Below are 72,089 nucleotides of genomic sequence, written 5' to 3' on the forward strand. Positions count from 1 at the left end.
TTTTTTTAGATTGTGAGTAAGGGTATTAGTAAATCTGTTGAATCCGCATTATCCATGTTGTGTGGTGTGGTGTCTAAATACATGACAGAGTTCATAATTTCATATATAATCAATGAATTGTGGAACTATAAGCATGCATTTTTTGGTGTTACTGTCTGCATTATATGAGGTATATTAGTTATAAAGTGTAATATATTTTGTTTATATGGAGCATAATTTATATAAACTAAGCATTATTTAACATATTTTATGCATTATGTTTACCAAAATTTGCATTACAGAGGATACTTGGGAGTGTTGTTAAATATTCTCAGGCAGGATCGTTTGTTTTTTTATTTTCTGTGGGAAATGAATTGTCGAACTGAAAATGTGCGTTTTTTATACAATTTTTGTGTAACAGATGTACACTTGCATTTTTGAGAAAATGCATTATCAGGTCATTGCATTTCGGAACATAATGTATGCATCATGTTTAATAAAATATGCATTAGAGAGGTTTTTTGAAAAAATGTGCATTTCAATGATGTAATAATGCATTATCAGTAGTATCTAATGCATTATCAGTAATATTTAGTGCATTATCAGTGATGTTTAATGCGTTATGCGAATGCACTACGCAATCACTCATGTGATCTGATTAATTACGTTGTTTGCATTAATATGTAAACATTAATATGATCACATCATTACACAGAACGTAGTCTACTTTATTGAAAAGGTTGTGATTTGTTACTTTGTTTGTGCAATTTCAGAGAAGCGAGTAAGATCTGAACTCGACGATGCAGTTGATGATTTAATTCCGGTAGCGTTGGCACAGAAGTTGAGGGATCGGTTGGCAGCGGCTGCCCCTAGTACCTCAGCAGGTGATGTTCAACAGACACAAGTTAAGGGAAGAAAGACTGATCGTCTTTACTGCAGACGAACACCGTCGGCATTTCTGAACTACTTGAAGCAGTTAAATCCCAGGCAGAAAAGGGCTGTAACGGAAATTGGTTTTGGTGCAGTACTCTCTTTCGACATTAAAGAAATCCCTAGCTATCTTGCGTTTTTGAGAATAGTCTTTCTGATTTTGATCTTGTGAACACACAGCCGAACCGTATGTGCATCCTGTTTACTCCGACGGCTTAAAATACTTAGTGTGTAATTGGTGTATTATGTTATTTGTCTTGTTTGTATTATGTTTTTTGTCTGTATAGGTGGCCGATTAACTCTTGTAATGCTTAACATATATCAAATAATGCACCAATTCTTGTGCGCAATGCAATGGCAACACCAAATAATGCATTTGTATATTATACACCTAATATATTAAGCCATGTATGTAGTACGCCTCTATTTTATGTGCATCATATCAGCATATAATGTAAGTATTCGTATTAGATTATGCATTACAAAACGTTGCTTGTGTATTTTACCCAAATAATGCACCAATTGTTGTGTGTAATGCAATGGAAACACTAAATAATGCATTTGTATATTGTACACCTAATATATTACACCATATATATAGTACGCCTCAATTTTATGTGCATCATATCTGCATATAATGTAAGTATTCGCATTAGATAATGCATTACTAAACTTTTGTAATGCTTAATTCAAACCGCATAATGTTTTGGAATCTGCGACTTTCACGGAAATTGGTTTTGGTGCAGTACTCTCTTTCTGATTTAGATCTTGTGAACACTCAGTCGAACCATATGTGCATCCTGTTTACTCAGACGGCTTAAAATACTTAATGTGTAATTGGTGTATTATGTTATTTGTCTTGTTTTTATTATGTTTTTTGTCTGTATAGGTGGCCGATTAACTCTCGTAATGCTTAACATATATCAAATAATGCACCAATCCTTGTGCGTAATGCAATGGCAACACCAAATAAAGCATTTGTATATAATACACCTAATATATTAAGCCATGTATGTAGTACGCCTCTATTTTATGTGAATCATACCAGCATATAAGGTAAGTATTCGTATTAGATTATGCATTACAAAACGTTGCTTGTGTATTTTACCCTAATAATGCACCAATTGTTGTGTGTAATGCAATGGAAACACTAAATAATGCATTTGTATATTGTACACCTAATATATTACACCATATATATAGTACGCCTCAATTTTATGTGCATCATATCTGCATATAATGTAAGTATTCGCATTAGATAATGCATTACTAAACGTTGTTTGTGTATTTTAACCAAATAATGCACCAATCCTTGGGCGTAATGCAATGGCAAAACCAAATAATGCATTTGTATATTGTACGCCTAAAATATTAAGCCATATATATAGTACGCTTCGATTTTATTTGCATCATATCTGCATATAACGTCAGTATACGTATTAGATTATGCATTAGTAAACTTGGTGTGTGTATTTGGGTGAATTGGTTTTGTAGAAAGTCACATGGACGTAAATCTATACTTTCTGTCGTTAATTGTGTTTGGTATGTTAAATTGGACCACAACAAAATGTCAACACGTACCAAATTGAAATCAATGTGCATTACGATAATTGTATATATAGGTTCAGTAAACTTTTGTAATGCTTAATTCAAACCGCAATAATGTATGAAGCATTGTACATTGAGTTCAAATAATGCTTATTTATAGAGTTAGGGACCGATGTATAAGGCTCTAATAAACCCAAAAATTATTCCCACAAACAAAGTAAACCATGGATTTCTATGACAACCATTCTACAAAAAATAAAAAATTGACCAAATAACGACCAATGTTGTTTTTTTATACGACATGATCCAAGCTGGATTTTTCCCCTTCCGCCCATCTTTCTCCATCGTCATCTCTTTAAGTACAGGACAGTTCCTGGAGTCGTGATGACCCAACTCATCGCAACCCTTACACCGTCTAGGAGGCCTAGTCGCATCCTTTATAGCATTCTCTCTCTTTGAAATCAGACGGCTCGCCGAGCTGCTGGCGTGACCCTTCGTCTTCACGACATCGGGAGGATGCACCGCAACAGATTCAGGCCTTACCATTCAATACTACACCCTAGCCCCTAGGCTTATCAAACCATTAGGGGAAACAAGCAACGTGCGCCACACATCGCAAACCAAACGACATCTTTTTACCCGAAACATTGCCGCTCACGAATTATGCATTATATAGACACCTAAGTTCATTATGCTTCGTCAATATGTGCATTACATGCTTCGTTTCAACCTAATACCCTAGATATGCCTATCTTAATTCGTACAACATACACATTGCAAATAAGATACTATGCATTATACATACAATATATAGCATTACGCATATTCACTTTATGCATTATTTTTAAGAACTTTATTCAGTATACTATGTACGTTGAAGACTTACGTAATATAGTTATAGGTCAAACACAAAGATTTGTTAAACGTTGTTATTAATGTTTACATACTACACCCTAGCCCCTAGGCTTATCAAACCCTTAGGGGAAACAAGCAACGTGCGCCACACATCGCAAACCAGACGACATCTTTTTACCCGAAACATTACCGCTCACGAATTATGCATTATATAGACACCTTAGTTCATTATGCTTCGTCAATATGTGCATTACATGCTTCGTTTCAACCTAATACCCTAGATATGCCTATCTTAATTCATACAACATACACATTGCGAATAAGATACTATGCATTATACATACAATATATAGCATTACGCATATTCACTTTATGCATTATTGTTAAGAACTTTATTCAGTGTACTATGTACGTTGAAGACTTACGTAATATAGTTATAGGTCAAACACAAAGATTTGTTAAATGTTGTTATTAATGTTTACATACTACACCCTAGCCCTAGGATTATCAAACCCTTAGGGGAAACAAGCAACGTGCGCCACACATCGCAAACCCGACGAAATCTTTTTACCAGAAACATTGCCGCTCACGAATTATGTATTATATAGACACCTAAGTTCATTATGCTTCGTCAATATGTGCATTACATGCTTCGTTTCAACCTAATACCCTAGATATGCCGAGAGCGAATCCATGGAGAAAGCTTTCACAGCAAGCGCTAATGTTATACCATGGCAACACAATACACGATTTAATTGCTGATTAAAAATCAAATAATCAAACTGCTACAACTTGTACTGAAACATCTGCAACATAAACAAAATCAGGCTGATTCGTGATTTACCTTCTTCCATTGATTAAGAACAAAAACTGGTAGCTACAACGCCAAGTAGACAAGCTTGAACTGCCGAGGATTGATTAACAAGAAAATTGAGAATTGTGATAATTGAAATCTTGCAAAAAACTAGCGGAGCAAAATAATATACGCCTGAGCCTTCCCTTCCTTGTTCAACGTGACAGAAGTAAAAAAAACCGCAATATTTGCCAATGAGAGAATCATGGAATTTCCATAACTAACAAATAATTATCTACCAAATCTGCCCTTAATCGATTTTTAATTGATTATAATTAATGTCATCAGCGAATATTTTAGACCATCCAATTGATGTAATTAATAGTTGAGATTAAAAAGGAAAAAGGAGGAAATATGAGAAAAGGAAATGAATACATCCCTATATATATATATATATATATATATATATATAGGGATGTATTCATTTCCTTTTCCCATCTTTTCTGCTATTTCCTTCTTGATCTCAGCCGTTGATTTCCTACATCCTATGGCCTAAATTATTGGCTTAAATCATTAAATTTAATTCTAATAAAAATCGAAAAGGGCAAAATTGAAATACAATATTTTGTTAGTTATGGAATCTTCCTTAATTTACTCCATTAAGATCTTCACGGTTATCGTTTCTTTTCATAGATTGAACATATTGCTCAATTCCTTCCTGCCTCTGATTCCGATATCGCACTCCACTCCCACAATTGATCCGAATACGTTGCCGTCGGCTGTGAGCGCGGAAAATCTACGGCGATTTGAAGAAGGTGAAGCAACCGATTTCCCCCGGCGGCAAACTCGCCGAATTCCTGAACTCGTTCTTCGCCGGCGGAAACATGAAGAAGAGCAAAATCGACGGTGACGTGTCGCCGTCGCTAAAATCCAAAAACTCATCGAAGTGCTCATCCGCTTCGTCGTTCTCCCGATCCTGCCTCAGCAAAACGCCGTCGTCAAGAGGAAACCACTCCACCGGCGCAAATAGATCCGTGAGATTCTCTCCGGTCAGCGTGATTGTCGTTAAGGATGGGTTGGTTAAACATGAACAGCATCAGAAGCGTGATCAACGAAGAGCACATGGCGCCCGTCATGGATCAAAACCGCCCCGTCGAGGAGGTGGCGAGGTATCTGCTGAGGAATTATCAGAGGAAAAATCAAAATCCTCACGTCTAACACAAGGTTTTCGATCGAGATTTCGATGAAGACGAAGACGACGATGCATTATATGTGATATACATAATCTACAAATTGTATAGTATAATGCATAGTTTAGTTTCTATAATGCATTATATGTGATATGCAATGAACATTTAGGGTGTAGTATAGTGTAAGCAACACAACCTCTACGAAAGACCGCGAGTATTAGTCCGTCCTTAAGGGTTTAGATTTGGCGTGGCTAGGGTAGTAGTTTAAGCTGACACATATAATGCACCAATTGTTTATAGATAATGCATGTTATTAAATATATAATGCATGATATGTTAACTGCAATGTATTGATCTTTTAGTCGTTTAGTCTGGTTTTGATTATTTGGGGTTTAGGGTTCATTCATTCCCCTGGGATTGCCCAATTTCGGGGGCTAGGGTGGAGTATATTGTAAGCAACACAACCTCTACGAAAGACCGCGAGTATTAGTCCGTCCTTAAGGGTTTAGATTTTGGCGAGGCTAGGGTAGTAGTTTAAGCCGACACACATAATGCACCAATTGTTTATAGATAATGCATGTTATTGAATATATGATGCATGATATGTTAACTATAATGTATTGATCTTCTTAGCCGTTTTGTCTGGTTTTGATTATTTAGGTTTTAGGGTTCATTCATTCCCCTAGGGTTGCCAAATTCCGGGGGCTAGGGTGTGGTATAGTGTAAGCAACACAACCTCTACGAAAGACCTCGAGTATTAGTCCGCCGTTAAAGGCTTAGATTTTGGCGTGGCTAGGGTAGTAGTTTAAGCCGACACACATAATGCACCAACTGTTTATAGATAATGCATGGTATTGAATATTTAATGCATGATATGTTAACTGCAATGTATTGATCTTCTTAGCCGTTTTGTCTGGTTTTGATTATTTGGAGTTTAGGGTTCATTCATACCCCTAGGGTTGCCCAATTCCGGGGGCTAGGGTGTGGTATAGTGTAAGCAAGACAACCTCTACGAAAGACCTCGAGTATTAGTCCGCCGTTAAGGGCTTAGATTTTGGCGTGGCTAGGGTAGTAGTTTAAGCCGATACACATAATGCACCAACTGTTAATAGATAATGCAAGTTATTAAATATATAATGCATGATATGTTAACTGCTAGGGTAGTAGTTTAAGCCGACACACATAATATACCAAAATACAAAAGTACGTAAGAAACTAAAAAATTACACGCCTGTTCAGGACTATAAAACCAATTCACCCATATACACATGATAATCTCATAATGCATAATATATTGTAAATAATGCCTTTGTATGTATACGTAATGCTCTGCATAAATAAACGTACTGCACATAATACGTTTCTGAATAAGTGCATTATTTGGTTTATACATTGCATTATTTACTGTGTCATTTACATTACGTGAAATATGATAAGCATTAATGCAGAATAATGCCAACGTTTTTTGGCCAACGCAACTGGTATAATGTCGTCCACTGCGTCGTCTATCTCGTCTCTAAGCTGCTTCTCTGCTTTGGACCAAATACAATCAAAACATCAGAAAATTATCACCAAATTAAAGGACAACATGATATGAGCAGCACAAGGATTGACATATATCACAACAAATAATGCTCCAGTCAGAACAAATAATGCATAAAACTGTACCCATAATGCGTAGGACAAAGCAAATAATGCACTTATTACCATCACATAACATATTTATCAATTTAATCAACAAGTTGAATCTTAGTTTCTAATCTAAGGCTATTAACAAATACAATCAATACCTCTGCACAATGGCATGACAGATACTAATAATACCCTTTGATAATGCATAATATAATTCACATAATGTAAATTTCATAGGACATAATGCATTGTCTAAACCCAAAAATGCACATGTATTACACACAAAGACTAGTAACCAATATCAAGAATATAACTCATAATGAACCATAAACTCCAACATATGCATAATTACATATTCATACTGCACTTCCCACACTAAATAATAACCATATTGAATCTTGACTGAGTTGCTTAACCATCACAGACAATACCCGTACTAATTTCTACTATAGACATCATAATGCAAAAATCATGGTACATAATGCACAGTCCAAAATAAATAATGCACATATATAATTTTGCATGAGTTTATTCAGTAAAAACACAACGCCCTACATAATGCATCCTTTGCTGCACATAATGACGCTTACATATATACATAATGCACTAATCAAACATACAAGTATCATTCCACAAAATTGACATATACGATATTGAATTGCACAAGCAGCGTCGCAAATATACCTGCAGCTTGGAATGGTTGTGAGCGCGGACGTCCTCGCTTATGCATATTTTATCTGTCGGAAAAGAACCAAATCAGATACCAGAATCCATGCTTTCAAACCCAAAACATAAAAAACCCGGCGGATAAAGACAGATGTCAGAACAAACGATAAAACCCAGTCTGATACCAAATTCCATGCTTGTATACCCAAAACAATAAAAACCCGTCTGAATTTCATGAGCAACGACAATTTTGGATGTACCAATTTATAGTTTTCGTGCCTACCAAGTCATTAAAGCGAAGTCATGAACCTTGTCGCCGGTTGCGATTCGGTGTTAGCAACGGTGGAGGGTGGGTGTCGTAATCGTTGACGAATGCTGTTGAATATTTCGCTGCCTACCGAGCGGCGTTCGGGATCTAGGGTTTACAGTGTGGAGAGGGTGGAGAGAGTGGAGAGAGGGGAGAGTAGTTTTACAGCGTTTAATGAGAGACAATGAAGAGACTGAAGTTTCAAATCCCAATAATTTCGGCCATTCCAAAATATGGCAATTCAATTTTGGTCGGATGACAATTTTACCCTTATAATGCATATACTCCGGTTCAATAATGCAACACGGATACAAATATGGAGCTTCAATCTGGACCGTTGTTGCATCAGATCTAACGGTTAATAATGAGAAGAACAAAGGATGTTAGAGTGGAAAAGGAGAATAATGCTCCCCTATATATATATATATATATATATATATATATATATATATATATATATATTGCAAAAATTTGTATCCAGTTATTTAGCTGAGGTGGTTGGCACCATGGTCTACACTCCACTAGGCTTCAAGATCGACAAGATCGATTCTTTGCTCTCCAGTTTCATTTTTTTGAAATGCATCCAGTTCTTATTTAGTTAATTCACTTTAGTTTAATTCTTTTTAATTATTTTCTGTTTTTCATCTTCATTCCAAATTTTCTTGGTTCTTATTTAGTTAATTCACTTTAGTTTAATTCTTTTTAATTATTTTCTGTTTTTCTTCTTCATTCCAAATTATCTTAGGACTCGTTCAGTATAGCCGATAGCAGGGACGGAACTAGAAATTGAAATGAGTCGGTGCTCAAAACTAATGACAAATACGGCAAAACACATGATGCTCTTGAATCTCTAGTAGCGACTAGCCTTATCTAATAGTACTAGTGGTCCGTAATGGTGTATCTAGGATTTTAGATTTGAATCCAAAGAAAATATTGATATAAACACATTTAGTGATATCTTGATATCATAAGAGTCGCAAATTGAGTTGTTGTAATATTAATTTAATATAAATATGGTACTTCATCCATTCGAGATTACTTATCCCACTTTGGTTCATTTCAAATATTAAAAATGGAAAAAAAATGTTAGTGAATGTGTATAATTATGTAGAGTATTAATTTTATGATAAAATAGGAGTGAAATGTGATGCCTATTCATCAAAATTAGTAAAAGATAAATGAATACGTGTTAGTAGAAAAAACTTATTGGAATAAATAAATTGATTAATACAATATATTATTATACAAATAAAATAATAAAACTTTAAATAGTACTATTTGATTCTTAAAACATTTTTAAAGATTGAAGAACATATTAATATATTCCTAAACTAATATTATTAGTGACTTAAACGCACTCAATCATTATAAATTAAGTCAATGTACTCTTGTTTATTAGTACTACTCATTTTTCCACCATTAAATTATACCTTTCGATTGAATTTGATTTAACCAATTGAAAGGATTGAATTTAATTTATCTAATTGAAAATTTGATGCTTAAATGCCAATATAGAATTTTAAATATTACTACTATTTTCCTAATCCCACAAAACAATAGAGGAAGATAAACGTGAACTCTATTCCCAAGGTCAATCATATTTCTCTCTCCCCTCTCTTTCTCCTCGTCTTCTTCCTTCAATTCCTTACATCTCTGTGGAAAAAAAACCATAAAAACACTACAAGAAAATCTACGAGGGCGGCACCGGCCAAGCCCACGCTGAAGCGGCGGCTTGGCCTAAGCTATCTCCGTCCTTAGCCGATAGTGTCTGATAAGAGCCCAAATCTGAGTATTTCTTGATGTTCAGTGTACATGTTTTTACACTGGCGGGCCCTCGATATGCAACATGGCCCGCACTATTCACAGTAATTGACCCAGATTTAAATCATCCAAAAAGGGTGGTATTTATTTCTGACTACTCCACAATAGGTTGTTTATTGACTACTTTAACCCCCCACCAAATTTGATTTCCCTGATTCTAACAAATATGTAAGGGGCTATTTGGTCATATCACATATTTGAAGAGGCGCATGTTTTTTAAACAACTCTCCATTTCATGTTTACTAAACATACATACTAAATTATGTAATGGTGGAGCCCACCACCTAATTCTGTCACATATTTATTTCTGGCCATTAACAATTAGGTGAGAGTGAACACGTCCTTAGTCCAAAAGGACATGCGATTTTTCTCCATATCATTTTAGTTTGGTGTAGTTCTTTATAATTATTTTAGAATTGTTTCCTCATCATAAATTATCTTACTCCAAAAAACATGTGTTTGTTCTTTATCTATTTTACTTCTTTATTCGAGGTTGTCTTAGTTCAAAAATCATGCGATTTTCTTCATTTCAATTTAATTATATAGTTAGTTTAGTACTACTACTTTTTAGTTATTTCATAATTGTTTCCTTATCGCAGATGATCTCACTCCGAAAAAATTTGCTCTATATCTTTTTATCAATAGAATATTGTCTATGTCATTTTAATTTAGTTTTTTCACATAAACACACACAAAAAACTATTCTATTATTATACACACTACTAAATATCTTATTGTGCAAGTTCACTTTACATTGATTCAATTTTTTGTCATTTACATTGAGTTTAAGTGTGATTTACCGACATCAACGTCACTTTTAACGATAATTATTGTGCACCGACAAGAAAATATCCCACATCTGTTAACGATGATTTAAATACTCTACAACTGTTAACGGCGATTTGGGCCTCCAGCGTCGAAATCCTGGCTTCGTCACTGGGTAGAGATGTTTTCCTCAAATGGCGGCGTGAGGATTTGGAAATAAAGTTGGGGGATTTAAATATTGAGGTGTGTTGTATTGGGTAGGTGGCATTAGAGTTGTCAACTGGCCGGATTGGCCCGGACTAGCTCGGCCCAGTTCCATTGTGGGTCGGTCCATTAGTGAAATGTAGCGGACCTGGACTGGACGCATTGGTTGAAGTGGACTCCATTTGGGCCATTTTGTAAACCCAGGGCAGGCCCAAGCTCAGCCCAGGACTGGCCCATTAGAGGCCCACCTTATATAATTAATATTTTTTAATATAATTAACCATTAATAATAATATATTTCTCAATTTATGCATGTCATCTTGTGCATGAGACATGCTAATATTGTCTATACTGTTCCAATTTATGGTTTAGGATGATTGTGAAGTTTATTTTTAAAAATACTACTCATATCTTGGTATTCAAATCTCCATCCCTAATGAATAATTATGGAGTATAGGATTTTTTAAATTTATTATTTAGTTCATAACTTATATGTCATCATCTACTTACAATAGTCGTTCTTCCTTTAGTTATGCACTTTTAGACAGAGTAAAAAACGTGAAAAATGATATCAGTACAATCAGTTTAGTTTTCGTGCAAGTGAGACATAAATACAAGTAACAAATACTCCATATATTTTATTTTTGCGTATAATATTTTTAAAATATCTTTGATCTAAATAAATAAAAAAAAGTTCAAATAAAGCCCAACCCCGGCCACTTGCCAAGTGGGCCTGGGTCAGTCCGGGCTTAGCCGAATAAATAAAAGCCTAGCCCAGCCCGGCTCAGACATGAGCCTGAGCCGGCTGGGCCAAAGTAAAGGCGGACTTCGGCATGCCTAGGACTGCCCGGGCCGGCCCAGCCCACTTGACAACTCTAGGTGACGTATGAGAAGAGATAATCCCTCTGTGCCACTCAAGATGTCCACATTCTTGAGTAACACGAGATTTTAGGAAGAGTTGTTAGGTGGAGTAAGTTGAGAGAAAAATGTAGTTGAATATTTTAATGAGGAGATAGATTTATTTTCAAATATAGAAAGTAGATATCTGTAATAGAACAAAGTAAAAAAGGAAAGGTGGACATCTTAAATGAGATGGATGGAGTAGTAATTTGGGATTTTTAAAATTTTAAATTATAGTAGTATTTCATTTTAAAGTATATTATGCGTGTATATATGTAAATTCTATATTTTGCTATTAGATATGTGGCGTATTGAATAAGGTTAAGTTTTATGATTTTTAAAATTTTCAAATTGTATCTCCATTCCATAAAAGATGTCTCATTTTCATTTTAAGTTTGTCCCACTAAATATGTCACATTTTTATTTTATTTTTCCACCTAACACACAAAACAAAACCTCCTAAAATCATGTGCCGTCCGCCCGTCCCACAAGTGTGACATCTTTTGTGGGGCGGAGGGAGTACACGGTTAAATGAGAATTATATAAATGATTATTGAATATTATGATTTAAATTTATTGTTATGTTTAAATATTTTTTTTAAATAAAATTGTTTATTTAATTACTTCAAATTTGAACTTATGTGTAGATTATTGGCATCTAAGTTATCATACATTATAATATTATAATACTACAAGTAGTTCGATCGGTCGGACCAGTTGAACCGTGAATTAATAGTTGCTCTGATTCGCTTACCGGTCCACTTTTTAAAACATTAATTGGAAGACACTCATTTAATGATGGCACAATCTCATTGATTGATATTTTTTTGAAAAAATTATATAACGTTTATTATAATATTATAAAAATTATAAAAGTTATACCAAAATTCATAATTATTCATCCTCTATAAATAGAGACCACATTTTCTATTGTTTTGCATACAAAAATATTTCATCTTTTTTCTCACAAAATCCTTCTTCTTTGAAAGTACTTTTTTTTATTTTGTACTCTCCTTTGTTGTTCACTATGTTGTTCACTATAGATGATGACGAAGATAATATATTTTTTCAATTCTAAGAGTTTCTATTGTGAAATAATAAATATTTCATGTAATAATATTATTAGCAAAATATAATTATAAAAGTAAATATATAATTGTTTTGTTGGGTGGTATTGGACCATCAAAAGATGTATAGTTGAGTTAGATGAATATTGGTGATGTGGAGAAGATAGAAATTAATAAAATATTAAAAAGTTGATGAATTGGATTAAGTGATTGTTAATAAATATGATCTTAGAGGGTTTCCTTACTTCTTATTATTAGTATTGAACTAACTTTAGGGCCAATCTTTAAATTAATTGGTTATACCCGTCAAAGATTTAAATAAGAAGAATGAAGCTTGGGCTAGTAGTGTCAAATAAAGCTTTGGGCTAGTTCTGGGATAGTTTTTAATAAGTTGTCTAATTAATTAATTCTTGGAATTATTTATTTAATTCTCGAACAATTAGTTAATTTATGAAATTATACTTTTTTGAAATAATTAATTAAAATTTAATTTAAGAGAGGTAGACAAAATTAATTAAACCACTTTGGGAATTTAACCTTAGGCAATGTACGGGGAAGTAAGTTTGAGAACACGATTGGCATGCCGGCAACGCCTCGGGCGGCCGCTAATAATTGAAAATAAAGTAATAGCGCATGCATCTCTCGTCCGCGAACAGGAGTCTCGTTTTTCCATTTTAGTTCGTCCACGAATAGGAGTCTCGGTTCACTTTTACCATAAATGGTAATAGGGTCTCACCTTCCACTAACGCATTCCACTAACATTTCATTTAAAACTAATATATACAAGTGGGACCCCTATTCCACAAACTTTTTCCACCCACTTTTCTTAACATTTCTTAAAACCCGTGCAGCCAAGAAATGAGACTCCTAATGGCGGACGGAGAGAGTAGTTTATCTGAAAAAAGGATCTTCTTCGGAGCTAGTTGAGTTCAAAGTACATGAACGAGTTAAGGATTTGAAAAGCGAACGAGGCGGGATTACCTAAAAATATGATATGGGCTAAGTACCCAAACATGCTTTATGATTTACAAAATTCGTAAACAAATGTTGCAAATGTTTGGCTTGCCATGTTTTATTTTAGAGTGGACTACGCAAATGGTCCATGAACTATGTGTTTTGCACGCAAACGGTTCCTGAACTTTAAAAGTATCATGGGTAGTCCTTGGATTATGGTGTAATCACATTCATGGTGCTTTTCACTATATCTCACAATTTTGCACCAAAAATGCCCCCAAGGCATAGAGGGCTTTTTTGGACTTTCATATCTAGGTATTGAATATGATATTTTCTCTATCTCTAGTATTGGATATGATTTTTTTAGAGTGAACTACATAAATGGTACTTGATCTTTCACTTTCGCACATAAATGGTACGTGATCTTTATTTTATATCGTTTTTGGTACCTATAAATCACATTTTTGATACCTGATGCAATTTTCACCACAAAATACCCTCTAAACAAATTCATTTTTCCATTTGTGTCATAAAGGATATTTTGAGCATTGACAATGCTAGTACCAAAAGTGATATTATAATATCTTCTGTCATTCTCCTCACTCTTTATACTATTATTATTAATCAATATTAATATTATTATTTTGATGATATAAATTAATAATTAATTTATTTTTTAATATCATTTAAATATACTTAATCATAATTATAGTTATAATTATATTTAATTATTATAATAATATTATTGTTATAATAGAAAAAACTAGTAGTAATTAATAAATAATTATTATTATTTTATATTAAATTAATAACTAATCAATATAGTCTTAATCAAAATTTAAAATTGTGAATTGTATTCATAATGATAAAGAGTTGAATATTTTTAGTCAGGTGTTTCAATCCTAAAATGAGTATAAATAATTTAATTAAAAATATTTAATTGATTTAATTATTTTAAATAATTAATTTAATTAGGTGTTTTGTTATTGATTTATATTATAAATGCAATTAGATGTATGTATAAATAACTAAAAAGAAATAAGAAAAAGAAGAGAAAAGGAAAAAGAGGAAACATAAACTAAGGAGAAAAAAGAAAGAAGAAAGGAAGATAAAATACTAAAAAGAAAGAAGAAAATGAAGAAAAAAGAAAGAAGAATAAACTAAAGAAGAAAAAAAACAAGAAAGGAAGAAAAAAAAATCACATATTTGGTTCTATTTAATTGAAATTTCCAAAAATATCCTTCATAACAAAAAAATCACATGTTTGGTACCTAGGGTTATTTTTGTCATGGGGTACCAAAAACGATATAAAATAAAGATCAGGTATCATTTATGTGCGAAAGTGAAAGATCAGGTACCATTTATGTAGTTCACTCTTTTTTTTATAGTTTGAGTGCGTGAAATGATATTTTTTGTTGTCAAGTCCCCTCTCTATAAAAAGAGGGTAGCTTCTCAAATAGAGTTGCCTGCATGAACTACTGTCTAGCGCTGCCGAGAGATTTGGAGTTCATGGACCTAACGAAGTCGAAGTCGAAGCCGAAGTCTGGTTTTGGCCATTTGTAGAGGTTGACGTAACTAGCTCTCACCGGGACGTGGGTGTCGTCCACGCAGCTTGATGTGCAGGCAGAGGCATGAGAATCGTGATGATGAAAATGACTTGGGTTTAGCAAATGAGACGTTAAAAAAAGAGATAAGAAGGGAGATCGACAAAATAATTGAAAATTGCTTTATCAATTAGAAAGACTAAAATGTCCTCGAGTGACATAATGGTGAAAAGAGAAAGTAAAATAGCAAAAGACTTGAAATAGTGAAAAAAGCCAAAAATGTGATTAATTTGTAATTCAGTCTTAGTGTTTATCATGGTAGAGTGCGTTATCATTTACAATTCTATAGTGAACTACTTAAAAAATATGGCGGAATTAACCTCAAAGTTACGTTCTTATATATAGTGAAAACTATCTAAAAACATGACACTCAATTTACAAAATTACTACATTTACACTGAAAATAAATACATTCCAAAAAAATACTATATTACTAGTAATCTAGTATTAGTATATAACATTTCGTGTTTGGTACTGCACTTATCCATCGAGGGTATTTCAATTCAAAAGCTAAAAATAGTTGTCTGTTCTAACAACATACTACTATAAAAGTGTGTGTGTTTTTTAGTTCATTCAGACAATTTAAGTGTTATTAGTTCAATTAATTAGACAATTAATGTTTTGTTAGTTCCGATTATCAATTAGCTGTCCGAATATATCTTTATCTTTAAAATTGCCAGCGTGTGAATGTGATTAAACTGCATCATATTCTTGTAATGCTTATAATAAAGCAAGAAGCATGGTGTTATCTAATATGCAGTCCAAAATTGAGCACCAATTTACTACTTTGTCCTAGCGGAGTATATCGTGAAAGTAAAACATCAAAGCATCAAAGGTTTGTAATTATCTGTGACCTTATTGTTGATTGTTTGGGCTGTTAAGTTGGTGGACTATTATTGTTGGGCCTGGAATTAATCTGGCCCATCAGGTAAGTTGGGCTAGTTTTTTGCCCTAGCCCATTCCCGGGTTGATATACCACCCTCTCTCCACTCACCGCCTCACTTCACTCTCTACTCTCTGATTTCTCACACTTCTCTCTCGAGTTCTTGAGTTTCCCTTGAGTTTTCCTTCTCTGATGTTTCTCTGGTTGTTCCACTGTGGTTTATCACTGATATTTGTGTGATTAAACGAGTGTGTGGGTTTGAGATTAGCAACTACTTCGGTTGCAGGGGTTCCAGAGAAGTTAGGGTTTCTTGTGGAGAGGTTTCTGTGGTTGTGAGCTTTGAGATCGGCTAGATCCGGTGCAGTGGAGTGGTTTGGGGTTGCAACCTATGGTTTGTGAAGAGATTCACGGTTGAACTCAACGTTGCTCCCTTGGATTGTTGTTTTGGTGAATAGATCTGTACTATTGGCGGGTGGCTGAGCCATTGCTTATAGATCTATGCGATTCCTTTGTTATATTGCTTATTACTGCTTGGTTTGTGTAGATCCGAAAGGATCTTTCTTATTTTACTAACTAGGGTTTCTAGTTGTGCAGGGTTCTCGGTGAATCTTGAGGATTCTGGTTCGTGAAGGCAGTGTTTAAGTTCATTAGCTCATTGATTGTAATAGCTAGTGTCCTTGTATTAAATCAGTCGCTTGGTTGGTGGTTTGACTGAGCCATCTTGTAAAACAAGACCAAAGAGGTCTCGGTAAATAGTGAATCCGGATAGTCTGATCCCTACAGTGGTATCAGAGCCACGGGGGGACTATTCCGGCACGCCGAGTCGCTAAAGGAGGTGGGCAAGTGGAACCCTCCCTCGAGTGGGGGTTTGCTCTGGTAAATTGGCTAAATCTTTCTGGATATTTCTTTTTCTGTTTAGTGCCAACTATAGGATTGGGTTTTTTTGTTGCTGGTAGACAGTCTTGGCAAGACTTAGGGTTTCTTGGTGTGTTTTTTCACTGTGTTTCTTGCTTCCGTGGTGTTTCTTGCGCTCTCTGCTTTAAAATCTCTTATTACTTGACCACCAAGCATTTTGTGCTGCCTAAGTGACCCCCTACGCCCTCCACAAGCGAGTGATTGCGAACTGGGATAGCCTTAGCCGGCCTTGCTCGTGACAGTCAAGGATTTTAGGTTCTTGTGTGAAAACTCTGTGTTCTCTTGCTGCCTGAAAGGCTGTCTGTGTGCTTGCTTGGTTGCCTGCTGAGGGTTTTAATTGCCTTTTTTCTTCCTCTCTGTGCTGCTTGAAATTTTCTTTTTTCTTTTGTTTGCTTCTAAAATGGCTCAACCTGTCAGTTTGGTCCCTTTCAATGGCAAAAATGACTTTGTGATTTGGAAACAGAAGCTTAAATGTGTTCTTATTCAGCAAAAAGTGTTTAAATGTGTTGATGGTACTGTGCCTACTGATACCCCACAAGATAAGCTTGATGAAATGAATGAATTGGCAAAAGCAACTATAATTCTCAATTTGTCTGACTCTGTGATTAGGAAGATAAATCACATTGAATCTGCCTCTGAAATGTGGAAATATCTTGATACCTTGTACACTGAAACTTCTATGTCTTCAAGGATGTATTTGCTTGAAAAACTTTTTAAATTTAAGCTTGATTTGTCAAAAGATATTGATGACAATGTGGATAGATTTCAAAAGCTTGTTCAAGACATTAAGAGGTCAGGAGATAAAACTATTGATGAATATACCAGTATTGCTTTGATGAATGCCATTCCTGATTCATACAGTGATGTTAAAGCAGCTATTAAATATGGCAGAGATGCTGCTCCTCTTGATTTGATAATTAGCTCTCTTAAATCAAAAGAATTGGATCTAAGGGAAAGAGCTTCTGATAAGGCTACTCCTAATAAGGCTTTAAATGTTAGGGGAAGGTCTAACTCAAGAGGGGGGAATGAATCTAATGGAGGGTCTAACTCCAGAAGAAAGTTCAGATCTAGGTCCAACAGTAAGGACCCTAGATTTGTCAGGAAATGTTATAATTGTGGGGAACCTGGGCACTTTAAGAAGAACTGTAATAAGCTAAAGAAGTATAAACCTCCTAACAATAATAATGGAAACTCACAGATTGAAAATGTGGCAAATATTGTCAAATTTGAAAATGAAAATGACTCTGTGTTTATGCTGCATGGTCTGATGTATATTAATGCCTCCCCCAAATGTGCTTTCTCTTCAAATGATTGGCTATGTGACTCTGGCTGTACATACCATGTAAGTCCTTTTAAGGAATTGTTCACTGATATAAAGCCTGTAACTAATACCTATGTCTCTATGGCTGATGATAAAAAGTGTGCTGTTCAAGGTATTGGCACTGTGTGTTTGCAGTTTGAGAATGGCTATGTGTTGAACATGAATGATGTAAGATATGTGCCTGAATTATGCTACAATTTGATGTCATGTACTGCACTTGAGCACTCTGGCCTGAGTGGAAAGTGGGGAGATGGAAGTATGAAGATCTGTAAGGGTTCTATGTGTCTTTTTAAGGCAAGAAGAAAATGTGGCTTGTATGTGTGTAATGTTGTGCCTCTGACTTGTGATAAAGCCTGTGCTAATGTGGTAAATTCTGATAAATTGTTACTGTGGCACAATAGGCTAGGTCATATGAGTGAAAAGGGGTTAAACATTTTGAAAAAACATGCAATATTGTCTGATTCTGATGTAATGGGCAACATGCCTTTCTGTGACACATGTGTTTTGGGTAAACAACATAGGGTTTCTTTTCCAACCCCTGTCCCTGCAAACATTAGTAAAAATGTCTTGGAATACTTGCATATGGATGTGTGGGGCCCTGCCTCTGTGTCTTCCCACTTTGGGTCTGTGTATTTTCTGTCAATCATTGATGATTTTTCAAGGAAAGTATGGTGTTTTCTTATGAAGCACAAGTATGATGTGTTTGGAAAATTTACTACTTGGAAAACCTTTATTGAGACTCAAACTGGGAATAAGATTAAAGTTATCAGAACTGACAATGGTTTAGAGTTTTGTAATAAACAATTTGATGATTTGTGTGCTTGTCATGGCATTAAAAGACATAAGACAGTCCCTTATACCCCTCAACAAAATGGGGTGGCTGAGAGGATGAATAGAACTTTACTTGATAAAGTGAGATGTATGTTGGCTAAGTCTGGATTGTCCAAGAAATTTTGGGGTGAAGCTTTAATGACTGCAACTTATCTTGTGAATAGATCTCCCTCTGTGCCTTTGCAAGGACTCTGTCCTGAGTATGTGTTCTTTGGGAAATCCCTTGATCTTTCTAATCTGAGAGTGTTTGGTTGCTCTGCTTTTGTGCATACTAAAACTGATAAATTAGAACCAAGGTCTAGGAAAGGTGTTTTTTTGGGATATCCTGAAGGTGTGAAAGGGTATAGGATATGGCTAAGAGATGAGCCAGGGTTTAAAGTCATTATTAGTAGGGATGTTGTGTTCAATGAATCTGAATTCCCTTGCTTGCAAATGGCTGAAAACCCTGCTCCACAGAATGTGGACAGTGACCCTCTTATTGAGGTGGAGTCCACAAATACACCCACTGTTGTGGAACATCCTCAGGATGTTCCAAGTGAGGTGGAGCAGCCTTATTGGAACTGTACTCCAATCTATACTCCTAATGAAACACCTAATGAAGGGGGTCCACAAGATAATGATATGAATGTGCCCTCAAATGATAATATGGACAATGTTGCTGACTTACCTGGTAGTCCTGTCTGTAATCCTCCTATAATGCATGTCCAGAATGTGCTTAATTCTCCCTCTGGTATTCAAAATGCTATTGATGCTCCAAATCTAAATGATTACATCTTATCTAGAGATAGACCTAGGAGGCAAATTCATAAACCTGCTAGATATGATGGTTATGTAGGCTTGGTTGCTTTAATCAATTTGGCTTTCAATGTTCATGAAGCTGATGGGGAAGAGCCTCAATCTTATAAACAAGCTACTAGGTCTAAATTCTGGAATGAATGGCATAAAGCCATGTTAGAGGAAATGAACTCTCTGAAAATTAATCATACTTGGATACTTGTTCCTCTACCTCTAGGTGCCTCTGTTGTGGATTGCAGGTGGTTGTATAAACTTAAAAGTGAGGTAGAGGGTTTAAGATATAAGGCCAGATTAGTGGCCAAGGGTTTTACTCAACAAGAGGGGGTAGATTACACTGAGATCTTTGCCCCTGTGGTTAAATTTACAACTGTGAGATTGATGCTTACTTTGTGTGCTCATTTTGATTGGGAACTGAAACAAATGGATGTTAAAACTGCTTTCTTGCATGGTGACTTAGATAAACCTATTTACATGAGACAGCCTGAAGGCTTTGTTGATCCTAAGTTTCCTAATCATGTGTGTTTGCTCAAGAAAGCTTTGTATGGTCTGAAACAGTCACCTAGGCAGTGGAATATTAAGTTTAATACTTGCATGCATGATCTAGGTTTTGTTAGGAGCACTTTTGATGCTTGCTTGTATGTTAAAAACTTGAATACTGCTGCTCCTGTCTTTCTTCTGTTATATGTGGATGACATGTTAATAATGGGTCCCTGCTTGAAGACTATAACTGCTGTGCAAACTGCTCTGAGCAAGAATTTTGACATGAAAAATCTAGGGGATGCTCAGAAAATATTAGGCATTAATATTATCAGAAATAGAAAAGAGTGTGTACTTGTTTTGCATCAAGAACCCTATGTGCTCAAAATTCTGAAGAAGTTTAACATGTTTGATGCTAAGCCTACATCTGTTCCCTTAGCTGCTCATTTCATGTTTAGTAAAGACTTGTGCCCCAAATCTGATTATGATATCAATGCCATGAAAAAGGTTCCCTATGCTAATGCTATTGGATCTGTGATGTATTTGATGGTTAGTACTAGGCCTGATATTGCCTATGCTGTGTCTTGTTTGAGTAGATACATGTCAAATCCTGGTTCTGTTCATTGGGAAGCCTTGAAGTGGTTGTTAAGATATCTGAAACATACTTCTAAGTATGGATTGTGCTTTTCCAGATGTGAAGATGGTGTAAAACTGACTGGTTATGTTGATTCTAACTATGCTAATGATAGAGACAAGAGGAAGTACACCACCTCCTATGTCTTTACTGTTTGCAGGTCCTGCATAAGTTGGAAATCACAGCTGCAACATATTGTAGCTCTCTCTACCACTGAATCTGAATACATTGCCATTACAGAGGCAATGAAGGAGGCTGTATGGTTAAAGGGAGTGCTCTCTGAACTCAATTTTGTGAAAACTCCTCCTGTTTTGTTTTCAGATTCTCAATCTGCCATTCAACTGTGTAAAAATCCAGTCTTCCATGATAGGACTAAGCACATTGATGTAAGGTTTCATTACATCAGAGATATTGTAGAAAAGAATGAGGTTTCTCTTTTAAAAGTACACACTGATAAGAACCCAGCTGACATGGGAACTAAATGCTTACCACTTGAAAAACTTCTTTTCTGCATTAAATATCTGCATTTTGACCTAGGATAGCTGCATGTCCCGAGGGTTAAAGACCTCAGCCTCTAAGCTTACTGTGGTAAGGGTAGCTGGTGGCTGGAGGCACTAAATCCTCAAGACTAATGGGTGTCAGCCCCTCAGGAGTCTTGTAGGCAAACCTGGTTGCTTCCCTGTGCAATTGAACCTTGTTCTTTGGTGCTGTGGGAACTGCCTTGTAGGCTATGATGATTAAAACCTTAGCTAATAGTGCAATTGGTTTCCCAAAAATAATGTCCAAGGTGGAGTATGTTGATTGTTTGGGCTGTTAAGTTGGTGGACTATTATTGTTGGGCCTGGAATTAATCTGGCCCATCAGGTAAGTTGGGCTAGTTTTTTGCCCTAGCCCATTCCCGGGTTGATATACCCCCCTCTCTCCACTCACCGCCTCACTTCACTCTCTACTCTCTGATTTCTCACACTTCTCTCTCGAGTTCTTGAGTTTCCCTTGAGTTTTCCTTCTCTGATGTTTCTCTGGTTGTTCCACTGTGGTTTATCACTGATATTTGTGTGATTAAACGAGTGTGTGGGTTTGAGATTAGCAACTACTTCGGTTGCAGGGGTTCCAGAGAAGTTAGGGTTTCTTGTGGAGAGGTTTCTGTGGTTGTGAGCTTTGAGATCGGCTAGATCCGGTGCAGTGGAGTGGTTTGGGGTTGCAACCTATGGTTTGTGAAGAGATTCACAGTTGAACTCAACGTTGCTCCCTTGGATTGTTGTTTTGGTGAATAGATCTGTACTATTGGCGGGTGGCTGAGCCATTGCTTATAGATCTATGCGATTCCTTTGTTATATTGCTTATTACTGCTTGGTTTGTGTAGATCCGAAAGGATCTTTCTTATTTTACTAACTAGGGTTTCTAGTTGTGCAGGGTTCTCGGTGAATCTTGAGGATTCTGGTTCGTGAAGGCAGTGTTTAAGTTCATTAGCTCATTGATTGTAATAGCTAGTGTCCTTGTATTAAATCAGTCGCTTGGTTGGTGGTTTGACTGAGCCATCTTGTAAAATAAGACCAAAGAGGTCTCGGTAAATAGTGAATCCGGATAGTCTGATCCCTACACTTATTATTGGAAACCTTAACCAATCAGCTTCAAGCAAAGCACCCCAAGGGTTTTGTAGCAAAACATAGACAAAGGAAAAGGTCACTTTCCTTTTAGTTGATTTATGGACAGCCGAAGTTGATTTTCGGACAGAACATAATTAATTTTATTATTTTAACCAGAAATTAATGACACATTTTTACTTTTTAGTTGAATCAGTCTTGTTTTCCAAAATAAAACCCTAATCCAAAGTCTTTGAGATCCAAGAGGACAAAACCCCAGCTCATATATCCTCCTCAGATCAGACACACACCACAGATCTCATTTGAACGCCGCCGTCTATGCTTCTCCAAACTCCATAGTGTCAAAGCGTAGCTCAATTACCTCTTCAACTACCCTAGAAAATTACAAAAAAAAAGGAAAACCCACCACAAATTTAGCTACTCAATCCCACTCAGATTCGAGCGATTTAGTTAGAAAAAGAAATGGATCACTTCAACACAAGAGATCACTTCAACCTGCAGCACCAATTCCATCACAACTCGGAAGATGAGCAAGGCCACTCACCGGCCCTAAACATGGGGCTGAACAGAGACGGGGGCAACACCGACTCCGCCACCAAGGACGGCGGCAGCGCCTCTACAGGCGAGGGCGACATGTCGGCCAGCAACCGCCGCCCCCGCGGCCGCCCCGCCGGATCGAAGAACAAGGCGAAGCCGCCGATCATCATCTCCCGCGACAGCGCCAACGCCCTCCGGACGCACGTCATGGAGGTCGCCGACGGAAGCGACATCATGGACGCCGTTGCCAGCTTCGCCCGCACCCGCCAGCGCGGCGTATGCATCATGAGCGGCACCGGCAACGTCACCAACGTCACCCTCAGGCAGCCCGGCTCGCCCGGGGGCGCTGTGGTCACGCTGCACGGCCGCTTCGAGATCCTGTCCCTGGCGGGATCCTTCCTGCCCCCGCCCGTCCCACCTGCTGCCACGGGGCTGACAGTGTACCTGGCGGGTGGGCAGGGGCAGGTGGTTGGGGGCAGCGTGGCCGGGCAGCTCCTGGCGTCCGGGCCGGTCATAATCATGACGGCGTCGTTTAGCAACGCGGCGTATGAGAGATTGCCGCTTGAGAATGAGGAGAATAATGGAATACAAGGGCAGGGGAATTCGCCGCCGCAGATTATGGCCGACCCGTCGTTGTTTCAAGGGATGCCGCCGCCGAATCTGCTCAACACGTTGCAGATGCCCAATGAGGAGTTTTGGGCCACCGGAAGGCCACCGTTCTAGGTCATTGGTTTGAATTTCAGGTAGCCTTTTTTCTTGACAATTTGATTACATCTTTTTTTTCTCCAACGGTCAATGCAGTGAACGGTAGGGGACTGGTCAAATAGTTTGCTCTATTCACATGGACAGGGATCGAACCCCTGACCCAATCCTTTTTAACGAGCACACTCTCTTTTATTCGGTCTTTCTTTTGATTAGGGTTTTTATTTTTCCTGATCATGATTTGTAATAGAGATATTGACACATTATGTGGGGAAGAAATCTCAAATCAAATTGTGAGTATGCAATTTCCCACAGGCCAAGTTAAAGCAAGATCTGAGAAATTGGAATATTGAAATTTGAAAATGGGATCTAATACTTCATTTGTGTTTAATGTTAAACAAATGTGTTTTGAGCTGAGCATGCAAATTCGAACAGAATGGTCAGAGTTTATGATTTGTAGAGGTGGAGCATATTATGGATCTAGTGAGGGTTAAATTAAAATTGATCTCGAGATTCTCAAGTTTAGACCTAATCATAGTGTCACTTACCGCAAATCTGGTTAGTTAAATAATCATAGTAATCCGTGAGCTTACTGTGTTCTGAAGTAACACATGCTTACAAAGAAGAAAGCTTCATTAAAGCAATTGAATCTTTCAAAATATTTCATGAGATGAGAATTGAATTCATTTATATTATTATAAGAGATTGAATTCCAAACTTATGGAATATTTCTTATGTCCCTTGCTAAGTGATTCATATTCTTTTTTGAGATATCCCAAGATATGTGAGTCATTTTCTTTTCGATAATTTATCTCTTACTTTTTTCTATTTGTTTTATTCCCTCTCTTACTTTATACACTCTCCATGTTACTAACAAAACCTCATTTCCCGTGCCAAAAAGAAATGGCTCTCTTAGCAAGGGACGGTATGAGTAGTATATGTGGTTAGATTTCAAGATGGTCGGTTTTAAAAAATTTAATCAAACTAAAATCCAAAAAAAAATCGAATCAAATCTTAAATTTCAGTATGGTTCAAATCGGATATTCAATTTTTCGGGTATTTTGCTAACCCTAGATCGAGAGTATTCAAGATGGGGTGTTGGAGTGCACGTGTGCAGTTATGAGGAGAAGCTCCTTTTCAAGGCAAAATTACAAAAACCATATGACAGCAGGGACAATGTGAGCGTTATTTCCGGATTTCTTCAAATCTAAGTGTTTTTATAAACGAAGAATTAAATGAGGAGACCATAGTCTGATCAGATTCTTTGAACTCGAACAAAATAACTTAAAATATTTGCACTTGCTTGCTTCCTCAACGTGCCATACCCCGCATGTGTAGGTACCATTTTCAAAGCTTATCCATACTCTTAATTAACAGTTCCAAGATTTGGATTGTAACTTTCTTTTCCCTTTTTATATCACTACATAATTTTTAATACATGAATTTCACTAATTTTCAAGATGATTTTATGATTAGGAAACACTTCCCTCTATTTATAAGCTCGATAGAAAACCCATACTCTAATCACAATAGAAAACATATCTCACAAAAAAAAATACTCCAATGAAACAAATCTAAAATATAGTAGGAGCTATTTTAGACTTCATAATTAACATTAGCTATATATATAAGTGAGTAGTGATAAAATGCAAACTCTATATATTTTACAAACTCCAAACTTCTCAACACAATGTCAACACGGTGTAAAATTTCAAAATTTTGATGTCAACCCAATGTTAACCAGGAATGTAATCAAATGCAAACTTTATATATTGTACAAACTCCAAACTATGATCTGAATCGTTAGAAAATGTCAACAGCTTACAAAATAACAGCAACATAAAATATCAACACAATGTCAACGGTTGACACCGTGTTGACATCGTATGGACATTGTGTTGACTTTGTGTTGACATTGTGTGGACATTGTGTTGACTTTGTGTTGACATCAAAATCTTGAAATTTTACACTGTGTTGACATTGTATTGATGTTGTGTTGACGCTGTGTTGAAAAGTTTGGAGTTTGTACAATATATAAGTTTGCATTTTATCACTATCCATATCAACCAAATGTCAACATAGCATCAACCGTTGACACTGTGTTGACATTTTTTGTTGTTATTATTTTATCATCTGTTGACATTTTCTAATTGTTCAAATCATAGTTTGAAGTTTGTACAATATTTAGAGTTTGTATTTGATTGCATCATATAATACAGTAGTATCAACTTTATTTCTATTCAACTTTTGTAACTATGGAATGTCACCTGGTCTCTCACTCTTACACGAGTAGGGGGCAATCTTTTTACTCGCAATTCATTGCATTAATTTCATCTTCTTTCTACGTTGTTATCGAGATTATTGAGCTTCAAAGTCGTTCAAGGTAATGTTGAATCGCCTTTGAGAATGACTGACTATATACATAAGAGAAACAAAACCAACCAACGCTTATTAAAAACGAAAATTTTTGTGTTTTATTTAATTCTATTATGGGCTTAAATTAAATTCGAAATTTTCAGATTGAACTAAAATCCTTTGTTTCTCATGTAAGTTTATGGTTAAATATTTACAGAATTTATAAATGCCGTAATTAAATATTGGAGTATTATATTTCAACAAAATGTTTGTAGGCCAACGTTTAGCACAATTTCCTTCCAACCATAGATCCATCTTCGACTCCCCGAAAATAAATGCTTATTTTGATTCGATTTTAACTTCTTATTTGAAGGTTAACCAATTAAGTGGTCGATAATAACTAACCGTTTAATAGGTTAACTGATTCTTATTTTCGTTTAACTCTAATTTCTTATGGGAACAGGGTAGTGTTCAGATGTGTCATGGCAAACTTAATGTTGGTAAAACTCTTATTTTGTATTAAACTGATTTCTACTGTGGTATACAATCCTTTAAATAGGATGTAGATTATACAAATTAGGTAAAGATTTACCCTAATCACACTTGCCAATTACACGGTAATATCAATCAATTCCATAACTTCCTTGATTTCCTTCCTTGTGATTTGATCTTCTTTTATTTCTTTCCAACACTCCCCCTCAAGTTGAGTAGGGGATCATCCATACTTAACTTGCCCAATACCTCGTGAAAGTTTCTTGAGTCCACAGCTTTGGTGAGGATATCTGCTAGTTGGTCTTCGGACCTGACGAATGGTAATTCCATAATTTTTGCCTCGATGTTATCCTTGATGAAGTGCCGATCTATTTCAACATGCTTTGTCCGATCATGTTGCACTGGGTTCTCTGATATGCTAATGGCTGCCTTATTGTCGCAAATAGTTTACAAGGACTTGAGGGCACCAACTCTAGCTCGGCCATTAGTCTCTTCAGCCATAGGATCTCAGTTATGCCGCTTTTGATCCCTCGAAACTCAGCCTCTGCACTCGACAATGCTACCACCTTTTGTTTCTTACTTCGCCAGGTGTCTAAATTGCCGCCAACAAAGGTAAAGTACCCTGCAGTCGACTTTCGATCATTTGGATTTCCTGCCCAGTCAGCATCGGTATATCCATGTATGTCCATATGTCCATGCCTTTTGAACAACACTCCAAGTCCTGGTGTTCCCTTCAAGTATCGTACAATTCGCATTGCTGCTTCCCAATGAGCCGCCTGTGGTTGGTGCATAAACTGGCTTACCACTCCCACTGCATATGCGATGTCCGGCCTAGTATGGGACAAGTAGATCAGCTTCCCTACTAAACGTTGGTATCTTGACCGATGGGTAGGTTCAGCCCCTTCTGCTATCCTCAAACCGTGGTTCTGGATCATAGGTGTGTCTGCCGGCTTACAGTCCAGCATTCCCGTCTCTGCTAGCAAGTCGAGGACATACTTCCTTTGATTGATGAAGATTCCGCGTTGAGATCTTAGCACTTCTATCCCCAGAAAGTACTTTAGTAGTCCAAGGTCCTTCATCTCAAATTCTGAAAAAAGATTCTGTCTCAGCTCCTTGATTTCTTCCTCGTCATCACCAGTAAGGATCATGTCGTCAACATAGATAATAAGGCATGTGATCTTTCCTCCTCTTTTCTTCAAAAACAATGTGTGGTCGAAATTACTCTGATTGTAGCCATATTTCTTCATTACCTCGGTAAACCTTCCAAACCAAGCCCGAGGTGACTGCTTTAACCCATAGAACGTCTTCTTGAGCTTGCATATCTTTCCTCCCTCAAAATCTTCTGAAAAACCTGGTGGAGCTTCCATGTAAATTGGTTTCGAGAGTTCACCATGCAGAAAGGCATTAGTGACATCAAACTTGTGTAAAGGCCACTCCTTGTTGGCCGCAATAAAGAAGAGAACCCTGATCGTGTTAATTTTGGCAACTAGGGAGAATGTCTCGGCATAATCAACTCCGTAGGTCTGAGTGTACCCTTTTGCTACTAGTCTTGCCTTATATCGCTCGACCGTCCCATCTGGCCTCCTTTTTATGGTGAAAACCCACCTGCATCCCACAGCTCGTACACCTTCTGGCTTATCGCATACTTTCCATGTCTTGCTCTTCATTAGTGCTTTCATTTCCACCATCATTGCCTTCCTCCAATGAGTGATTTTCATCGCTTCCTCGGCAGTTTGAGGAATCTCTTCTTCTTCATATAAGGCGGTTGTGAATGCCTTAGCCATCTCTGTGAGGTTGGCTTTCGCAAGATTCGCCACTGAGTATCTGCTTTTAGCCCCTATCTTCTCTGGACTGTACCTCTTTGGAGGAATCCCCCGAGTGTTGTACTGAGGAAGAATGTATCGACCCGTATCCCCGTCAATGGCGGTGATCTCATCTGTCTCAGGATTGTCAGGAGTAATTGTACTATCAGAGTCAGGTTCAGGATTTACCTCGGATATCACTGGAGGAGAATTCGATTGAGGCGTGGTTGGCTGAGGAGGGTCTACAGCGGATGTGACCTGCTCGGCGGTGACGCTAGCTTGTTCTGTTAGTTCCACCTCTGAGTTACTTGGTTGAGACACCAACCAACTTTGGGGTCCACCAATATCCCTTAGGCTATTTCTACTCTCCCCCTGACCCCGAAGTTGGGTTTGATAGAAATATTCACATTCAAGGAAATTACAATTCATAGTGGTGATTATTCTCCTAGAGGACGGATCATAACACCTGTACCCCTTCTGATTAATCCCATATCCCAGAAAAACACATTTCACAGCACATGCAGAAAACTTAGTTCGCTCGTGTTTCGGTATATGCACATAGACAGAGCATCCAAAAATTTTAAGCGGAAGAGTGAGAGGTTCAGGAATTTTTGTCATTTTTGAAAGAGTTTGGAGGGGTGTTTTCATGTTAAGTATTTTCGTAGGAAGGCAATTTACCAGATAGACTGACATAGCTACCGCTTCGGGCCATAGGAATTTAGGGACATTTGAGTCAAAAAATAAGGCTCGAGTTATTTCAAGAAGAATTCTGTTTTTTCTCTCAGCTACCCCATTCTGTTCCAGCGTATAAGGGCACGTGGTTTGATGAACTAACCCATTTTCCTTAAAAAAATCTTCCATGTCTTTATTGACAAATTCCCTACCATTGTCGGACCTAAGGACGGAGATAGTTTTTAGAAATTGTGTCTGAATCATTTTTAAAAATATAGCGAATTTTTCAAAAACTTCAGATTTATTTCGCAAAAAATACACCCAGGTCATTCTAGTGCAGTCATCGACAAACAGAAGGAAATATTTAAATCCATGATCACCAGTAACGGGGGCAGGGCCCCACACATCAGCATGAACCATAGAAAAAATATCTTTAACACGTGTATTACTGGATTTAAAAGACTGTCTATGATTTTTAGCCAAAACACATGACTCACAAGAAATGTCCTTAATATGCGAAAATTTTGGAAAAAGCAATTTAAAATAACCCGCTGATGGATGACCCATTCTCCGGTGCCACAACCAAGCTTCTCTATCAGCAGATCCGTGAGCAAGGATCGCTGCGCCACCTTGGTGAGCTATCTCATCCACATAGTAGAGCCCTTGACGCTCAGTGCCACGCCCAATTATCCTCCTCGTCCTGATATCCTGTAAAACGCAGAAGTTTGGGTGCATCAGTAAAGTACAATTTAACTCCTTGGTCACATGGCTGATAGACATTAGTTTATGAGACAGTTTAGGCACATAGAGACAATTATTTAGTTTCAGGTTTGGGGATATCTCGATAGTTCCACTCCCACTTACGGACGTCAATTCCCCATTAGCAGTCTAAATTTGGCTTTTAGTTGCCCCATTAAAAACAGAAAAATCATTCTTATCATAGGTCATCGTATCTGTAGCCCCACAGTCAAATATCCACACACTTGTAGTACTACCCTGTAATTTTTTCGCCATACACACAATATGGGTATTTTCAAGAGGTGCAAAATAATTCGGGGTAATAAAAGAGATTTCGGAAGATCTGGGGTCAATTTTCGAATTCCTAGTTTTTATGGGGTCAAACCTCCTATTAATATCAAAATGGGGTAACAATCTAGATTTATTGGTCTGGGGGGACTTATTTGCAAAATTGAAATTAGGGTCAGGGTAAAACTCCCCCAACCCGTTACCTCCGAAGGACCCGCCGCTCTTTCTGAATTCGGCGAGTGCAGCCTCTCCGATTGCGCCGCCTCGGTTCTCCTGCCGGCCATGAGCGTCGGTAGCCTCCTGGTTGCCCGCTCCGGCCGCTGGAAATAAGCCCCCTCCATTTTCGGGTGGTACACCGATTGCTAGCTTCGCTCTAGCTTTCTGGGTGTCGTCCCACCACTCCGGAAATCCGACGAGTAGGAAGCACGCCTCCTTAGTGTGCTTGTGCTTCCCACAGTGTGAGCACCATAATTTCGACTTGTCTTGCTTGAATGGTCGCCGATTTGGGGTTGTCGATGTGCCGGGTCGATGCAGCGGCGGCTGTCCTCCCCTCTGCTGGTTGCGGGCCGCGAAGCCGAGCCCGATTCCGCCCGATGATGTTGTATCGTTGGTTGCGACGGTGGATTCGGTGGTGATTGCCGGCATAATTCTGAGTCGGGCGGTCTCCCTCTTAATCCATCCGTACGCTACCTCGGCTGAGGGTCACGGTTTGTCCTTAAGCATTTCTCATTTTATTTGATCGTATCTCGGATTCAGGCCTGTTAAAAACTTGAACAATCGTCGCGTTTCAATGTACTTTCGAAACTGCCCTACCCCGTTGTCACAACACGTGACTGGCTGTTCTTGGCATCGATCTACATCAATCCACGTTCCATGTAAGTGACGCCAATAGGTTTCGAGGTCTTGTTCTCCTTGCTTAACGTTCTCTGCTTTCTCTTCCAGATCGAAAAGCAAAAATGGATCGGATGTGCTCTCGAACGTCACGGCTAGGCTCTTCCACAGAGCCTCGGCCGTTTGATGGTGTGCGAAGTCGATGACGATGTCCGTCTCGATGTTGTCTAATATCCAAGAGAAGACAATCAAGTCTGTCTCCTCCCACTCCGTGTAATCGGCCGCCCCTGGTTCGGGTGGTGGCGGGTTGCCGTTGATGTGTCGGAGTACTCTCCTACTCCCAATCTGGATCTTCATTAATCTGGACCACAACGAATAATTCGTTCCATTGAGCTTCACAGCGACGGTAACATTTTTGCTTACCCTCGGCTTATGATCATCTGAAAGTTTGGGGGGTTTGGTTTTGTCGTCGTCGGCCATGGCTTTGACTCTGCCTAAGGTCGAGATTGGTTATAGGGCTGTGATGAATTTTTTTTTCTGAGCCTGGCTCGGATGCCATGTTAAAACTCTTATTTTGTATTAAACAGATTTCTACTATGGTATACAATCCTTTAAATAGGATGTAGATTATACAAATTAGGTAAAGATTTACCCTAATCACACTTGCCAATTACACGGTAATATCAATCAATTCCATAACTTCCTTGATTTCCTTCCTTGTGATTTGATCTTCTTTTATTTCTTTCCAACAAATGTGAATTATAAAACCTGTAAAATTAGTGAAATTAAAATAATAAAATATAATGAGAAAAAATTTAGACTATACCATAATTGTAAATTGTGTAAAAGTAAAATACATATTTTTCCCTATTTATTAAATTTAATAATAGTAGATTCTTATAAATTAGTACTATAAGTTAAAATAATAGATTAACAATTGCCACAATAAGACTGCAATTGTGTGTCAGTATTAACTACCAGTTTCACGATTTTGTGAATAAATTCTTACAAGACTTTGAACATTTTTGGTTTTAACTTTTAAACATATATCTTACTTACCTTGAAAGTCAATTAATCATTGATGAAGGTTTTTCCAATCCAAGGGTATTGAGCATGCACAACGGTGCTCTTGGCAAGAGCATCATCTATGCCGTCGGCAATAGCATGGTTGTGCTCTTGCCGAAGAGCCACGCCATGCCGAAGAGCACGCCGACATGGCGCCTCCTGATTGGGCGGTGATGCACAATCGCCCCATGAGCGATTGAACTCGTTTTTATTATGTTAAATTCATATTTTTTTGTAAAATTCATAAAAAATCGTAAATAATCCGGAAAAAAAATAATTATTTTCGGATTCACAAAATATAGCCATTTTTTACCTTTTTTATTTTTTTTAAAAAAATTTTATCTCAAAATCATCTATAAATACCCACATTCATCATCCATTTTTTACATCAAATTATCTGTCATTCATACTGGTCTCATATTTTTTCATACAACTCACCTTCATCTCCCTCTTTTTAATTTATGAATTTAATTATATAATTTTTAAATTTTAGGATTTTAATTTGTAATTTTAATTTTTTAGTAATTTGTAATAGTATTTCGGGTATTTTGAATGCATTTTAATATTATGGAAATGTTTTTAGTAATTGATGTATTTAAATTAAATAATAGAATGGTGGGACCCTTGAGCATGCTCTTGCGGAAGAGCATGGATGTGGGTGTTGTGCTCTTACTAAAACGCAGAGAATTAAAAATGAATAAAGGTGGGTCCGGGTCCACATTCGTGCTCTTGGCAAGAGCATGGATGTGGATGCTCTTAGATGCAAGCAAAGATTTGGTGTGAAATAAAGATTGTTACTTATCACTAAGACTATCTTTAATTATCTCTTTGAACATGATCAATATGTGCAATCTGAAACTCAACAATTCCTTTTTAGTTGGGGCATTTGGTGAGGGATTATTATTCTTGGAATCAATTTGCTAAATATTCTGCCACCTCAATCCTCACCCATCCCCAACTTTTTTATTTCTCTTTTATTTATTTTTCACGATTCCCAATTTTTTTATGAAAGGGAAACGTCAGAAATTAAAAATAAAAATTAAAATATAATAAGGAAAAGTAAATTAAAAGTGAAATAAGAGTACAAGAAATTAAAGTAATGTTGTCTTCATGGGTTAGGACTTAGGAGCTTCAGAAGAAATCCCCTATAAACAAAAACTATATGTACAATATCTAAGGCCTAATTATCATGGTTATTATGTAATCACCTCAATTAATAATACACATAATCGTTGGGTGTATTAGTAGAGATAGTATGGAGTATAAAACATAACTCGTACTCCTTCCGTTCCATAGTAGTAGAGGCGTTTTTTTCGGCACACGATTTAAGAAAAATTGTGTTGATGGATTAAGTAAATAAGAAATAAAATAGAAAATGAAAAAAGTATAGAGATGAAGGGAGAATAAAGTAGAAAGAATAAAGCATATGAGAAGAAATATGTACGCTACTTAGAAAATTGACAAAATAACTCCATTATTACAGAACTAGGAGTACTTTACTTTAACAATTGAAATACCAACAGATAAAGAAATGGAAATACCTAAGAAATAAGATTACGTCTGAGTAAAGTAACATAGTTTGTCACTTTGATTTTGGCGATTTATTTTTATATGAGTAAACGAAGAAGCCTGTCTTCCCATGAATTCTGCTGTTTCTCTGACTAATTCTCGTCTAGAAATTCCGGCTGAATTGGATTACACAGTTGAATAGAGAGGATAAATAAAGTTGCCATATTCTGCAGTTGTTGCTGAAAACTTGAATCCCTCGCTCACTCTCCTTGATTTTCAGTTGATTGATTAATAGATTAGGATTTTCCGTCGGCGTGACATGACTGACAATGCTGGCGATTACGTGAAATTGGAGGGTGGCGGGGCCCAGTGCCAGCCGGAGACGTCGTCGTCTGATTGTTGCGATGACGGAGGGTGGTTGTGGTCTCTGTGGTGGTGGGCGAAATTGCTGCTCGTGGTCTTGTTTGTTGCCGTGTTGGGTGCGGTTTTCTTCAAATGGATCGGGCCCTTTTTTATGGATAAGGTTAAATTTAGTTATGATATATCCAGATTACTCATGTTTTGTGTTGTTCTGCTGTTGCATAAATTTCACCAGTATGTTTTCTTTTTCTTTTTTTATTGATATCTCATTTTTGTGGTTTCATGCTGATATTTCCCTGTGGTGTTTACTCTCAAATGAGCATTTAAGTTATCAATGTAAGTGTGAACAAGTAGTTATTTTTAGTTAGATAAAAGTCCTAATGGAGCTCTTATTTAAGTTTAGAATGAGAGACTCTTTTCATTTTATCAGTGTTATACTGGAGTCTGGAGTATATACAATTAATGATAATAAAAGTTCTTGTTCTGATGCATAGACAAGTTATTGTTATTTTATGATCAACATAATGGTTGGAAACTGATCTTTTTGTGCTTACATGGATCCAGTAGTTGAGCATCTATCTGGAATAATATATCTGTGTACATATTTGGTAATTGTGTTTATGCAATAAATGGTGTTTTAACTAGTCTAATGTGATTGTTTACATCGTCTACAGAAAGATGTCATAGGATTTCAAGATAAGGCCATTTTAGCTGTAGAAAGTCGTGTTAGATGCAATTGTTTATCCCTGAAATGTTCTTCATAGCAGGGTTTTATCCTAACATTGTTACCCTGGTTAAGGATAATATTCATAATGACCATTTCATAAGCCGGGAGCTGATTGGATATCATTCGCACGTTTTCACAATATTTATCCTGACATTATCACCCTGGTTATGTTCTAACTGAATGTGCTTTGTTCGTTTACTAGGAAATCATCCCCATGATAAAGTGGGAGCAGAGAACTTTCAGCACAGCTATTCTAGGAGTCATAGTGTTTGCTTCTCTGGCAATATTCCCTGTATTTCTTATACCTTCTACACCATCCATGTGGGTTGCCGGGATGACTTTTGGTTATGGTTATGGTTTTCTGATGATCATTGGTGGTGTTTCGATTGGCAGTTCTATTCCTTATTTCGTTGGTTCTTTATTCTACCATAGAATTCATGTATGGCAATTTTACTTGAGCATTTCTCTTGTGCTATGGCTTTTACACTCAACAATAAGAATGTCCCGTCATATCTTCTCACATGCAGGTATGGCTAGAAAGGCACCCAAAGCGAGCTTCTATCATAAGACTAGCTGGCGAGGGAAACTGGTTTAGTCAGTTTCGAGCTGTTTCGTTGATTAGGATTTCCCCTTTTCCATTTGTCATATATAACTACTGCGCTGTGGCTACGGATGTGAATATGTTCCTTATTTGTTGGGGACTGTGGTCGGAATGGTGCCAGAAATATTTGTTGCACTTTACACGTGAGAACTCCTTGGTCCCTGCTCTCCCTCTGTGTGTGTGTGTGTGTGTGTGCGTGTGTCTGCGAAAATCTTTGGACTTTGTTACTATGTGTCGAAGAAAATATGCAAAGTAAATAGGGTTGAAGATTTTTTTTGGTATCTAGACTCTCTACTATAGCACATTGTGTTAGTACGTCGCCAATTACAGTCTATGTATGTTAAACTAATGCATATAACAAGATGTGCTCTGTGTTATGATGTTTTGCACACGTTCTCTGTTTCCCTAAGGGTTTAATAACATTAGGGGCTAGGTGATATACGTAAACATTACTAACAAAATTGGTTGTTATTGGAATATACGTATGTGCATTATTTTGGTTTAGGGTACTGCATTATGTAAGTTGTTAATTGTCATTATGCGAAGTATGTTATGCATTATTAGAGTATGTGTAATGGGTTAATCATCGCCAGTAGGAAGATTACACAGTGAAGATAGATTACATACGTGCAATTTTAGTAATGTGTACGCTACTATACCCTATCCCTAAGCTATAAACCCTTTAGGCGGAAAACAAGAAACGTGTGATCAAACATAATAACACAGCACATACTTGTTCGTATGATTGCCCAGTTCACAAATTAGCTGCATTATATATCAATTAATGCATTTACTCGTTACCATTTTGCGTGCATTATTCGTAGCGTGTTTACAATTTGTTATTAATGCGTACGTACGTATACCCTAGCCTCCTAAGCCCTATTTAAACTCTTAGGGGAAACAAGACACATGTGTCAAACATCATAACACAGCAATCTTGTTCGTATGCATTGCAGTTCACAAATTGTGCATTATATAGTCAATTATATCCATTAACTCGTTACCATGTGAAGATTACATACGTGTCTCGTACTATACCCTAGCCCCTATGCTTATTAAACCCTTAGGGGAAACAAGAAACGTGTGTCAAACATCATAACATGGTACATCTTATTCGTATGCATTGCAGTTCCTATATTGTGCATTATATAGTTAATAACATCCATTACTCGTGACAATTTGGTGAATTATTCGTATCGTTTTATAATTTGTTATTAATGCGTACGTACTATCCCCTAGCCCCTAAGCTTATTAAACCCTTAGGGGAAACAAGAAACGTGTGTCAAACATCATAACACAGCACATCTTGTTCGTATGCATTGCAGTTCACAAATTGTGCATTATATAGGCAATTATATGCATTACTCGTTACCATGTGGTGCATTATTCGTAGCGGTTTCCAGCCATTATTAGATTACTATTGTACCCTCATAATGCACAAAATAGGACAAATAATGCAACACGGGATTAATTACCCAATGTTGATCTTGACCGTCCATTTCGCTAATCTAATGGCTGATATTAAGAAGGAAAAAGAATGAAATATAGGAAAAGAAAATGAATACATCCATATATATATATATATATATATATATATATATATATATATATATATATATATATATATATATATGGATGTATTCATTTCCTTTTCCTATATTTCCTCCTTTTTCCTTCTCCATCTTAACCGTTGATTTACTATATCCTATGGCCTAAATTAGTGGGTTTAAAATCATTTAAATAAATTAGTAAAAAAACCGAAAAGGGCTTAAATGGAAATCGAATTAACTGTTGGTTATGCAACTTCCTTAATTTACTCATCTCAAGATCTTTACGTTTATTTTCCTTCTCCCAATTGATTTTTTGTTGCAGACACGGTTTACTCCATTCTTCACTCTTCAATTGATTTCTCCTCTCAAGATCTTCACGGTTTTTCTCCTTCTTCCAATTGATTTTTTCGCTGCAGACGTGAATTACTCCATTCTTCACTCTTCAATTAATTTTTTCGATCAACCACTCTTTCCAATTATCGAATCTCCGTTCTCGTTTCCTCATTGGTACTATCGTTTGTTGCCGGCGGTGTAGAGATCGTTGTTCTCTCAAAAATGGAATAATGTAATTAAGCGTCGCGTTCGTTTGTTTTTGTATCGATTGTGTTAATAACAATAAAGATCAGTCCGATTAGTCTGATTAATCGCTCGTTGTTTATGTATCGGTTGTGTTTAAACATGTCCCGTGATGGAGGATCGCGTGTATGTGAGAATTATTAAGGGTGTAGATATCGGCCTGGATATGGCTGTAGTTTAAAAGATACGAATAATGCACCACATGTTAACTAGTAATGAATATTATTGACTATATAATGCTCAATATGTGAACCGCAATACATACGAATAAGATGCGTCGTGTTTCGTTATTTGGCACACGGTTATTGTTTATCCTAAGGGTTTAATTAGTTGATGGGCTTGGGTTTAGTAGCGACGTCTAAAAACGGATACATATAATGCACGAAATGAGTATGCATAATGATATCTTCTGTCTGTATAATGCATAAAACGTTGGAGGACGTAATGAAGGACCTCGAGTATGCCTCATTCATTAAGGTTTTTGATGTGCCATGTTTAGATGTTTGGAACACGTTGCTTGTTTACCCCAAGGGTTTAATAAGCATAGGGGCTAGGGTATAGTACTTACATATATAAAGCACGTATTTTTGTAATTAAATTTTTTTACCAAATAAAGTTAAGAAAAAGGTGCACTGTTACATATAATGCACCAAATGAGTATGCATAATGATATCTACTGTCTGTATAATGCATAAAACGTTGGAGGAATTAATGATGGACCACGAGTATGCCTCAGTCATTTAGGTTTTCGATGTGTCGTGTTTAGATGTTTGGAACACGTTACTTGTTTACCCTAAGGGTTTAATAAGCATAGGAGCTAGGGTATAGTACTTACATATATAAATCACGTATTTTTGTAATTAAAATTTTTTGTCGAATAAAGTTATGAAATATGTGCACGGTTACATAAAATGCACCAACTGCAAGTGCATAATGAAATGTATTGTCTGTATAATGCATAATACGTTGGAGGAATTAATGATGGACCGCGAGTATGCTTCATTCATTTAGGTTTTGATGTGCCGTGTATAGATGTTTGGAACATGTTACTTGTTTACCCTAAGGGTTTAATAAGCATAAGGGCTAGGGTATAGTACTTACATATATAAATCACGTATTTTTGTAATTAAAATTTGTTACCGAATAAAGTTATGAAAAAAGGTGCACGGTTACATATAATGCACCAACGGAAAGTGCATAATGAAATTTATTGTCTGTATAATGCATAATACGTTGGAGGAATTAATGATGGACCGCGAGTATGCCTCATGAATTTAGTGTTTTTTATTTGCCGTGTTTAGATGTTTGGAACACGTTACTTGTTTACCCAAGGGTTTAATAAGCATAGGGGCTAGGGTATAGTACTTATATATAAATCACGTATTTTTGTAATTAATATTTTTTTCCGAATAAAGTTATGAAAAAGGTGCACGGTTACATATAATGCACCAACTGAAAGTGCATAATGAAATTTATTGTCTGTGTAATGCATAATACGTTGGAGGAATTAATGATGGACCGCGAGTATGCCTCATGAATTTAGTGTTTTCATGTGCCGTGTTTCGATGTTTGCCCACGTGTCTTGTTTATCCCAAGGGTTTAATAGGCCTAGGGGCTAGGGTATAGTACTTACACATTAATAACAATGATGTAAAATAGCGCGCGGTTGACCTATATATAAATCACGTATTTTTGAAATTTACATATTTTAGTAAACATAAGGTATAAATTATGTACCATAATGCATAGTCTATACTACAATATGCACATATGAATTGCTAATGCATTGTCTCAACATGAAAATGCACATGTGTTACACACAAAATGTATTAAACTATATAAATAATACAACGCATATAATGCGGACAATACTACAAAAAATGCAAGATTATAGTTCCACAATGCATTGCCCCCACAACATAATACAAAAAACTCATCCTGACTGAGCATATATTACAGACGATTACTCTTTCGTCCCTTAATCTGTTTCTGTTCACCTTCACCTGCGGACGTACTAGGGACACCCTTTGCCAACCTATCCCTCAACTTCTTAGCCAATGCAACTGGAATAATATCATCAACTGCATGATCTTAGCAACTTCTCTGAAATTGACCAAACAAAGTAATCTATCATAACATTTTCAATAAAGCAGACTACATAATGCTTACAGATGTTTACATATTAATGCATATTTCATATGAATTAATGCATAACACAACCTCATAATGCATTAAATATTACTGATAATGCATTTTATTAACATGAAAATGCACATGTGTTACACACATATTAAACTATATACATGATACCACTCATATAATGCAGACAATACTACAAAAAAATGCACTATTACAGTTTCCCAATGCATTGCCCACACAACTTAATAAAAAAAGTTCATCCTGACTGAGCATATATTACAACACATCCAATACCATATCTAATGCATATTGTAGTAAACATACTGCATAAATTATGTTCCATAATGCATATTCTATACTACACAAAATGTATTAAACCATATAGATAATACAATGCATATAATGCAGCCAATACAACAAAAAAACACAATATTACAGTTCCATAATGCATAATGTACTGCATATAATGAAAACCACAAACTATATAATGCACTGCCTAAACCCAATAATGCACATATGTAAGTTGAAATTGAGTTGATCAAGCTATAGACACAATATCTCCCATAATGCATTTTATACTAGAGATAATGAAAATTAACAGATAAATAATGCATTGCCTAAACCAAATAAAGCACGTACATAATGCATAAATATAAATTTGCCTGAGTCTAGTGAGTTAAAGTCACAACAGCCTACATAATGCATCACATTCTGCACATCATGAAACTTACATATATACATAATGCAGTAATCAAACATGCAATTATCCTTCCACAAAATCGACATAATGCAAATATCATGTTACATACTGCTAATACCCTTTCACACAATCTAAAAAAAAGATATTGACTTAAATCATCCGACGAAAATTTTACCTACAGCCTCTGATACTTGAGAAAGCGGTCGTCCCCTCTTAGTCATTTTCGTTCTGGCTGAAACCAGAAAAACATATCATGAAGCCGCAATCAACGCCAATTTAACCGAACCCAAAATCACTAAACATTAAGAGAAAACCAAAAACAAAAAAACAACGTTTTTCACTCATGTCTGCGCCTCGGCATATATAAAGTTGCGATTTTAAACAATATGGGTCTGCAAAATCACGAAAAAAAGGATGCCTACATCACTGTTGAAACATACCTATGAGAAAGGATTTGGCGTGTATGCGTAGATGTTAACGCTGGTAGCTAATTTTGTCCAAAAATTTTGGTCCACTGCTGCTCAATCTTCAGTCTCGGCGATGGGGAGGGAGGGATCTAGGGTTTTTAGTAGTGGAGAGAGTGGAGGGAATGGTTTGGGTGGTGTGCGTATTGAATGAGGAAAGAATAAGAGTAGATTGTTTTAAATCCCGTGAAAATCGCTGATACCAAAATCTGGCGGTTCATCTTCTGTCAAATATCTATATTACCCCTGTAATGCATATAGCCACCTTCTATAATGCAACACGGAATTAAATTCATAGAAACAATATGATCCGTCGATTCTCTAGATCTAAGGGTTTATATTAAGAAGGAAAAAGGATGTAAGAGGTGAAAAGGAGAATAAGGCTCCCCTATATATATATATATATATATATATATATATATATATATATATATATATATAGGGATGTATTCATTTCCTTTTCCCATATTTCCTCCTATTTCCTTCTTGATCTCAACCGTTGATTTCCTACATCCGATGGCCTAAATTATTGGCTTTAATCATTAATTTTAATCCTTTAAAAAACCGTGTAGGGCAAAATTGGTAAACAATATTTTGTTGGTTATGGAAAATTCCTTAATTTACTCCGTTGAAGATCTTCCTTAATTTGTTGGCCACCAATTTGCTGATTTCCGCCGACGGAATCCTCAAAGTCGCCGATTTTGGCCAGGCATAGATAAATTGATTAGTAAATTTAGGGCTTTTCCCTTCTGTTCATTGCTCGAGTGTGTAATAAATTTGAAAGCTATAGAATGTGTAGTGGTTATCTTTTGCTTAGAAATTATGACGAATTGCGATCTTCAGTGTCTCTACATTTCATCTTTGATAATGAATTTACTGCTAAAAACCTTAGCAAGCAACTCAGCTAGCACATAGATATTGCCTAAAATTAACCTTGGTGGTTGTTATGGAAAATACCATGGTTTTCTCTTCCAATCTCAGCGGTAATTTCTATGGAGATCACGTTCAATTTGTGGTATCTTTCTAAAATTTATGCGTCTGCACTCCACAAATATCATCGCGCCTGAAGTTCGTCGCCGGATTTGGTTATTGAAGAAAACCGTTCGTTATATATTGCAACAGTAGATGTGCAGTCTATTGCAACCGTTCGTCGCCGATTTATGGGTGTGCCTCGTTGGTGTTTGTTATTAATTGAACAATGCAAGAAGGTACATATCGTTTATGTTCCAACACTGTGTTCGTCGCCTAAAGTTCGTCGCCGGATTTGGTTTTTAAGCAGATATACATAATGTACATATTGTGTAGTATAATGCGTAGTTTAGTTTCTGTAATGCATTATTTGTGATATGTAATGAACATTTATCCTTACCCGTTTAATTTAAGTTGTGTCGTGTTTCGATGTTTGGCGCACGTTTCTTGTTTCCCTAAGGGTTTAACAAGCTTGTGGGCTAGGGTGTAGTATGTTCTAAGTCTAAAAAACATTGTCCAAATACACGAGCTGCAGTAATTCGTCTGAGGTGCACATGCATAGCGCGTAGGTATTTTTAAAACAGATGTACATAATTTATATATTGTGTAGTATAATGCGTAGTTTAGTTTCTTTAATGCATTATTTGTGATATGTAATGATCATTTATCCTGGCCCGTTTAATTTAAGTTGTGCCATGTTTCGATGTTTGGCGCACGTTTCTTGTTTTCCCTAAGGGTTTAACAAGCCTGGGGGCTAGGGTGTAGTATGTTCTAAGTCTAAAAAACGTTGTCCAAATACACGAGTTGCAGTATTTCGTCTGAGGTTGCACATGCATAGCGCGTAGGTATTTTTTAAAACAGATGTACATAATTTACATATTGTGCAGTATAATGCGTAGTTTAGTTTCTGTAATGCATTATTTGTGATATGTAATGAACATTTATCCTGGCCCGTTTAATTTAAGTTGTGACGTGTTTCGATGTTTGGCGCACGTTTCTTGTTTTCCCTAAGTGTTTAACAAGCCTAGGGGCTAGGGTGTAGTATGTACACATGAATAACAACGTTAACAAAGACCACTAGTTTGAGTTATAAAACTAGTGTTTTGTTATAATCGCGGCTATGGACTAATTTTGATTGATTTACATAATGTACATATTATAAATAATAATGGTTGTCTTACGTTTATAATGCAATGTTGTAATCAAATAATGCACTTATTTGATTAAATAATGTAGCCCATTGATAGGTCGTATTACTTACAACATTTTAAATGATGATAATTTCTCGGTAAATAATGCAACGTTTTAGTCAAATAATGCACTTATCTGTCTATTGATGAATTTATATTCACTTTTAATATACCATGCATCCCTGAACATAAATAATGTACACGTTTGTTTGACTGATGCCCACAATGGTAGTTAACTACTTTAATATCCCAATTACCAAAAGTACCTAATAAACAATACAAAAACACATGCATGGTAATTAATATTAAACCAATTCACCCATATACCCCATACTTCCTATAATGCATAATATATTGCAAATAATGACAATTTAATTATACATAATGCAGAGCTAAAAAAACGTAATGCACAATGTATATTGCTGAATAATGATAATTGCTCGAAGAATAATGAAAGGTTCAATTCAAATAATGCACATTTCCATATCCCTTAGCTACATCCAATTTTGACAAACAATGTATCACAGAACATAAATATTGCAAAGTCACGGCTAATCTCCGAAGTGCAAAAGTACCATAAACTATCCATAAACTATTCCGACGGGGTCCGTCGACATTACAGTCGATCACCCTTTCGTCCTTTAGTATGTGTCTGCGCACCATCATCTCCAGACGTACTAGGGCCTCCCACGGCCAACCTATCCCTAAACTTTTTCGCCAGCGCAACGGGAATAACTTCGTCGACGGCATCGTCTATGTCTAATCTAAGCTGCTTCTCTGATATGGAACAAACAAAATAATACATCAGAAAATTATCAATTAATCAGAATACATAAAGCTATTAGCTTTTTAAGGATTAATGCATATATCATATCAAATAATGCATAAATCATGCGAAATTATGAATTAAAAATGATTCATAATGCATCGGACAAGGCAAGTAATGCACATTTGATACATACACTACTTGCTTCACAATGTAAGTACAGATACAAATTACCTTTGATAATATTTAATTTACTTCACTTAATGTAAATATCATGGTACATAATGCAATGTCTAAACCCAAAAATTCACATGTATTACATACAAAAGTTATTAACCCATATAAAGAATACCACTCGAAATGTACAATATACTCCAACAAATGCATAATTACATATCCATACCGCACTACCCATACCAAATAATAAACATATTTAATCTTGACTGAGTTGCTTAACCAACACAACCAGTACCTTTATTAATGCATAATATACTCAACATAATGCATAAATCATTGTATATAATGCACAGTTTAAACTAAATAATGCACATATATAATATTTCCTGTGATTAGTCACTAAAACACACAATACCCTACATATTGCATAATTTACTGGACATAATGACAATTTAAATATATACATAATGCACTACTCAAACCAAATAATATATACATGTACTCTTGACTGAGTTGCGTAAACAATACACACAATATCCCTAAAATGCATGATATACTGCAGATTATGACAAAAAAACATGTTCATAATGCACTTCATAAATAAAATAATGCACATACAAATCAAAATAATGCATATAAAATTCATTCAGGAACCACTTTCCAAAAATACATTACATCTTCACCTCCTTTCTGTCACCGACCTTCTCTGCCTAGGATTCAACTGCTTCAAGCAGTTGAGAAATTCAGATGGCGTACGACGACAGTAGAGTCGATCACTTTTTCGCCCAGTAGGCTGCTTCGGCTCCACCTCCTTTCTAGAAATACTTGGGCCAACATCAGCCAACCTATCTCTGAATTTTTTTGCTAACGCTACTGGTAGAATGTCGTCCACTGCTTCGTCTATATCGTCCCTAAGCTGCTTGTCTGATACTACCAAACAAATCAACAAATTAGAAAAGTTTCACCAATTTAAAATTCAGCATCATATGACAGAGAAGGTTGACGCATCCATCAATAAAGACTCTGCTTCAGAAAAAACATATAATGCAAAAAGTATTTCCTATAATGCGTTGGGCAAAGCAAATAATGAACTTACTACCATAATATCACATATTTATCCATATAATCATCAACCTGGAGCTTTGCTTGTAATGTGAGTCAAATAACAAATACAATCAACAAATCTGTTGTGCTTCATATTCTCCTCATTATACTCTTTTATAATGCAACTAAAATACGAAATAATGCAACCATACTACAAAATAATGCATTTTGTACACCGAAAAATGCATCCATATTACACCAAATAACTAGTGACCAATATCAAAAATACATTACATCTTCATAATGCACTATATATGATATATAATGCGCAGTACCCGATATATAATGCACATTATAACATAAATAATGCATAACATAACCATGTGCATACTGTGACCGAGTCACAACACGTATTAATGCATATTATCCATACAATAATGCAGAATTCATGAAGCATAATGCACTGTCCACAATAGATAATGCAAACATTTGATTGTGCCTAAGTGCAGTGCTTAAAAAACAACCACCCCAATAATGCAGATGTAATACACACAAAGACTAGTATACCATCTCAAGGTCAACCACAAACTACACCAAATGCATAAATACGGATTCATAATGCACCTCCCCCACCAAACAATAACAATATGTACACTTTGACAGAGTTGCTAACGCCACAGAATCAGTACCCGTATTACTACATCATATCAAAAGCATAATGCAAACATTTGGTTACATAATGCATAGAACAACATATATAATTCATAAGTACAATACTACCTGAATCTAGTCAGTTATAATCAGCACAGCCTACATAATGCATCATATAAAGCACATAATGCCACCTACATATAGCCACACTGCATTACGCAAACATGGAATAATCGTACCACAAAATCAACATATAACATATTGAATTCCAAAAGCAGCGCCACAAATTTACCTGCAACTTGGGATGGTTGTGAATGGGGACGTCCTCGCTTAGGCATATTCTATCTATCTGGCAATAACGAAATCAAAATTAAAAACAAACAATGCTCGCAGAACCAGATTAAATGAAACCCATTCGGATACAGAGCAATGTAATCACAAACTATAGGACACAGTCGGCCATCAAAATTCCTGCTTTTACACCCAAATCTATAAATTCCGGTGTGAATTTATTGTTATGCCACATTTGTCGCTGTTTCACGGTACAAGTGTCGCACAAACGCAATTAATTAAGCACAGAAACATACCCTGATGCCGGTAGGGTTTCGCTGTTACGAACGCCGGCGGTCGCGCGATGTAATTGTGACTATTGCGGTGGATTACTCTAACCGGTTGCAATTTTTTCCACAGATCTAGGGTTTGGGAGAGTCGATAGTGGCGACAGTGGATATTTAGCAGATTTGGTGTCCGGCGTTTAATGACGAGAATGAAGAGTAGGAAGTTTCAAATCTCGTTAATTGCGGCCTTTCCAAATTCTGGCGGTTTTAGTATTGAACAATTACTATTTTAGCCTTGTAATGCACATACAAAGGTGCCATAATGCAACACGGATACACATTGGAATAGCCAATCTGGACCGTTGGTTTAGTAGATCTGACGCCTCAGAATGAGAAGAAGAAAGGATATTTTGGTTGAAAAGGAGAATAACAGGACCCTATATATATATATATATATATATATATATATATATATATATATATATATATATATATATATAGGGTGGTGATCAAGGTATAACTAATCTTAAGTGTATAACTAGAGAACAAATCTCAGCCACACATCTTAATGGAACAAATATTATTTATTTTAATAATATAAAATAGCCCAAGGGTATTTTTGGAAATTACATTATAAAATTTAAATCTGCGATCAAATGACGCAGTTTTCATTATCTCCTTCCAAATCTGCGATCCTTTCTTTCTCCTTCAAAATTGATAATCGAATCACATGCGTCGTTTGCAATTTGAAATCGTCCTATCATGGAGCTGAAACGTCTTCGATCATGGAGCTGAAACGTCTTCGATCAGAATGTTGAAATTAAAAACAAATTGGACGAAAATCATGGAACTAAATAATTTGGAACTAAAATTGTTGAAACTGAATACAAATTTGATGCAATTGGGATCAAAATTGTCTACAACTAAAGACGGAATCGATGAAACTATGGAATAACACCAACATTACCAGATTTGGATTCAAAAATTGAGAACCAATTATCGACAATTGAGATTCTCGTGAATAAGTTGGCGAAAATTAATGGTGGAATTCTCCAATATAAGCTGCAGATTTGGGTGAAAATGGGTTGAATATCATTGGAAAATCATCCATACATCACTATTAGCAGAGAGAGTAGATGAGAAAAGTGAAGTGAATTGGAGAGTGGTGCTGTGAAGAAGGTGATGTGTGTGGGATTACGCTTTACTAGATTTATAACGTAATTTGTGGTAATTTATTTTCATTTTTTATTTTATATAATTACTTGGTGGATTTGGAAGTGAAAAGTCAAAATCACTTACTACTATCCTAGATTTACAACTTTCCCGGTCTGCTAACACTTGATAATTACGTTATTTGGATAAACTAATTTCAAAATTACTCCAACCAAAGCTTAGTGTTTTACTTCACTGTTGTTGTTGATAATTACAAAACACATCACTCTTAGCATGATTTTACTTCACTCTTGTTATGATTTTACTTCACTCTTGTTTACAAAACACATCATTCTTAGTATGATTTTACTTCACTCTTGTTTACAAAACACATCACTCTTCGCATGATTTTACTTCACTCTTGTTCACAAAACACATCACTCTTATTCAGATTTACTTCACTCTTGTTCACAACACATCACTCTTATTCAGATTTTACTTCACTCTTGTTTACAAAACACATCACTCTTAGCATGATTTTACATCACTCTTATTTACAAAACACATCACTCTTATTCAGATTTTACTTCACTCTTGTTTACAAAACACATCACTCTTATTATGATTTTACTTCACTCTTGTTTACAAACACGTCACTCTTGTTATGATTTACTTCACTCTTGTTTACAAAACACATCACTCTTAGCATGATTTTACTTCACTCTTGTTATAAAAACACATCACTCTTAGCATGATTTTACTTCACTCTTGTTTACAAAACACATCACTCTTAGCATGATTTTACTTCACTCTTGTTTACAAAACACATCACTCTTAGCATGATTTTACTTCACTCTTGTTAATAAAACACATCACTATTAGCATGATTTTACTTCACTCAGAGTGACGTGTTTTGTGAACAAGAGTGAAGTAAAATCATAATAAGAGTGATGTGTTTTGTGAATAAGAGTGAAGTAAAATCATAATAAGAGTGATGTGTTTTGTAAACAAGAGTGAAGTAAAATCATGCTAAGAGTGATGTGTTTTGTAAACAAGTGAAGTAAAATCATGCTAAGAGTGATGTGTTTTGTAAACAAGAGTGAAGTAAAATCATGCTAAGAGTGATGTGTTTTGTAAATAACAGTGAAGTAAAATCGTAATAAGAGTGATGTGTTTTGTAAACAAGAGTGAAATAAAATCATAATAAGAGTGATGTGTTTTGTAAACAAGAGTGAAGTAAAGAGCAGTATTAATATGTTGAGCAACAAATAATGAACTCACTGTGACATTTCATCAAACACATACTGTGCTTATATTAATATACATCTATTATTCTTTATCTTACAATTAATCTAACCAAAAGATTTATAAGAAACAAAAAAGCAAAAATATATTCTAAACTACTAACATCAATATTGCTACGACTAATTTCATCCCAATTTGAATGAAACAATGATTCCTCAACTTCAATTAAACCTCCATTAATCAATTCATAATTCAACTCAACAACTCCTTCCCTCCGTCGATGCTCTCATCAACTGCGCGGCCCCCTCTCCGGCGGCGAAAAGGAGATTGCCTTACGGCAACGATGGTGGTCTGCAACTCCACCAATTGGAGCAATTGCTCAATTCGTTGGAGAAAAAGGTTGAAGAAAATCCGAAGAATTGTGGCCTTCCATTGTCAATTCATCAACAACCTTCTCCTTCTTCAAATCTAGTCTCAGCAGATAAGTTTGTGATGGATGCAGCACCACCATCATCACTTCAACAACTGGTTGCAGCAGATGACTTTGTGATCGCAGCAGATAGCTTTTGTGATGAAGAAGAAACTCAATTGGCTTCTTCAATTGATGACAAACGTAAATTGGCTGCAATGACAATTATACCCTCGCCTTGTTATTGTGGAATAAATTTGTTATTGAGTGAACTAATATCTCCTTAAATTCAAAAATTAATACTAGCCCTTGATTTTTTTGATCTTGTGGCTATTATTTGTTCTCTAGTTATTTGGTTAAGAGGTGTTTGCCATAGATCACTACCCTATATATATATATATATATATATTACTAATTACCGTGGTCATTTTCAAAGAAGCTTTAGCTCGTTTTTGTAACCTCAAAAATTAAATACAATTAGTACATTTCTCATTTGAGGAGAAATGACTATATTTTGTAAATGGACATTTAATATCCATCTGATTTATAAATGTACATGGACAATTATTTTATCGCTTCATGTATCTTCTTGCACATCAAAGTCCTTGATCAAAATTAGTTTCACATTTGCGCTTAACTATCAATTAAAATCCATCAAGGATTTTAATACAACGAAACATAGGAGTTTAAAATATTACTTGCTTTAATATAATTATTTACTCTATAAACGTTTAATAACGTTACTTTGAGCGGAGTATTACATTTTAAAATAAACACTCTATTTGGTATTTCTTCATTATAATATTTAACTATCTTTTTCTTCCCTGTAGATCACTCCCGTCAACAACTCCAAATAGATTATATTGCTTTCTGAAGTTTGCCCTACCAAAAGAAAAATTAAAAGTGGACCCATCTTCGACGTAACTAAAGAAAACTTTACCATAAATGCCAAAATAAAATTTCAAATATATGGGCTGGCTATATGTAGCTCATGTTCTATTGTCAATATAATTGTCTTGATTTTAAATAAAATGAATAATATTTTTTTAACAAAAATGGAATCTTGTGTAATACCTAATACCTATATCATTAACTAAAAGATGAAATATTAAACCAAATAATAATATACATGTTCATCTGGTACCATAGTTAACAATCACAAAATGAAAGTAACAAATAAGATTTTAAAGAAAAGAAAATCAAAGTTTTTTTTCAAGAACTCAAGTAAATCACTAAAAAATACTACTACATCTATGGTTGCACTACAATTTATCAGGATTAATTACAACTACAAAACGGTTTGTTAATTAATGGTTCCTTCCATCCCATTCCCATATATTACGTTTAATCTGTTTTTTAATTATTGCAGCAAAAGGCGATTCTGTCGCCTTGGCGGCCCCTACACTCCGGCCCGACATCATGTGAGGGGGTTCAATCAGGGTACACAGTAGCCCGTTAAGGGGGAGGCCCTAACCCACTGGCTGCCAGAAGCCCATCTCCCAAGGCCTCACACTTGTGTCTGAGAGATGGAAGCAACTACACGACAGCAGTGGGATTCGAACCCAGACTCATTGCAGCAAGATCTACCCCTCCGTTGCCAACTGCGCTACGCCCCTGCGGGCATCTGTTTTTTAATTATCATTATGTATGATGAGGCGATACTCTATCAATTTAATTTCCTATTGAAAATAAAGATTATGAAAGTGAATCACGAGCAGCATAACCATATTTCTCCTATAATTCGTTTATTATGATTTATATCTAGTGGGTAGATTTGATATAATATACCCTTTGTTATACTATGATATTGCACATATTATTTTTCTATATCATACTATCTCTCTCCTCTCAAATCAAATAAAATATCAGGGGGTTTTCTAATTCTCTAGGCTTATCAGTAATACGTTTTCTCATTAATTAATTACTATTTCCTCCGTCCCATAGTAGATGTCATGGTTTTTTTTAGTTTTCCTTTTTATTTTGTCCCACAAAAGATGTTACATTTCCTTTTTTTGAAAAAATTCTCTCTCACAGTAATATAAATATACTATTTTCTCTCTCCATCAAACATACAAAATAAAATCTCCTAAAATCCCATGCCAATTTCCAAGGGTGAGATTAATTGAATTGTAGTAATGGTTTATTAGAAACATGGACTCTGAAAATCCACTTGGGAGGAAGTATATAGTCGGGAATGGGTCGTGACTCATTTCCAAAGGTGAAATTGCAAAACATATTCTCGGACGCGAATTAATGTATCTGTTAAAATCATTAATCGTTTGGAGATGAGTCTCTAAGAAGGAAGAAATAATTAAACATTTATATATATACGTGAGTATTATATTACTAACTCAATACTTAATTGCTAACTACAATTAAATAATAGTTATTAGATATTTAAATTAAGGGCATAGATCATTAGCCCCGAAATGTCAATACGATCAAAAAAATGTCAATAAGGGTATTGAGGTCAATTTACAACAAATTAGTTGTAACTAACTTTTGAAAAATCTCTCATAACTTTAAAACACATATAACTTTATCGATTTAAATTATTTTTTCGCACAACATATATCAAATTAAAGATAATTTCATAAGGATTCTAACGAGATCTCACTTGCATAGGTTCCGATGTCAAAATTTGAAAAAAAATTCAAAAATTTTCAATTTTTTCGTACAACAACAAATGTCAATATGATATATAAAATATGTCAATATAATACATATAGAATGTCAATATAAGCAGTGTGTTAACATTCTCAAAGCATTGTGTTGATATTTTCGAAACACTATATTGACATTTTCATCCAAAACCATAATTTGGTAGTTTTTTTTTATTTTTTTCGATTTAATTAATAAAAACGAAAATTACACGTGGTAAATTGTAGACCACAAATTTTCTAAAATCCTATGGTATTAAATTAGTTGTAGTTAGCAATTGATCACTCCCCTATATATATATATATATATAGGGTAGTGATCTATGACAAATACCTCTTAACCATATAACTAGAGAACAAATCATAGCCACAAGATCAAAAAAATCAAGGGCTAGTATTAATTTTAGAATTTAAGGAGATATTAGTTCCATTAATCATAAATTTACTCTATAATAAAAATGCAGGGGTATTATGGTCAAAAGAACAGATCATAATTTATAATAAAAATGTGGGGTGCTCGGTGGTGGAGCCGTGGGCGGCGGTGGTGTGCGGGTTCGTGGCGGCGGTGATGCTGATTGGGTACAACAGGCTGGCGGAGAAGGTGCCTTCGATCGGCTTGCCGTTGATTTTGATGAGGCCGCGGCCGCGCTTCCAGTGAGTCACCGCCACAGCGGTCTTCTTCCGGCCGAAACATTGAACTGACTCCTTTGCCACGGGTGCCGCCATGGTTTTCGCTTCGAGCTTCTGTCTTCGTCTCTCTCTCTAAGCGGCGAAGCTGACCCTTGATTGAAGGAACAAATAAACAAATGGAGAAATAGATTGTATGAAACTGGGCTGGGGAATTGTATAGGAGTATAAATTATGACTATATCAGGAAAAAAGAAGAAAGAATAAGATAAAGAATTCCATGATTATTTTATTTTTATCTGCATACTTTAACTTATAATAAACACAGTCGTGAATTTGTACCCATTCATAATTGAATGTTGATTATGATATTTTTGATTACTGTGTACTTAGTTTGATGCCTTTGGTGTGAAATTAATATGTTCTCTCACCAAAAATATCTACTCGGTTTGAAATTATAAATCGTAATTTAATCTCTAATTTTTATGTTGTCTTAGCATAAAAATGATAATGGTGTTGTTGGGGTAGATGAAAAGCTGACAAGTAGAGCATAAGTTATCTTATCTATTTGTCCTCGAAAAAGAAAAATTATCGTTCTTCACTCTCTTCTAGCTTGTTTTGCTAATTTAAAACAAGAGTGATGTGTTTTGTAAACAAAAGTGAAGTAAAATCAAAATAAGAGTGATGTGTTTTGTGAACAAGAGTGAAGTAAAATCAGAATAAGAGTGATGTCTTTTGTAAACAAGAGTGAAGTAAAATCAGAATAAGAGTGATGTGTTTTGTAAACAAGAGTGAAGTAAAATCACAGTAAAAGTGATGTGTTTTGTAAACAAGAGTGAAGTAAAATCAGAATAAGAGTGATGTGTTTTGTAAAAACATGAGTGAAGTAAAATCAGAATAAGAGTGATGTGTTTTGTAAACAAGAGTGAAGTAAAATCACAGTAAAAGTGATGTGTTTTGTAAACAAGAGTGACGTAAAATCGGAATAAGAGTGATGCGTTTTGTAAACAAGAGTGACGTAAAATCACAGTAAGAGTGATGTGTTTTGTAAACAAGAGTGACGTAAAATCACAGTAAGAGTGATGTGTTTTGTAAACAAGAGTGAAGTAAAATCAGAATAAAAGTGATGTGTTTTGTAAACAAAAGTGAATTAAAATTGTATTCAACCTTTATTAAATTTGTACATATTTAATCTTAAATATCATAATGAGTAGTTTTAGTGAAATATCCTTATCAATGGAGAAAGAAGAAATAAGAGGTATAAATAACAAAATTACAAATATTCCTTATCCCAGCAAATTACAGGAGCCAGGAAAAGAAAAGGAAGCAAAGCACCGAACGCAATTTGAAGAATCTGAAAATAGGAGTAAAAAAAAAGAAGTTGAAAAACAGCACCTGGCATTGGTGGAGGCAGTAAGGGGTTGAACCGGCCAAGAAATCCGGAATTGGGAGCGGCGAAATTAGCAGTAATATCCTCGAATCCATAATCGTAGAGCCAATTCGTGTTCACAGGCGAAACCATCTCGGAAAACAGAAGATCGAATTGAGGAAGGGAGAAGCGAAGGATTCTTCGAACCTCTTCGAACCATTCTCAACAGGATGGCGAGGACGGAGACGAAGAGGACGCCGAAGAAGGCGCAGAGCTTGACGAGGAAGTCGAACTTGTCGAGCTTCCAGATGTGAGCGGCGGCGGGGAGATCGACGAGGCCGGCGACGGCGGTGATGATGATGGCCCCGAGCACGAGGTTAGGGGTGTAGTGGAAGAGCGGCATGAGGAAGAGGAGCGTGACCATCACCGTCACGGTCATGACGACATTGGAGAGGGCGGTTTTGCAGCCGGCGTTGTGGTTGACGGCGGATCTGGAGAAGGCGCTGGTGGTGAGACGATATTCATAATCCTATTTTATATTTTCATATTGTAATTTCCAAAAATACCCTTGGCCTATTTTATATTATTAAAATAAATAATATTTGTTGTATTAAGATGTGTGGCTGAGATTTGTTCTCTAGTTATACACTTAAGATTAGTTATATCTTGATCACTATCCTATATATATATATATATATGTTTGCATTATAAAATATACGAGAAAAAATGTTTGTTTTTTGTTGCAAAAAGTAAGTTGTTATGCAATGAGATAAAAATAACATTAGGCAAATTGTGTGTACGAAGTTTGATCCGTGTGTACGAAGTTATATAGACAACAAAAGAAAAACATGTAGATAATCTCATCGTAATCTCTAAACTTGTAGACTTGGATCCCATGTGAATGCATACACAATTTGCCTAATGTTATTTCTATCTAATTGCATAATGACTCACTTTTAGAAACAAAAAAAGAACAAATATTACTCATGTTTATCTAAAAATGCAAACATATATATGTATATAAATATTTTTACCCTTTTCTTCGTTCTCAGATATCCATCTACATAGCATTGATGATTTTAACAGCCACATTATGCCTTGTACGAACATGTTCTGCAATTTTCACCTTTGCAAAGGAGCCACGCCTAAACACATTCCCAACTATGTAATTCCTTTCCGAGTGAATTTCAACCTCCATGTTTCTAATCAAACAAACCACAATTCTATTTATCTCACGACACTAATATTTGTCATAATCTGATGGGATACGAACTAAACAACTAAACAATAATTGCGAGCCCAATAGCAGTGACGGCCCATCAGCCCAAAACCCAAGAAAGAGTATCAGTTCGGCACAACCAAAGAGTTCGGTCACAGCCTATAGCTCGGTAGTATCAGTCCGGCACAACCAAAGAGTTCGGTCACAGCCTATAGCTCGGTAAAAGCCGACCAATCGAGCTCAACTCTCAGATCGGCAAAAGCTGATCGGCAAAGTTCAGCAGTTCGGTCTCAGTATTCGACCGAACAAGGAGATAGTGGACCCATGCAGGATCTCCACGACCTCCATTACACCCACGATCTATTTAGTGGTATTAAGCAGTTATCAACCCCCCTACCAGGGCGGCAAACCACGATCTCAGTTCGAATGTATAAATAGAATGTAGATCAGATAGACCAGGGTTAAGCTCTCTAGATCCTGAATCTCATATAGCAAATCAGCATTGTAATCTGTAAGAGATCAAGCAATACAAATTTGCCCTCTATTCTTCCCGTGGACGTAGATTTACCTCAGTAAATCGAACCACGTAATTTTCAGTGTTGTGATCTTCATTTATTACTTGCATTTATTCCCATAAAAAATTGGCTAAATCATCACTGGCGCCGTCTGTGGGAAAACAGAAAACCAAAACTGTGATAAAAGCGAGTTTTTGATCCTCTTCCACCAAAAAATGCGTACCAGATCACATAATACCCATACTTCCGTCCGTGATGAACGTGAGGAAGCTAGTCCAGCCCGTAGGTCTGGAAAACAGCCTCGGGAGAAATCTGCCTCCAGTTCTCACGGTGAAAGAACAAACCACTCAAAAAGTCATCGCACCGAGCCTCCCCAGCAGCACGATTTGAATGAGGCTGTCAAGTTGTTCTTGGCTGAGAAGCAGGATGAGTTCTTAACATTCCTGCAAAAGAGCCAGAAGCCGGAGAAGAAAACGGCGGATTCTCCTTCCCCCTCCAGACATGAAAGTCACTACCGCAGTAGTGTCGTATCTTCCAGGAGAAAGAATCCTCACCACCGATATGTTCATTCTCCTCCTTGTTACCGAAATCACAGGAGAACTCCATCTCCACCATACCGTAGAGATGTCGGATTCGCTATGTATGGAGCGCTGAAGACTCCATTTTCCGATGATATCACCAGAACTCCGTTGCCACAGAATTACCGAACTCCGTCAGTGACTTATGACGGGTTAGTGGATCCTCATGATTTCCTGGGACGCTATCAGTATAATATGGCGAACCAAGGTCTCAATGAGGTTCATATGTGTAAGCTGTTTCCCGAGCTGCTCATCGGGAACGCAAGAAGGTGGTTTGATAGCCTCCCTCAAGGCAGCATTAGATCTTACAGAGATCTAATGGATGCTTTTCATAGGAGGTTCTTCCAGAAAGCTGAAACCCGAATCACTTCGGCTCAGCTGCTTTCTATACGTCAAGGTCGCGATGAAAAGATTAGCGACTTCATGACAAGATTCCACAAGGAATGCCTACAAGTAGATGATCTCAATGATCTACTTGTCATTTCGGCATTCCAAAATGGAATTCTGCCAGGAGCTCTCTACAGAAAGCTCGTTGAATGCAGTCCGCAAACAGCTCAAGAGATGTGGGACATTGCGGACCAGTTTTCTCGTGCTGATGAGGCAGACCGTCGAAAACGGTCTTTAGACAGCTCTTCCAGAGGAGACAAGAGGAAGCCCGATCATAGCGATCAGGGACATCCTCGCCGAACTCCTTTTGAAAGAATTCAAAGGGCACCGGTACAAGACAGATTGGGACCACGTCTCAATCCTGAGAAACCACCCGCTCAGTTCGTACCATTGAACAAGTCGAGAGCGGAAATTTTCGAACTGCATTTTGATATGTTCGAAAAACCAAAGCCGATGACGAAATCGGCCACGCGCCGAAGTCAGGATAAATATTGCTCCTTCCATCAAGACCACGGTCACGATACCGAGGAGTGCCGAAATTTGGCAGCAGATATTGATGTTCTTGTGAAAGCAGGGACGTTAAAAAAATACCAAAGCAAGCCGCCGAAAAAGAATAAGAAACAGAGAAGTGCGAACTGCGCTCCTCAGGATCCTAAAAGGCAACAGGATCCCGAAGACGATGACGAGCCGCAATATGATGGAGTAATCCAGACTATTGACGCTCTCCCAGCCGGGAAGACTAAATCGTCTCTAAAATCAGAGCGCAGAGGCTTCAATCGAGAGGAGCCAACACATAAAAGGCTGAAGAAGGAGGAAGTAATTACATTTTCAGATGCAGATCCCGTCCCGGCCATTTCTCCTCATCAAGACGCTATTGTCATTCAAGCTGGAGTGGCAAACAAACTGATCCACAGAGTGTTTGTGGATACAGGAGCGTCGGTTAGCATTCTTTTTAAAGAATGTTTTGATAAACTGGAAGTGGATCCAGCTCGGCTCAGTCCGGCCCCAATTCCTCTGAAAAGTTTCGCCCAGGAGGACACCCGCCCTGAAGGTATTATCAGCCTTCCGATTACGGTAGGAAGAGCGCCTACTAGCTCCAGTACGGTGATCGAGTTTTTTGTGGTAAAAGCTCGATCCCCGTATAACATTATACTGGGAAGAGACTGGCTCAACACAGTTCGGGCCATTTGCTCTACTTATCACCTCACAATCAAGATCCCCACTAAAGGAGGGATAGCAGTCATCCGAGGTGATCAAAAGAGAGCAAAAGAATGTTTGCAGATTGCGCTTAAAAGTGCCGAACAATCAGATCGGCACCATCAAGCATAGCAATCACAGCAGCCGGAGTCAGAGGCAGGCGGAATGAACGAAGTCACACCGGAGCCGAACTCGATGGAAGTTCAGTTATACGAAGATGATCCATCCAGAACGGTCAAGATCGGTTTCGCGGGAACACCTCTACTCCGGGAAAAGACCATCCAGCTCCTCAAAGAGTACAAAGATGTCTTTGCGTGGTCTCCGTCGGACATGACTGGAGTGTCTCCCGAGGTAATTACACATCGGTTAAATATTGATCCTTCAGTCCGGCCTATAAAACAGAAGCAAAGACTCTTCGCGGCAGAAAGAAATCAAGTCATCCATGACGAAGTCCGCCAATTACTGAAAGCGGATGTATTATTTGAAGTAAAATATCCTTCTTGGGTGGCCAATCCTGTGATGATCAAGAAAAAAGAAGGAGGATGGCCGATGTGCATAGATTTTACGGATCTAAATAAGCACTGTCCTAAAGATTGCTACCCCCTTCCCAACATAGATAAAAAAGTAGAAGCTCTGATAGGCTTCGAAATTTTCTGTTTTCTTGATTTGTATAAAGGATACCACCAAGTTTTAATGGATGAGAATGATGCTTCAAAAACGGCTTTCATTACTGACTTCGGTATTTTTGCTTATAAAAAGATGCCATTTGGTTTAGAGAATGCCGGAGCCACATATCAAAGGATGGTAGATAAGCTATTTCGGCACCTGATCGGAAAAGAGGTTGAAGTATATGTTGACGACATAGTTGTTAAAAGCAGAAGCACTTCGGAGTACGAAAACAATCTCAAATCCACTCTCGACGTGCTCAAAAAAGCCAACCTCAAACTCAATCCCCAAAAATGTACCTTTTTGGTAGATTCGGGAAAATTTCTGGGTTGTTGGGTTTCAAAGGAAGGACTCAAGGCAAATCCCCTAAAGGTTCAAGTTGTTCAGAACATGGCAATGCCGAAGTCCATACATGATGTGCAAAGGCTAACTGGATGTCTAGCCGCACTGAATAGATTCCTTTCCCAAGCAGCCGAAAAGCAAATGCCGTTCTTCAATGTTTTGAAGAAGGCACCAAAGTTTGAGTGGGGAGCCGAACAGAAAAAGGCTTTTGACGAACTCAAAAGTTATTTAACCGAACTTCCTACTCTCTCTGCTCCAACAGATGCCGAAGTGATATTCTTATATTTAGCAGCATCAGATCAAACCATTAGCGCGGTGCTTGTACGAGAAGAAGGCCTAAAACATCGTCCTATCTACTTTACAAGCCGAGCATTAAGAGGTCCCGAAACAAGGTATCAACCTCTGGAAAAAATTGCTCTGGCATTAGTAAATGCAGCAAGGAGACTGCGGCCATATTTCTATGCTCACAAAGTATGCGTCTTAACCGATCTTCCACTTCGGCAAGTTTTGACTAAACCAGAAGCATCAGGCAGAATTGCCAAGTGGGCCATAGAGTTGGGAGAACATTCAATAGAATATCTACCTCGGAAAGCCATCAAGGGACAAGCCTTGGCAGATTTTCTTGTAGAGGCAAAGTTCGATCAGGCAATCCCTATTATTGCCGAACAGAAAAATCCTACCAATGATGAACTAACACAGCCCCAGAAACCCGAAGTAGAGCCGCCGGACTGTTGGATTGGATTCGTAGATGGAGCTTCGAATAAGACAGGAAGTGGAGCTGGTATTCTACTTATCGCTCCCGACGGACACGAAGTAACTTATTCACTTCGGTTCTTATTCCCAACCACTAATAACGAAGCCGAATACGAAGCCCTTTTTGCCGGACTTCAGTTAGCGCAACATCTACTTGTCAAATCTCTCAAAATTCATTGTGATTCACAAGTCATAGTGAATCACATGCTGGGTACAAGTGAAGCCCGTGGTGAAAGGATGAAAAAATACTTGGACAAAGCGCAAAGTATTAGCCGAAATTTCTCTTATTTTCAGATAATCCACATTCCCAGAGCGGGAAATAGCCGAGCAGATACTTTAAGTAAGTTGGCCTCATATCCGAGCTCAAAGGTGGAGGAATTACCGCACAGAAGCATTGATGAAGCTGAAGTACACTCAGTAACCAGTTCACCAAACTGGATGACGCCAATATTAAAGTATCTAGATCAAGGACAACTGCCCGACGATAAGAGAGAAGCAAGGAAAATCACATGCCGAGCACTTCGGTATGAACTTCATGAAGGAGTCCTATATAGAATGTCCTACCTTCAACCGTTATTGCGATGTGTAGGACCAGAAGAGACGGATTACATCCTTAGAGAAGTTCATGAAGGATCTTGCGGTAGCCACATCGGAGCTAGAGCATTAGCTAAAAAAGTTCTGAGATGGGGATATTATTGGCCAACTTTGGTACAAGAAGCAGTACAGCTAGTTAAGAAATGTACGAAATGCCAAATCCATGCAAATATCCCAAGGACGCCGCAGACTTATCTATGTGCTATGCAAAGCCCTTGGCCTTTTATGCAATGGGGCATAGACATAGTAGGACCACTACCACAAGCTCCCCGGCAAATGAAATTCTTGATCGTTGCCGTGGATTACTTCACAAAGTGGGTGGAGGCTGAACCATTAGCTACGATAACAAGCTCAAAGGCATTAGATTTTGTCTGGAAGAACATAGTTTGCCGATTTGGCATACCCCATATCCTCATTTCAGATAATGGGACTCAGTTTACCGACAAAACATTCAAGAATTAGTGCCAAGAGTTGAATATTCAACAGCGGTTCACTTCAGTCTCTCACCCACAAGCAAACGGACAGACGGAAGTAACAAACCGTACTTTGGTGAAAGGATTAAAAACTCGGTTAGAACAAGCCAAAGGACAATGGGTAGAAAATCTTCCTCAAGTCCTATGGTCTTACCGAACTACGCCAAAAACCTCCAACGGTGAAACTCCGTACAGTCTAGTGTACGGCACTGAAGCCGTAATTCCGGTTGAGATCGGCATACCCAGCCCCCGAACTCTTAATTTCTCAACAGAATTGAATGACGACGGACTGAGAGCCGAACTAGATCTTGCCGAAGAAAGAAGAGAATTGGCCTTCATAAAAGAAGCCAAGTACAAGGAGCAAGTAACCCGGTATTATAACCAAAGGGTGAAAAAGCTGCAGTTTCAAGTGGGAGATCTCGTATTGAGAAACAATGAAGTAAGCCGAGCAGAAAAGCTGGGCAAACTTGAACCCACATGGGAAGGTCCATATCGGGTGTCAGAAGTCCTGGGAAAAGGGTCTTATAAATTAACTCACATGTCAGGAGAACAAGTACCCCGAACATGGCATATTTCCAACCTCAAGAAGTTCTATTTGTAAGAGACAAGGTCCGGTCAGTCTTGTGTCTAGTTCGGTCCTAGGGTTATGTGCTTTCATATTTTTATTGTTCTTGTGTCTAGTTCGGTCCTAGAGTTATGTGCTTTCATATTTTTATTGCTCTTGTGTCTAGTTCGGTCCTAGGGTTATGTGCGTTTTGTCTCTTATAAATGTTACTGAGGTATATTGTTCCTTAAAGGCTGATCCCCTTTTTTTAGATCATGTATTAAAGACAATTGTGAGTCCAAGCTTCTAAGGAAGATACAAGATTCCACAATTCAGCTTAAGAAACAAGCAATTCGTCTGAAACGAACTGCAATAAGCCGAAAACCACTCCGGTTAACTAGGGAAAGTCCAATCCAAGCGATAAAACTCGCCAAATAAGGACACTAACTAAGTCCGGTCAAAGAAGAGTTTACTTCATAAGACCGAGGACGAGTACAGGGAAAGTCCAATCCAAGCGATAAAACTCGCCAAATAAGGACACTAACTAAGTCCGGTCAAAGAAGAGTTTACTTCATAAGACCGAGGACGAGTACAGGGAAAGTCCAATCCAAGCGATAAAACTCGCCAAATAAGGACACTAACTAAGTCCGGTCAAAGAAGAATTTACTTCATAAGACCGAGGACGAGTACAATAAATGAAATAAAAAATCGCTGAACTGTAAATACGCAGTGATAGAAGCGAAATGAAAAAATTTCATTTACTAAGTCTTGTAGGGCATACAATTCCGCTGCCCTACGAGAATGCGTTACACCATTACAAAGGACTATTCTACTGTCTACGATTGCTAAAGTTGAGCCACCTATCCGAAAAATCCTCATGATGCTGAGTTCGGGCGTTCCGAGCAGTTGAAGAATAAGTAGGTGGACGAGATGCTCTGATCGATCTACCGCCTCTTCCCTGAGTCCGGGAAGTTCTGGCACCTCGGCGGCGAAGAGTCTCTTCACGAAGCATTCGCTGATCTTGCTCACTCATATTCACAACTCCTCTACGAACTTCAGGGCGTTCTTGTCTTGACGTTTCCGGTTGCTCCTGAGTCCGTTGCTGATTTGGAGTAGAATTTTGAGTAAGTGGATTAGAGGTTTGAGTTGGAGTGTGAGCATCTGTTGGCGGGAAACGGCTAAGGAATCTCTCGATTGAGGGACGCCGGGAAAGAATGATGTCGTACAGAGAAGCCAAGCGCCGCAATGATTTCACAACTTGTTGGCAAGCCGAGCTCTCCAGCACATTGTTCTTCCGGAGTACATGAAGCTTCTCCCACAGTTCATCAACTTGATTCTGAACTTCGGATATAGTCATTCCCCCGCGCCCGCTGATGAAGTCTTCATATGCAGTCCTCTCAGCGATGACAGTATTCAGCTCGGCCTCTAGATCTCTCCTTATGGACTCTAAGTCCTTATTGTTGGACTCCAGCTCCACTAAACGAGCCAAGAGTTCGTCATACTTCATCTGGTCATCTATAGCTTTTTTCTCAGCTTCATTTAAAACCGAAGAGTATAGCCGCTTCCAGTGAAGTACCTCCAGCTCCTTAGAGTAAAGAATACGAAGCAGCTATGTCAGTTCGGCATTTCAGTTTACCGAGCAGGCAGTAAACCACAATAGGAGTAAAAGAGATTAAGAAAAGCTATAAAGAAGACACGAGTGTAGAAAGGAGAATTTTTTCATTCAAAGAAAAAATTTACACAAGGAGGGCTTCAAGGCCATTTTACAAATAGAAAGAAACTAAACTAAGAGAAGGGAGACGAAATCATACTCCGCCAGTTTCGTCTCCGGCTTCTCTGTGGGTTTCAGCTTCTTTCTCCTTGTCTACCTCGGTCTCGGCCTCGGCCTCCCTACTCCCTCCCTCCTGCTCGGCGCCCCCATCGCCGGTATGCTGATCCTCCTGCTCGGTCTCCCGGCCGGCCTCATTTTCCTGCTCACCCTCTTTGAAAATTGAAGCGGGTGAAACAGGCCCCAAGGAGGCAAAGATGGCCTCCATGTTCTCGTCACGGTCAGCACGGCAATTACGGACTCGTTCAGCAGAAAGCAGGACCGATGAAGACGCAAGCTCCTCAAGGAGCGGCAGACTCTGGAGGCGCGCTGCAATCTCTCGGCCATACAGCGGCAAAACGACTTCGGGTTCCTGCTCAGCGTTATCGGTCATCAATTTCAGCAGATCGCCGATAAGGGCCGAAAATTGATTGCTCAAAAAGAGTTTCTCCGTGTAAACACGGAGAGCCTCCCCCTGAGCAACCACGGCAGCAGCCTCCCTCTGTTTCGACTGCTCTCTCTGGATGATGAGCTGGTTTTTGGCACGCTGGGCTTCATCCTGAGCCGAGATCCTAGCGGCCCTTGCCTCCTCAAAGTTTGCCCGAGCCTGTTCGGCCTGGTGACGAGCAGCATTCAAATTCCTCTGCATCTCATCATAATCGCTGGACGCTTTAGAGAGTTCAACTGTGACGAGTTTGCAGAGCATATTGTTCCTCTGAAAATGGAAAAAGGAAAAAGTCAACAGAGGGGCCACAAAAAAATATAGGAAAGAAGCAAAGCCAGAAAATCAAGAAGAAAATTCACCTCTACAAAGTCCTTTGGCCATAAAAAGGGCTCAGAGATATGTCCCGAAGTGGCCGTAACCACTCCGGATCCATAACCCCCCTGGACAATGTCTCTCTCTGGCGCTTTTGGGGGTTTCTGAGTCTTCGCCTTCCCCTTTGCCGAGGTCGATCCCGGCTTTTTTGGATCCGAAGACTGACTCGAAGAGGTCTTCTGCCTCTTCGGATTCTTCTCGGCATCAGACGCCGAGCTGGTGTTTTTCTGTTTCTCCGGCTCCTTTGATTCGGAGGATTTGCGACCAAGCCTGCTTAGCATGTTCACTGCCAAAAAGCAAGAAAACAAAGTTAGTTTTCGCCGCTAAAGCAGTAAAGCATAAAAAAGAAATCCTCACCCTCAGTCTCTTCGTCCGAAGACGAGGAGTCGAACACGAAGTCACCCTTGACGAGCTCAGATTCCAAATACTGTTTCCTAATCATGGGAATCTTATTGAGCCCGCCCTCGAGCTCGTCCAACGGTTCTACCCGAGGATGAAGAATTACGGACTTCGGCCCTCTCCAGGAAAAGTCCGGAGCCGCTGTCCTATTGTAAAAAAAGAAGCGATTTTTCCACATCGGCCATTTGGTTTTACAGAAGGCTCTAAAGGGCTGTAAAGGGATCAAGTAAAACCAGAATCCCTTTCTCTTAAACTGAAAGAAATTAAGGATTGCCCTCAGAGACAGATCCTTTTCTAGTCTACGCAGCTCGGCAGCAAAGGCCGATAAGTGCCTCCAAGAATTCGGAGTCACCTGACCTAAAGGAAGTTGGAAAAAATCAAGAAGCTCTACAAAGGCGGGGGGAAGAGGGAAACGAAGCCCGCATTCTAAGCAGGCTTCGTAAACGGTGGCATAACCCTCCGGCGGCGAGTTAGCCCTATGAGTGTCGTCGGGAATCACCACTAACCCCCCAGGAAGAAAATATTTTCTGTGTAAGGATATCACAGTATCCTTACTCAAAATGCTGTGAAAATATTCTACCGTCTTCTCCCCGGACTGTTTCCGGCCAGAAGATCCCTTACCCCCCTTCCTACCACTACCTGATTCAGAAACAGTTTCAGAAGAAGAAGACATGATTCTTACTCTTTGATGGTCGAAAGTCTCTGAAGAAATTCTTGAAGAAGCGGAAGAAAATTTTACGAAAAAGAGAGAGAATGCAGAAGAAATGATCGCAAAAGTTTTCCAATGATGAAGAAGGAAATATTTATCAGATTCGCAGAGGCGTTTCAAATTCGTCGCACCGTTTCAAATCCCACTTTTTCTGGGTTCTCTGGCCGGATTTGCTGTCACATTTAATGCAAACACGTGCAGAGCACGTCCCCTGACGTCAGCCTCCCCCTTACACTTATCCAAAATGCCGAAGTGATTCACTTCGCTTTTCGGGGGGGGGGTGGTGATGGGATACGAACTAAACAACTAAACAATAATTGCGAGTCCAATAGCAGTGACGGCCCATCAGCCCAAAACCCAAGAAAGAGTATCAGTTCGGCACAACCAAAGAGTTCGGTCACAGCCTATAGCTCGGTAGTATCAGTCCGGCACAACCAAAGAGTTCGGTCACAGCCTATAGCTCGGTAAAAGCCGACCAATCGAGCTCAACTCTCAAATCGGCAAAAGCTGATCGGCAAAGTTCAGCAGTTCGGTCTCAGTATTCGACCGAACAAGGAGATAGTGGACCCATGCAGGATCTCCACGACCTCCATTACACCCACGATCTATTTAGTGGTATTAAGCAGTTATCAACCCCCCTACCAGGGCGGCAAACCACGATCTCAGTTCGAATGTATAAATAGAATGTAGATCAGATAGACCAGGGTTAAGCTCTCTAGATCCTGAATCTCATATAGCAAATCAGCATTGTAATCTGTAAGAGATCAAGCAATACAAATTTGCCCTCTATTCTTCCCGTGGACGTAGATTTACCTCAGTAAATCGAACCACGTAATTTTCAGTGTTGTGATCTTCATTTATTACTTGCATTTATTCCCATCAAAAATTGGCTAAATCATCATAATCAAAAATCAAAACAATCAATGAGAAACCGTGTAGGCCGAGAGAATTAGGATTTAGCAAATATAATACACATATTCATTATTTTTAAGATACCTTATGCCACGTCACTTATTTTATTCTTATTTTCTCGATACCTTTCTTCTCTTTTCAATTGACGGTTCCCTTATTCTTTGTCCATCTCCTTCATCCCTACACAAATTTACTACTATCAATTTCTCCTTTCAAAAGAATAAAATCATCTGATAATTTTGATTTACACTTACTTGGCACCGTCTACTTCTTATTCTTTTTGTTCTCTTTGCGTTGGTCTGCTCGCCGATTCGCTTATCTTGGGCACGGGGGAGTACTTTATTGAGCAACATAATCGAAAACTTCCATAATTTATTAATAATTCAAATTCAGAGAAATTAATTATGGAGCGAGAATGAAAAAAATAATATAATAGCACTACTTATCAGATTGAAAAAAATTTCATTGCATAAAAACAGAGCTATTGTCAGATAAAGAAAAAATTGTTAAAAAGAGGGGAACTAGAAATTGAGAGATCAGAGAGGCATCATTCGAAAAAAATGGAAAATTGTTTGGATGAAGAATGATGCAGTATTATGCTTTGTAGGCTGAGAATAAAATCACAATTTGTCAAAAAATTTGGGCGCAAAGTTGAGAGCGAAAACGGCAGATTTTATGACGCGATAAAATCTTCATATTTATAATACGTGGGTATCCTATAACAAAGGAAGTAAATTAGGTCACTAGAAATAAATAATAATAAGAAAAATAAAAAATAAGAGAAAATGGTAATAAGGGAAGTAAATCATGTGAGGAATATGGTTATAAGAGAAATAAATAAGGTAATGAAGAAAAATATGGTTATACTAACTGCGTGAGTCACTGTTTCTCTATCATCTTTATTTTTACTAGGAAATTAATTTAATAGAGTTCCCCACATCATACATAATGATAATTAAAAAGAATTAAATATAATAGAAACCCATAAATTGTGTGCAACCATAGATATACTAGTATTTTTTAGTGAATTAATTGAGTTCTTGATAAAAAAAACTTAGATTTTCTTCCATATAAAATTTTATTTGAGACAACTAGTTCACGTTAGAAAATTACTATCTTCTTTTTATTAGGATTCTTAGTGTTAGCATAACATGATCTGAAGCTGCTACATTCCATTTCCACACTAGTGAAGCTCTTTTAGGGAGACAGCTATAGGGCTCCGAACAGAGTGGTTTTGAGAAGTCCATTTCAAGAATCCTTGAACGAATGTAGTATTCGGAGCTGATGCGAGTAGTTTGAACTTGACCTCGTACTTCAATTTCTGGTTTATCTTCGAGAACTTGAGTGTGGTAGGCTCAACTTGTACATCAACGCCGCGTGGTGGCGATATCACGACGCGGTAAGATGAGTCTGCCTCGCCGACGTTAGTCACAGTCCTTGTGTAAACCTGGGAAGTTGATTTTCCATAGAAATTGATTGAAAAGGAAGGATAATTTAGCTGCGCTTCCGCTATGCTCGATTCCACCGAGCAATTCACCCTCCTCTGTAGAAAGATGCCCACCTGGCGGTTTGTATAGTTCAAACCGCAAAGGTAAGAGACGTAGTCTTTGGGGTTGATGTCGTAGATGAGCCCCGGATCGTTAGCTCTTGATGGATTCACTTGGCCTGCCCCTGTGGCGAACACGTTGGCCGGGAGGGACTTCTCGTCCTCAATCGGGTTATGAGCGAGGTTCACGACGTCTGCACTTGTCATGATGGCTGACTTGATTGCAGCGGGCGACCAGTGAGGATGCGCGCTTTTGAGCAGGGCCGCCACGCCGCTGAGGTGTGGGGCCGACATTGAGGTACCTGAAATTATGTTGAAGGTGGATTTTGTGTTGTGTTTGTTTTCAACAGAGGTGGGCCATGCTGCAAGAATATTGACTCCAGGGCCTAAAATGTCGGGTTTCAGGATTCCAGGGCTTGGATAGTTAGGTCCCCTGGAAGAGAATGCAGCAACGACAGGCGCGTGATGATCATCGCCTATCAATGTGCCCTGGAATGAAATTGTTGCGCTGGGATTTCTTGTTGAATTTATGTATGCTTTGATTTTCAACCCGTCTGCATAGCTGAGGTGTGTGGTCGGAATGACGTGAACGTCGGCTGAAGTGGTGTTTGCGTATTCCTCGTAGTTCAGCAGAATCATTCCGACGCCACCGCCGCTCTTCACTACGGCGCCCTTTTGGATTCTTGGCCCGCCTAGTTCACACACCACTATCTTCCCTCGGATGTTGCTCTGGCTGAGTGATTCGTTGAAGCAGTAAGGCGCGTATTCGTCGGAAGCGTTGAGCATCCCTGCATAAACAAGAGGGAATAGCTTTTTCGGGAAATTCCTTGGTTGAAAAGCTGATTGGCCATCGAATTGTTGCTTGTTTCCCAACACTGCTCTGGCTCCCAGTTTTCTGTCTATAGTGCTTGCTCCTACCGTCAGAATCCATGGTGCCCCGTTTCGTACGAGGCCGGAAAATGGGCCACCATTTCCACCAGAGCAGCTAACGAAGATGCCTTTCTGCATCGCGCTGAATGCACCAATAGCAATTGCGTCTTGGCGGAAGTTAATCGTCTCCAGACCTAGAGAAAGTGATAGCACATCAACTCCGTCTTCAACAGCTGCGTCCATCCCAGCAAGGATATCGCCTTCACCACAACATACTTTGTAGATGGCTAAATGAGCAAGTGGTGCAACACCCGCAGCTGTCCCATTGGCACTGCCAAAAACATTCGCGCCTTCAACGAAATTCCCTGCAGCAGTGCTGGCAGTGTGAGTGCCATGGCCGTCGTCATCGAGTGGGCTTAGGTACTCTGCACTGAAGTATCTTGCTCCAATGATTTTGTTGTTGCACGTTGTGTGGTTGAATTGACACTTCCCCTTCCACCTAGCTGGTGGCGGAGGCATCCCCTTGTCGCTGAAGGACGGATGTTCAGGCAGAACTCCGGTATCCAACACTCCAATAATCACACCTTTACCATAATTTGAGTGTTTCCAGAAACCTGTGTTCTGGGTCAACCCCAAGAAGTTGGGGGAGTGTGTTGTATGTAAAGACATGGGCTTCTGAGGCCGTGCCGAGATGAAACCATTCTTCTTCTCCATATCCTTGACGTGGTTGGGTGAAAGCCTAGCAGCAAAGCCCTTAAACACGTGGCGGTATGAGTAAACTAGTCGCGTCTCGTCCTCACTCGTGCTTGCTGTGGTAGCCGGGAGAAAAGAGCGGTACCAGCTCTCTAGATCTTCGGACTGGGAATGGGACATAAGGTGGGCATCAGGTGCCTCAACATGAACAATGTAGGTTTCTAAGGTGTGTTTATTTGGTGCCTCAGACTCAGATGCAAATATGGGCAGTCTAGTGATGCAGAATATGCTAAAGATGGTAATCCCAAGAGATAGGAATGCCATGTTTATTAACAAGGAATTGTTATTGCTGTGGATTCCATAATCTTCCATTCTTATAGAATCTATTTCGTATACGAGTGGCTGCCATTTTTGACCCATAAATATTTTCCACGGTATAGTGCTCTCATGATTAGTTTTTTTTTTTTTACTTTTACTTTAATTTGGTGAAATTTCTATTCGTCCAGTGCTAGTGCTTTTAAGTTATTAACATTTAAAGATTTTGCTTGCGGTACTCGTGCAACAATTTTAATCTTTTAATATAGTTTTATATAAAAAGTTGTGATTTAATCTACTTTTGTTTTGTTAAATATTTTGTGAGCTTTCCTGACAAACATTAACTGAAATTGACGAAGACTCAGGTCAACTTAACCGTTTCTAATCCACTAAAAATTATACTCCAAAACCAATCTCATTTATTAAAAATTGAATCTTCTGTTATACCTTTATCATTAACTAAAAATTAAATAATTAATAAAAAAAATAATAGACAAGCTCATCAGATATAATAATGCCATAATTAACAAATCACAAAATTAAGGTAAAAAATAAGATTTCAAATGAAAAAAATCAAAGTTTTTTTTATCAAACACTAAATCACTGAAAAATACTACTCCATCCGTCCCGACTAAAATGACACACTTCTTGGTCAGCACAAGATTTTAGGAGTTGTTGGTTAATGTGTTTAGTTGAAGAGAGAAAAAATTAGCGTAAGTATTAAATGGAGAGAGAAAGAGAGTTGCATGTTATATGCTCATTGCTCATACCATATTTCAACCGTCCCTCCATGAATAAGGGAAGTGAGGGAGTACAATCCACACGCACACTCATCGAATATTCAATCAATTGACTTGACCCTTACAGATAAATTTCAACAAACATAAATATGAGTTCTGCTTGAAATTTAGTTATAGTTTAACAGTTATAATTTAAACCAGTTCCAAAGATTGTTGGGAGCGAATTGCGAATACAGTTTGAGGTAGATATTTTTTCAGATGAAAATTTGGTCAGCTAGTGATGCAAAATATTGCAAAGATTGATAATCCTAGAGATAAGAATGCCATGTTTGTTAACAAGGAATTATTAGGGAGCATTAAGGTCATAATGCCCCATAAGTCTTAAACACAACACTAATTTAATATATTGGATCTATTAATCTAATGACTATGATTTAAGCATGCGATGCTACATTATGTTAGCGTTTTCGTACATTAAAGGATATTCTCGGTATGTTGACATTAGGCGGTTCATTCTTAAAAACTGCATGTACTAAAAATCAGGGATTTAATTCCAACAACGATTCATTTCATCTCCTACTCTCTCTCTCACCATTACTTCCACATTCTCTCCTCCCTCATCAATCGGTTTTTCTCCAAAAACCCTATTCGCCGCCCCACTCACCATCACTTCGTTCTTCTCTCATCTCGACGCATTTTCCGGTGAAGGCGACGAATAATCGGATGATTTCCGAACAACAACAAGTTTTCCTTTTGTTCATCTCGACAAAAACAGTGAATCGCTCGATTACCTAAACCTCCGTATATCGTTTGATAGGTATGGACCGAAACCAAAACTTTTATTCAATTTCAATTCGATTCTAGACTTGAGGAACCGGTTTTCCTACATTATTTCATACCAATTTTTATGTATACTGTAATCAAATGTTCTTGAAGGTTTGTTGCTGACTCAGATGGGAATTCAGAGAATAATTGTAGTTGATTTGTTATGCAGATGTAGCGTCGTTTTAATTCTGTAAAGGCATGAAGTTAACACCTTTTCCCTAGGGCTTAGTAGTCCATGGGGCTAGGGTATAGTATCCATACATTCACATACTGTAAGTATATGAGATATTCTGATTTTTTGCAATACCTGTTGGTACATCATGTTGGTTGAACTTTACATCATGTTTGAATACATTATTCATGCATTTATGTACATTAATTCAAATTAATTTGGTACACCAAATGATGCTGTCATGACACACTGTTTTCTGTTTAATATTTTGATGAGCAATGCTATGTTATGTTTTTTTTTCACTATGATAGAGGTGCTCAACAAGTTTGTAAGCTGTGGTACATTATATATTCTCTGATGTAGATTGGCCAATTTGATTTTTACATTAACTACAGTTGATTGTCTACATTATTAGTCGATGTACTTTTTATGATGTTTCCTATAGTCTAATCCCCTCAATCCCAATGTTTTTGAATAGGTTTGAAGCGGTAAAGAAATCTTGTGGATGAGGACTTTCAGGAGGAGATGTCCACTACATCAGGAAAAAACTTGCGTACCCTGCTCACTTTTACTCACAACACAAGGGCTGAAGTGGACCAGACCTATGCAACGTGGCATTGGAAAGGAAGGCCGTAAAAATTCAACTTCGAGAGGTGGTTCGAAGAATATGGTTTGTGAAACATTTAGCAGTATGTACTGTAGTTATGGATTTCATTAGTTTTTGCTGGATTATGTTTTGCGACACAATGTGGTTGTCAGTACATTGGTTTTTATGTTTGTGTTGGATGAAAGATTGGTATTTTGGCGATAAGTTGTGTTGTTTGGTTATTAACCTGCTGTCGATGTACGTGAATCTGTACTTAATGTACAATTGTTCTCGATGTACGTGACCATGTACTTAATGTACACATATTAATGATGTACGTGAACCTGTAGTATTGATACTCCTATTATCGATGTTATGAACCTGTACTTAATGGACACTACTTTATATACTTGTAAAAGTCGAAAATAATGTAAGTTCTACTGTACATGAATTACCCAAAAAATAACTTAATAATTACTGCTTAACTACAATCTTGTACTTGTAATTCATTGTAATGTACATTCATAATGACATAATGTTAAATTTAAACAAATGTACTATGATACTGACATAATGTACCAAAAAAAATGTGTGCAAAATTCAAGTGCTGAAAAACCAACACTCACATATCAACACTTGCCCTTGCCCTTCGCCTTCCCTTTCTCCAACTTCTTCTTCCTACGCATCTCGTTCAACACCATTTGAAATACTGACCAACGATAGGCTTCAATTCTTCAAACATTAAGGTACAACAAAAACTGTTTCAAAAAAGAGTGATCAGTTGGCCTTCACACAAATTTGCATCAAATAAGACAACAAACTAAACAACAA

General features: G+C 37.6%; 2 protein-coding genes and 1 pseudogene across 2 annotated transcripts; 2 read left to right on the forward strand and 1 right to left on the reverse strand.

Annotated features, from left to right (window-relative positions):
- Positions 1-23,137: 23,137 nt before the first annotated feature.
- On the forward strand, positions 23,138-23,935 carry LOC121810649 (AT-hook motif nuclear-localized protein 26-like). The gene has a single exon (XM_042211404.1). The coding sequence runs from the start codon at positions 23,138-23,140 to the stop codon at positions 23,933-23,935; it is 798 nt and encodes a 265-aa protein (XP_042067338.1).
- A 10,019-nt stretch (positions 23,936-33,954) lies between these two features.
- LOC121810650 lies at positions 33,955-35,501 on the forward strand (annotated as a pseudogene).
- A 31,111-nt stretch (positions 35,502-66,612) lies between these two features.
- LOC121811192 (subtilisin-like protease) lies at positions 66,613-68,961 on the reverse strand. The gene has a single exon (XM_042211998.1). It carries the CDS (start codon positions 68,942-68,944, stop codon positions 66,695-66,697), a length of 2,250 nt encoding a protein of 749 aa, XP_042067932.1. The 5' UTR covers positions 68,945-68,961; the 3' UTR covers positions 66,613-66,694.
- Positions 68,962-72,089: the final 3,128 nt, after the last annotated feature.

This window comes from Salvia splendens, chromosome 7 (genome assembly GCF_004379255.2).
Source record: "Salvia splendens isolate huo1 chromosome 7, SspV2, whole genome shotgun sequence".
In the NCBI taxonomy this organism is placed as follows: Eukaryota; Viridiplantae; Streptophyta; class Magnoliopsida; order Lamiales; family Lamiaceae; genus Salvia; species Salvia splendens.

What these genes read in the sequence shown, in the direction of transcription:
- LOC121810649 (XM_042211404.1), top strand. Translation starts at nt 23,138, where the DNA reads ATGGATCACTTCAACACAAGAGATCACTTCAACCTGCAGCACCAATTC.
- LOC121811192 (XM_042211998.1), bottom strand. Translation starts at nt 68,944, where the DNA reads ATGGCATTCCTATCTCTTGGGATTACCATCTTTAGCATATTCTGCATC.